The sequence below is a fragment of the Salmo trutta genome, chromosome 26, assembly GCF_901001165.1.
Source record: "Salmo trutta chromosome 26, fSalTru1.1, whole genome shotgun sequence".
NCBI classification, from domain to species: Eukaryota; Metazoa; Chordata; class Actinopteri; order Salmoniformes; family Salmonidae; genus Salmo; species Salmo trutta.
The window spans coordinates 9,505,147-9,577,235 of record NC_042982.1 but is presented as its reverse complement, the minus strand read 5'-3'; the positions used below and the strand labels follow the sequence as shown (position 1 = coordinate 9,577,235).

Here is a 72,089-nt window from a genome sequence, read left to right as displayed (position 1 = left end):
ATAACCTCTTACGTAATTACTATCTCATTGTGCTGGCGTTTTCATTCACACAATCATCATCTTCTTTACCACAGTATTTTGTGGTATCCTCTGTAAAACAAAAGTGTGGCTTGAGTCTCGCACGTCAATACACACCAGGGTTTTGGTTCCTGACACGTGCTGTTGAGAGGATTCTGGCAAAAGATGACAGCGCTGTATTTATGGAAACTGTTGTTTTCAACAGATGTCCATTCTTTTCATCAAAGGTTTCATATTCATATCCATTCCATGAAATCTGATATCCAACTAGAATACCTTCTCTTCACATAACTGAAATGTGGAATCATTTTAAGTATAAAATATTCACAGTACCAGTCAAAAGTTTGGATACACCTACTCATTCCAGGGTTTTTCTTTATTTGTACTATTTTCTACATTGTAGAATAATAGAAGACATCAAACCAATGTAATAACACATATGGAATCATGTAGTAACCAAAAAAGTGTTAAATAAATCTAAATATATTTGAGATTCTCCACCCTTTGCCTTGATGACAGCTTTGCACACTCTTGGCATTATCTCAACCAGCTTCATGAGGTAGTCACCTGGAATGTATTTCAATTAACAGATGGGCCTTGTTAAAAGTTAATTTGAGGAATTTATTTCCTTCAAAATGTTTGAGCCTATTAGTTGTGTTGTGACAAGGTAGGGGTGGTATACAGAAGATAGCTCTATTTGCAAAACAACAAGTCCATATTATGGCAAGAACAGCTCAAATAAGCAAAGAGAAATGACAGTCCATCATTACTTCAAGACATGAAGGTCAGTCAATGCAGAACATTTCAAGAACTTTGAAAGTTTCTTCAAGTGCAGTCACAAAAACCATCAAGCGCTATGATTAAACTGGTTCTCATGAGGACCGCCACAGGAAAGGAAGACCCAAAGTTACCTCTGCTGCAGAGGATAAGTTCATTAGAGTTACCAGCCTCAGAAATTGCAGCCCAAATAAATGCTTCACAGAGTTCAAGTAACAAACACATCTCAACATCAACGATTCAGAGGAGACTGCGTGAATCATGCCTTCATGGTCAAATTGCTGCAAAGAAACCACTTTTAAAGGACACCAATAATAAGAAGAGACTTGCTTGGGCCAAGAAACACGAGCAATGGACATTAGACCGGTGGAAATCTATCCTTTGATATGATGAGTCCAAATTTGAGATTTTTTTGGTTCCAACTTCTGTGTCTTTGTGAGAGGCAGAGTATGTTTGGTTCCCACTGTGAAGCATGGAGGAGGAGGTGTGATGGTGTAGGGGTGCTTTGCTGGTGACACTATCTGTGATTTATTTAGAAGTCAAAGCACACTTAACCAGCATGGCTACCACAGCATTCTGCAATGATACGCCATCCCATCTGGTTTGCGCTTAGTGGAACTATCATTTGTTTTTCAACAGGACAATGACCCAAAACACACCTCCAGGTTGTGTAAGGGCTATTTGACCAAGAAGGAGAGTGATGGTGTGCTGCATCAGATGACCTGGCCTCCACAATCACCCGACCTCAACCCAATTGAGATGGTTTGGGATGAGTTGGATCGCAGAGTGAAGGAAAAGTAGCCAACAAGTGCTCAGCATATGTGGGAACTCCTTCAAGACTGTTGGAAAAGCATTCCTCATGAAGCTGGTTGAGAGAATGCCAAGAGTGTGCAAACCTGTCATCAAGGCAAAGGGTGGCTACTTTGAAGAATCTAAAATAGAAAATATATTTTGGTTACTACATGATTCCATATGTGTTATTTCATAGTTTTGATGTCTTCACTATTATTCTTCAATGTAGAAAATAGTAAAAAATAAAGAAAAACCTTTGAATGAGTAGGTGTGTCCAAACTTTTGACTGGTACTGTGCATATGGCAGAATATGTATTTTTCTATTTAATATGACATATGTTAGAATGGAACCTTTAGCCAGTAATATAAATTGCTTAATTATTTCTGCCTGCTTCATTGTGATCTAGTTTGGTGGTTCCTATTAAATTAGCTAAATGCGCTGTATGGGCAAAATGTAATATAATTTTGTCAAAATGTAGAAGAGCATTAGCAGAGACCTTGGAAGCAATATAACATCAAGGCAGACTGTACACTCTTAGAAAAAAGGTTTTACCTAAAACCTAAAAGGGTTTCACGCAGTGGCGAACCATGGCCATTGGACGTAGGCCTTCAGTGTGGGAAAAAAATCTTCCAACACGTTGTACCAAAGAAAACAACAAAATCTACCCCAAGCCAGTAGGTCCCAATCATAAGAATACAAAAACAGCCATTGGCTAGGGCCTCAGAAGCTACAGTGTCTGCAAATAGTATCTGACCTTTTCCACATTTTGTTATGTTACAGCCTGAATTAAAACATTTATTACATTGAGATTTTGTGTCACTGGCCTACACACAATACCCCATAATGTCAAAGTAGAATTATGGTTTTAGACATTTTTGCTAATTAACAAAAAATGAAAAGCTGAAATGTTTTGAGTCAATACGTTTTCAACCCCTTTGTTATGGCAAGTCTAAATCATTTCCGGAGAAAATATTTGTTATATTAACAAGTCACATAATAAGTTGCATGGACACACTCTGTGTGCAATGATAGTGTTTGACATGATTTTTGAATGACTACCTCATCTCTGTACCCCACACATACAGATAATTGTAAGACCCCTTAGTTGAGCAGTGATTTTCAAACACAGATTCAACCACAAAGACCAGGGAGGTTTTCCAATGCCTCGCAAAGAAGGGCACCTATTGGTAAATGGGCAAAAAAAGCAGACATTGAATATCCTTTTGAGCATGGTGAAGCTTGAAAACCTATGGCAAGGCTTGAAAATGTCTGTCTAGCAATATTTGAGCAATTATTAGTACATTTGCAAAAAAATCTAAAAAACGTGTTTTCATTTTGTCATTATGGGGTATTGTGTGTACATTTACATTTACATTTTAGTCATTTAGCAGACGCTCTTATCCAGAGCGACTTACAGTAGTGTAGATGGGTGAGAGAGAAAAATCAGGCTGTAACACAACAAATTGTGGAACAAGTCAAGGTGTATCAATACTTTCTGAAGACACTGTCGGTAGAAAGCATCTACCGTTCAACTTTATTAGGACAGGATTTCTGAGTGACAGTGGAATCAACCAATCACATTTTGACTTGTTATGGGAGAACCGTTTTTACAAAAACGTATTGAATCGCCTGCCTTCACGAAGGCCGACAGGCCACTGCGCAATAGCGAGTAGTAATTTTCTCACAGTCTAGCTAGCTAGCGGCTGCAGTAGCCAAGTACAGTATATCTCAACTCCACAATTCCACATCCGCGGAGGTGAGTGAAAAGTAGAGTTTTTGGAGTGAACCTCCGACTCCTTCGAGTCACTTCTGCCCTAATACATTTGAATGGCAGATACCTTTAATCTTGCTTCTGAGGGCCTAGCCAATGGCTGACTTAGCTAGCTAGATTTATCTCCCCAGAGACGACAAAAGAAAATCCTGATTGGATCTTTTTTTTTTCAGTGTTAACCCTTTCCTTTCCAACACAAACTAAAGAGATTAAATCTGAATATCATTGAAAATAATAATATAATTAGAATATTATTGAAATAATATTGAAAAGATAAAATAGAAATGAAAAGGACATTTACATTTTAAACTACAATTATTTTATACATCCTTAAGCCTCACTGTTCCCCACTGGGCTATCCCCATGGGAGAACCCCTTGAAGAACCATTTTGGGTTCCATGTAGAACCCTTTCCACAGAGGGTTAAACTTGGAACCCAAAAGGGTTCTGCCACAGGGACATCTGACATCGAATAATATTATAATAATATGTTATTTAGCAGATGCTATTATCCAAAGCGATTTACAGTCACACGTGCATACATTATACATACTGTATGTGTAGTCCTGGGAATCAAACTCACTATTCTAGCGTTACCACCGCCATGCTCTACCAACTGAGCTACAAAGTGTAGGCTGCTCCATCTTTGTGATGGAATGATGGTGGACCACAGAGAAGAAGCAGGAAATCAGCCCTAAGACGCATCCCACTTCCTGCTGGTATCATCGTCATGGCGATGGCTTGTGGTTCGTCACACTGTTGGGTCACTGGGGAGACGGGATTCCAGCTGGTCCCACAGTGTTGAGTCCAGTGGGACCAGGGGAGACAGAGACAGATTCAGGATGCGGTCATGTTTCCCGCATTCCCATCCCATCTGTAAACACAGTCTCCAATAACTCCGTGACTGCATCAGTGAGGGGCCTGAGAGAGAAAGAAAGAAAGAAAGAAAGAAAGAAAGAAAGAAAGAAAGAAAGAAAGAAAGAAAGAAAGAAAGAAAGAAAGAAAGAAAGAAAGAAAGAAAGAAAGAAAGAAAGGTGAATGGTGTATGATGACAAGCGTACTAAAGACAGACCTAAATCCCCAAACAGAGAAATGGTCAGACTGTAGCTGTGTTCGAATACTCATACTAACTGCACTAACCATACTTTTTGTGATGTAAATTGAGTATATAGTATGCTTATTGGTCATAGTATGGATATAGTTAGCATGCCAAAAGTTCCCGGGTGTCGTACTAAATTCACCAAAATTTGAAGTATACACACAGAGGACACTATTTCTGTACTTTAGGGCCAATAATGCAATTCTTCAGGAAATGGGCGTGGCTTCACAATGTTTTTAGATTTGAAGAAAATGGTGGAAAATATGCAGCCGAAGTACAATGAGAGCAGATACAAATTCATTGCTTTAACTAATTATGACAAATGTTAAGAGAATGTTGAGCAATGTAATAAAGTAATGACTTTTCAAATAAGTTACCTTCCACGTTATGTTGGCTGACAATTGGTTAGCTACGCTGTCCTTACGAACCACATACCATATCATTACAGCAGTATGTACCGATATGTTGTTAGCTAGCTACTTATACATCAAACTTTCCAGTATATTAACTATAGGCTTTCTAACTACCCAACAATTATTGACTTGATTATTCCCGCCATTCTTAGCTTAGCTAAATGGTATAGTCGTTGTGCGTTCTCAATGCACTCTCGTCTGAGTGTACCAGAGCGCAGAATAATGAATTTATGAGAGCTCCACACCCGTTGAATATGGCCGGTGTCAGTACACATCGGCAAAAAAGCGTAATTAAATTGTTGCCAGCAGCACAGTTAAAGTCACCACCGCTCTGGATAACATGAAAACTGCCTAACCAGCTCTGCTAGGGCGAGATAAATAGTCAGAGTGGTCTCATTTGTGTCTGGAAGTAGCTAGCAAGCTAGCCAATGTTAGCTTGGGTGCTTGACTGCCATTGTAAGGTCAGAACGCTCAAATCAACCCTACTCCTTGGCCCGAGTGTCCAGTGTGCGCTCCGAGAGCGAAACGCTCTGAATTTACAAACGGATAATCTGACAATGCTCTGAATTTACGAGCGCACTCTGGCACTCCATATTGAATTTAAGAACACACTCGAAGTCGTAAAATGTTTAACTAGTAATTTGTTATGTTAACTAGCTAGCAAGAGGTTGCATAGCAACAGCATCAACTTCCGGTTGACAGGCGAAGAGCTAGTACACGCAACGGAAAGGATACTATTCGTTTACAGTATACTAAAATGAACTAATAGTATATACTCATTAAGTATGTAGTATACAGTATGTCCGTATGGGTATTCGAACACAGCTTGTGTTTTACTGGTGAGACAGAAGGTTTGCATTGGATGTTGTGCTGGCTCGTATGGCTAATTGTATGTCAAAAGTGAATGTGAAAATGTAAACCCCTCTAAGTCCACTTGACAATCTCTTCAGCGCACAGTACAGGCTTGGAGATGGGAATGACCTCTTAGTGATGCTGTAATTACTTCCTGCCTGGCATCATGCACTGCATGGCCTTAATAAAGAGTGACTGCCTTTAAAAGCAACAAATCCCTTTGAAAACGGCCTATGTGGCATTGATATGAGTCAGAAACAGTTATTCTAGTCTCAAAATTGACTACAAAGTGTAAATAGGATAATTTTGGTCATAAAGTCAGTCTGGTCTAAATCAGAGTTTGGGTTTTGATTTGACGATGTCCATTTGCCCACTAACATGTGGTGAACAGCTTCGGTGATTGCGTTCTATCCAATAGCATAGACCTTGAGACAGACCTGTCCAGCAACTCCGACTTTGTTGACAGACAACATTTAGCAAATTTTTTTACTTGAGAAATACTGCACCAAACACCTTAGATGTAAAATTGCGTAACTAAAACATCCTCTGCAAAAACATCAAAATGTATTACAGATTTCTTGAGTTATCTTACATTCATTCTGGGGATTTTGAGGAAGTGAAATAGGCTACAGTGTTTCATGGGGAACAAACATCATTAACCAAATGTGGAATCAGTCAGGAAACACCTCCAAGAGTCCAAGCTAAATAAAGGTTAAATAAATAAAACAATTATTAAAAAAAGACTGAAATCTCGTTTTTCGAATGATCAACAGAATAACACATGTGCCAATTGGCTCTTTAAGTACTGTACATTACACATTGACAATGTATTGAGAAACATGCATAAAGCTGTCTTCTCACATTTTGAAATACAATGGTGATTGTACAATGCAATTGCATGGTGATGATTAAATCATCTTTCTTTCATCTTGATTAAATTGGTGTGATTGATGGGTCTTGCAGTAATGGGGGACTTCAGGAAGGAGAGAACAGTGTTGGAGAGAACTGAGAACATGTAGTACCATTGGTCATGACTGGGATTGGCTGGCGACTGCAGAGATGGGGTATCAGTGAACATAATCGTCTAAAAACAAACAACCAAAATACTCTGCACATATTTGAGTGTACAGCACAAACTTAATGAAATGTCATTGTCTACAAACAAAATATTTTTTAAGAGCTTCAATCTATGAACAGATCTGTGGGTAATTGTTTGTTTTTGTTTGCCTTAATTACGTGTTTGATTGTCTAGTACTTGTTTTCGTAAACTATGGATTGGGAACCAAAGTGGGCCCAGGGCATGTGAGAGGTGGGCTGTGAGTTATGAGATTACATCCATAATCACAATTCTTCTTCTTAATTTGGGTAGTTGGAGTGCGATTTGGGTCACGGAAACATTGGTCAATTTCTCATTTGGGTCTTGAGCAGAATTCTTTTTTTTTTTTTACCCCTGTTCTAGTAAAATCATAATTGATACCCAAGGATAGTATAAAAAAAACTCACCACAGTAAAATCAGCAGGAATCCTGCCCCAAAAACAATGTGTCAGAACGGGTTTCACTTGGGAACTTCAGCCCTGTTGATCTGTGATTATTGTATGGCAATGAAGATGAAGATGCCTATGAGGATGTGGCCCAGTGATGGGCCTGCGAATGCAAGGCGTCCAGACACCAAGACAGAGACTAGGGTTGCATAATTCTGCGTTGAACAAGGGATCATTTTCCCACACAATCTAAACAAACATAACGTTGGAAAAATAAACACAGATTGCTAAAAAATAACATGTTCATGAATGTAAGATCTGTCTATTTGTCTTCCATCAACATATCATATGTACCAACATCTACTGTGGGGGGGGCATTGTCTCTGTGCTAGACAGGCATAAAACAGACCATTCCTATTGCGTCACTCTTAAAATATACTAGTATATACAAATATATACAAATGTATGATAAGGATGAATCAATGCCTGTAGCGACGAATACCTCTGAAGGTGTATTATTAACATCTAGAAATTACTTGCTTATAATGTTGTCCCTAAACTAGATGATGAAAAGAAAACAACACTTTGGCAATATACAACACATACACACTGTTCACTATGTTTTATAAGTGTTGATGTACCACAATTGGCCTTTACAGCAAGTACACAGCTGTTGCTGTTGAACAATTTAAAATTGATAAAGTAAAAGAGACAAGAGCGCCACCTAGTGTACAACGATGTGCACCTTTTTGCATTATCCAGCTTCTACCGGATTGTCAGCATCATCATCATCATCATCATCATCATCATCTTTACCAACGCAGCTGTTGCCACACAATAAATCCAGGGAGAAGTCGTTTCTAAATATCCCTCAAATTTGTCAAAACTATTAAATGAAATCACACACTAAATAATTGTCTAATGCTTCTGTGGTAATACAACTATGGCATAACCAATGTTTTGGTCAGTGTTTCTCAGGGGACCTTAATTAGTGGGGGACATGCAGAAAGTATAAAAGCATGGCAAAGTCTAAGTGGAATCCTTGGGATGTCCCAACTCTGATCATCACCCCATTGAAGTTGAAATTTAAAACGGTTAAAGGTCCAATGCAGCTGTTTTTATATCAATATCATATCATTTCTGGGTAACAATTAAGTACCTTACAATGATAGTGTTTTATTAAAATGGTCAAAAATAAACAAAAATAGCTTCTTTAATAGCAAAGAGAAATTTCTCAATAAATACTTTTCTAGGACTGCCTGGGAGTGGTCTAAGTCGGAAGGGGAAAACTGAAAACTAGCTATTATTGGCATAGAGGTATCGAACTCTCTTTCTTATTGGTCTATTAGCTAATTTACTGACTGGTGATGTCACCAGGCAGGCCAAAACTCCACCCCACCAAAACAGGCAGAAATTTCAGGCGGCCCTTTCAAACAGCTCGTACACTAAAAGGGCATTATCAAAGATTTGGCATGGGTTCTCAGTTCCTCAAAAAGGTCTACAGCTGCACCATCGAGAGCATCCTGATTGGTTGCATCACTGCCTGGTATGGCAACTGCTCGGCCTCCGACCGCAAGGCACTACAGAGGGTAGTGCGAATGACTCAGTACATCACTGGGGCCAAGCTTCCTGCCATCCAGGACCTCTATACCAGGCGGTGTCAGAGGAAGGCCCTAAAAATTGTCAAAGACACCAGCCACCCTAGTCATAGACTGTTCTCTCTGCTACCGCACAGCAAGCAGTATCGGAGCACCAAGTCTAGGTCTAAGAGGCTTCTAATCAGCTTCTACCCCCAAGCCATAAGACTCCTGAACACCTAATCAAATGGCTACTCAGACTATTTGCATCCCCCCCTCTCTTTTATACCGGTGCTACTCTCTGTTGTTATTCTCTATACATAAGTCACTTTAATAACTCTACCTTCATGTACATATTACCCCAACTAACCAGTGCCCCCAAACATTGACTCTGTACCGGTACCCCCTATATATAGTATCACTATTGTTATTTTACTGCTGCTCTTTAATAACTTGTTACTTTTATTTCTTATTTTTATCCTTTTTTTTAAACTGCATTGTTGGTTAGGGGCCCATAAGTAAGTATTTTACTGTAAGATCTACACCTTTTGTATTCGGCGCATGTGACTAATAAGATCTGACTTGATCGTCATTTTCACAATTTCACAGTATTATTCCAACCTCATAGTGGTATATATAAAACACAGGAAAAATCACGTTTTTGACTGCACTATGACTTTAAAGCTAAAATATTCAACTTTTTGGGCAACTCGACCAAATTCACATAGAAATGTGAGTTATAGAGTTGTCATTCTCATAGAAAGCAAGTTTAACAAGCGGTAGATCTGTTCTATGTGTGCTATTTTATGCTTCCTTTTTTAAGTTTAGTTATTGCATTTTTACTTTAGGTTTTTCTACACCAGCTTCAAACAGCTGAAATGACAATATTTTTGGTTATGGAAAATATATTTCACAGAAGTTTAGATGTTACAATGATTATCTACGCAAACCTGCTTGTTTGGTCACATAAACTGAAATAAGGCTAACTATTTGAATTTGAGCATCGAGGAAATGGAGGGGCGATTTCTGTATATTGCACCTTTAAGGTAAGGGTTAAGGTTAGGGTTAGGTAAGGGTTATGGTTAAGGTCAGTGGCAATTTTAGCACGTAAATCTTGATGGGGCAAACTCCCCAACATTTTTTTTAGATGCATGCCAGTAAAGCCAATACACAATACAACACTAAACAATACATGAATTGCACTATAACGGTGATAAACGGTACACACAAACTGGTAGGGCCTACATAAAGATGTTCCAACAGCAGAGCTTTCTTTTCAGCACCACGGAGTGAATCCTTACCACTGCTACACCTGGCTATCAGCGGAGACTCATTCATTCAGCCTCATTTACTGCCTTTAAAAAAAACATAGCTGATATTGCTGACTTGCTTAACCAAATGTGGTTTCTACTGACAATTGAGATGTACAAACTATGGCATGAGGGAACGATGGGCGGATAAGAGGCAATCAGTAATTTCGATTACGACAATGAGCGAGCCAAGACAGACGTAGTCAATGTAACTATTTGTTCGGCACTTTTGAAATGTAATGAAATGGGGCATTCTTACAGTATTCTCCTTTACACCAAGTCAGAATCCTAGGATAAATAAAGGTGGCATATAAGCAGACAATGAAAGCTCTTACAATATTCAATGATGTCATTTCTCTAAAACAGGATTAGGGCAGGCTCTGCCCCACCTGCCCTGAATGATGGGTCGCCACTGCTTAAGGTTATGGTTAGGATAGGGACATCCCAAGGATTCCAGATAGAACTAACCATAAAAGCACCCATTAGATCTCTTCATGTGAGTCGTGAGTACTTTTGTACCTGAAGGTCCAGTGTAGAGATTGTGTGGCGTCAATGCTGTGTACTCTGTTTGTGTGAAGACAACCATTTTGGGGACCATGCTGTCAGGAGGTATGATCATTTGGACAAAAAAAAAATCACTGATAATTTGGACAAATAATGATTTTGCAAGCTCTAGCATTTTGGGAATTTCGGAAGGGGAGGGGACATTTGTCTCATAGACTTTTCAGATACTGGCTGAGAGTTTCTGTTGAGAGAGGGAGACTTCGCTTTTCTTGTTAGTACATTTTCTAACATATCTCCCCTAGAACTTAATAAATTATCTTAATCAAGTTCTGGGTGTCCAAGTGTAGTAGTCTGTGAGCACTGTAGCATTTTAGAAAGTGATAGAGCCACCCATTGAAAGGAACTGAGATATGTGTGTACTTGTGTCAATGTGTTTTACTGTAGCCTTAACCTGGTTCAAACAAGCAAACCTAAACCTCTAACCTTTTTTTTTTTATATCTGAATGTTTCCCTATAAATGGGCCCAGAACCTTTGAATAGATCTTACAAAACGGTAGCAGTAGTTTTAGGAGCCTAAAAGGTTTAACATTAGGGACCATGTTTTGCAGGGACTGACCTGACATTAACTGTCTCCGGTGCCGCTACATATTGTATCAAGAGTAGTTTAGCGGTTTCCTCAGTTTTACCACTAGGTGGCGACATGGCATAATAATCCTAATTCCACCTGTATCATAGCCTACTTTTATTTTCACCAATCACCATGCGGATAGGCCTATAATGCATAATGACGAGGGTTTGTGGATTCAAAGGCAGTTATTTTTGGATCAAGGACCCAGGAAAAATATGAAATATTATATCTACAAAACATCACAACAGTAAATACCAATACAATTTAATAATAAAACGTGCATACAACTTTGACCTAATTTTCATGTAGTTGAATAATAATAATAATAATATTATTAATAATAATAATAATAATGATGATAATAAATAATAATAATACATAATGGAGACTTTAATAACTTAAATAACATAAGGATGATCACACCAGATGTGGCTATTTGACCGGCTCCTTTCAGGCAGAAGGTCAGGAGGGAACAATAGTCCCAACACCATGTAGGAGGGGGCAGATGGGGACCCCCTCCAAACAATGGGATGGGGGTTATGCATGGAGAATCATCCGCTGCTGGTCTACATCACGCAGGCTTTTGCCTTTTACTTCTAGCACAGAAGGAGAGCCGCATGGGTTTATGTGAAAGCTCATAAATCCATATTGCTGGAATGGAGGGGTTTACCCCAAGCCATCTGTCCAAAATGACCAAATTAATACAATGCTTTGATGGGAAAATAGAGATTGGTGGCTTACCTACACATAATAGGTACCATATCACTCTGAATGCACTGCAGTTACCAGTTATTTTAATGGTGGCATTGGGTCTAGTTGCCAGGCCATCTGGCATTTTGGGCAAATGCTGGAGGGCCTGTCCGCCACATCTGGAAGAGACCATTCTGAAAGTGGGTCTCCCTGGCCTGGACCCCTATAAGAGCTGCCCTATTGTCACAGAGAATGGCAAGGTACTCCAAATGACAGACAATAGCCTAGTGGACCTGTCTTACTTGGGTTTTTTTGCCCAAAATTATAAATATCTGGCTAATAATGGACGTCTCAAGGAATAAAATAGGCAGGTGTAGCTTTAAATACCAGCTGTCAGAACAGCTCACAGATCACTGCACCTGTACATAGCTCATCTGTAAATAGCCCATAAAATCTACCTCATCCCCATACTGTATTTATTTTTATCTTGCTCCTTTGCACCCCAGTATCTCTACTTGCACATTCATCTTCTGCACATTCTACCATTCCAGTGTTTAATTGCTATATTGTAATTACTTCGCCACCATGGCCTATTTATTGCCTTACCTCTCTTTTCCTACCTCATTTGCACATGCTGTATATAGATTTTCTACTGTATTATTGATTGTATGTTTGTTTATTCCATGTGTAACTCTGTGTTGTTGTATGTGTCCAACTGCTTTGCTTTATCTTGGCCAGGTCGCAGTTGCAAATGAGAACTTGTTCTCAACTAGCCTACCTGCTTAAATAAAGGTGAAATAAAAAAATAAAAAGGTGTGGGGGGGCGACAAAAATGGGCAGGTTTGTGGGCTTCAAGGGGGGGGCGGGGAATTGTCCAGTGTGTAGAAATGCCAGAGCCGATTTATGGTCCCAGTCCGCCCCTGAGATGAGGAACCAATAGAAACCTTGTCATATATCATATCATACATGTATATCATATGTTGTACAGTGCATCGCCTGAATAATCAGCCTTTCTATCAACAGGTACAAATAGTATCCTACATTTTCTATTAGGCAATCTAGGAAATGTACACCCAGATAAGCTTCATAATAGTCTACGCTACATCTGTTAGCTGCTATACATCCTGCTTTATAAAACCCAAAGAATGTTCTTAGTATTCCTCATTGTAAAAATAGCTCATGGGCTCAGCTACTTCACATTTTCCATATTACTGTAGCAGGCAACCACTAAAAAAGATAGCTAGACATTATAGGTCCACACCATGGGCTGAAAGAAAGTGGCATGCTGCGCAATTGTTTCTTATCCGAACTCCGACCGTCCAATAAAGTGTCATACATCTGCCTTGGATTTGTCACGTATTTCCACACATCAAGCGGCGTATTCTCGGAGAAAACCGAGATGTCTCACCGCTTAGAATTTCACAGCCATGTGAAATCGTGTTGAGATCCCTGCTTGTGTGTAGGCCACGGTCGACGCAATGTCACCTTGACGAGAATCTAGAGGAGCACGAGGGGCGCTCAGCATCTGTCTTGGACTGGACAGGGAGAGAGGGTGTGTGCCGGCGAGTGTGTTTGTGTGTGAGAGAGGCAGTAAAGACCGGCTCGGAGAGTTCGCGCGCACGGAGGATCCCTCCATTTGGTTTCTTCCACACGGAGATGGCTGGAGTCCACACAGGTAGACTTCCAAGTTTCATTTCCTATAGGTATAGCAGTTTCTGAAAGGGGTTTATTTTAGAATCTGTTTGATTGAAGGGGTGTAATTATGTTTAACTATTTAGTCAACGATGTTATGGAAAGTATAGGCTGTAGGCCTACACTCGAACAATAAGATAATAATTAGGCCTACCCCAATAGGTAATAATAATAATAATAATATTATTATTTTATGACTAAGCCACTTCATCGTGGCTGTTTTTTATTTCAGTGAACGAGGCACAGTTGAGCGCCGTTAGAAGTTACGGCTTCAAGTCAGCCTAGTTTTACATCTTCCTGTGCATCGCGACCCTCGGTTAGTTGTCCGATTTTTACTAGATGGGATACAGTTTTTGTCAGATTTACCTTTTCGTAGCAAATTAGGAGAATTAACGCAGCAGGTTAGGAGATTTAGCGTAGCAGGTTAGGACACTTAGGTTACGTTTAGGAAAATGGTTAGGGTTAGCTAAAAAGCAAAGAAAGTATCAACTTTCGACGTTAATTTGACAAAAGCTATATTCTTTCCAGCCATGACCTAGTTGTCCCCGACACCTCCTCTTTCTTTATCATGTGACATTCGTTTTATACTGGTTTGCCAGAGAAAATCAGTTCATCCAATCGTGTTTCGAGAGGGGCGGCTCGTTTTCTCAACATTTGACAGGGATTTATTCTGATCCTCGTGACGTCACCCGATACCCTGCGCTCCTACAGTCAGTAAGCGAAGGGATGCTCTAAACGCAAGATTGCAGCATCTTTCCTGAGAGACTACAAACAAATCGCATCTCACTCTAGCTTTGTATCCATTCTCGGTATTCTCTCCCCTTTGGACCCTCCTGAAAACCCACCTCTTGCCCTCCAACATCGAACTGCAGGGTGTCTTCATGCACGAACGGAGGACCGGATAGAACACCATATTTGTATTTCAACACCTTTCCTTTCCCTTTATTTATTTAACCTCTTTGTCGTCTGTATATTTTTGTTTTGATCTTTTATTCTGTTGACCATTGCCTAGCTGCAATACAGAGAGGAGGAGGTCGTTCTGCATTGCTTGATAGGAATACGCGCTTTATTGCAGTGGAATGAAATAACACACATATGAAGAAATTAATGGAAGATTAAATTAGCCTACTTTCTACAACACGCTGATAGTATCTGGAGCGGGACATAATTTGTCGGTTCATTGGATTTTTGTTGAGGTTACGTTCCATACGCAGCGCAAGCATCGTCTTCCTCGGTTAGAACACATAGCCCATACTCGTCGTAGCATCTCGGTGTTCTCTGAAAGGGCGAGGATAACGCGCAAGATATTTCATTCTGAAGAATATAGGCATTTTCGATTTCTCAAATCGCTTCGTCTATTCAAAGACATTTTTTTTCAATTGGTTACGTTGCATAAAGGGATAAACGCAGTTTCACCCAACCTACTTTAAAAATGATGGCCGGCGGGGCAGTACAGCAAAACGGGATTTTCTTGAATCCTCACCATCACAATCAACAGCCGCACATGGAGTCGGATCCCCCAGATTCGCGTAAAAGACCGCTAGAGACCCCAACTGAGGCAAGCAGCACTAAACGCACAAACACGGGAGGTAAGTAAAAGATGGGGATGCGGGGATTATCTCGAATGTGTGAATCCAGTTTATCATTATGCCCACACTGAGGTAGCACCGAGAAAGGGAAAGAACGGCAGGTTGATTATCATCCTGATGTAGCATTCCTCGACACCACTGAAACTAGTGTTATTTAGTGACGTATAAAGCAAAATGTCCAATATTTTGCCATTTGTTATAGTCTTTTTTTCCATTGCATCTGTTTACAAATGAAGGAAAATCCTTTGTGTTGATGGAATGAAGACAATGAAGGGGGTGAGTGAGAAGGTGCTGATTTGGAGGGAACCCTCAGATCTCATGCTCTTAGCACTTTTTTAAAAATCTATCTAGAACCTAAAAGGGTTATTTCATTCATATTTTATTTGATCCGTTTTTAGTTTTGGGCACAATAAATTGCGGACGTCCAAAATAACAAAACAGTCGCCAAACTACAAACAACTGAAAAAAAACATTCCATTGTTGACCGCGCTCACATCCCTTGCTTTGTGAAGGGTAATCGTGTGATTATCAATACTCTGGCACATAGGCTAGGGTACTCTAGTCTCTTTGCGTACAATTATTCAAATAACATGCATATAGACACCGTTAGTAATATGCCCAAATACTACAGTATATGTCGCCATTTCAGTGCAACATTGTCATCCGCTATTATGCAGTCACTGCTTATACTTCATCATTATCATTGTAGCAGTCCAAATACTGCACCTCTCATTAAAGAAAGGCTACATTGGCAATGAATACATCCTAATCATGATTCTATTCACTGGTTGGATCAAACATGGATGTCACCGTAGGTAATCAGCATAGCATGCTGTTATGTGCCAAGCATTTCCAACCTTCTAGTCATTATTACTATACCATTATTATTTACTTATCCTGACTTAGTGGGCTTTTGATAGGCTTACAAAACATTTTTGAAGGTAAACAAAATATATTTTAGAATATGAATTTTAGTGTGGTGCGCCTACCTACCACACACATAGCAATATCATGATATTGTTTACATCCCAGAAATAGCAATATAGTGACCAAAAAAGTAATTTCCCACAATGCATTACGAAGATTAAAAGCTGCCAAAGAAATGAAGTGAGACAGCTTTGTTAAAAGGAATCGATACTCAGCTGCACATATCTAAAAACCATGCAGCACTCTTGGGAGACATTACCTACACACACATCTCATCCATTTGGCCAAATTAAATGTCTGTGATTATGAGAACAGCTAGAGTGCAGTAACTACCACACTTTCCCATGGAGTATTGTAGTCAACAGACGCCCAGTCAAAAACACTTACACACATGCATCAACTCAATGAGATTGCATGTAGCAAAATGACAGTTTGTTTTTGTTTAAACATTGGAATTACTTTCTCAGAAGTGATATAAAGAGCAAGGTCCTGGAAAGATACACGCTTTATAAGAACACGTTATAAAATGCTCAGACATGCTTATAACAAGTAGTAAAGCATTATAGCAGCAACCACTTCAATAGCTTGATGTTTTAATATTTGCATTACACACAAACATTCAGAACCTGTTCACTAAAAATCCATTGAGACCATTCTAAACAATTCCCTCATGATCATAATACTCAAGAGTAATTGAATGTGTCAATAGCAGAGCAACCATTTGTACTGTATGTAGGCTAGCTAGAGGCCTGTCCATATTGGAGCCCAATACCTAAATCAACAGGCCTCATGTGCAGGTTGTTTGTGGTTAAACAGAACCAGTTGTAGACTCAGGACATTGAAGCCAGTTACAGGGGAGCGCAGTACCTCATAATTATTTGTGATAACATTAGTTTTGCCACACACACACAATGTGCTTCCTCTTCCTGTATAGTGGCCTTCCTGCAGCCCCTTTTTGAAACTGAAGGCATTGTATTCCCTCACCAGGAATCACACTCTGAGGCACATGGTAAGAGAGACCATTTGATTTTGTTGTTATTCTACTTTCTTTTGCTATTCGCTTACTAAATTACAATATTGTTAAAGCAGTTTGACAGTGATATGAATAGTTCCTAAAGAAAGGCAAAAATAGTCTGCAGACTAAAATAACCCAATCTTTTCTGAAACTATTTTGGAAAATCTCTAAATCTGATTTAATATATTTGGCCTACATCTTTAATTGAGCTAAACTGATGAAATGTATCTCAATTCATAAGCATCTTATGTATATGGACTATCATGGAAGCTTTGATTATAAGCATATCATCTGCAGAAAATGTAGGCATATGTTTACGTTTTATATAGCTAAGTCCATAGCATCCATTTTCATGTTAAACTGCCATGCTTATTTTGCCATGCTATTCATATTTGTGGAATTGAAAAAGATTCATCATATTTGTAATATTTGCACATCTATTGGATATGTTGTGTATATGAAATTGTTTGTTTATAATTTTTCGTAATTGACATGATCACCTTCATTCCTTTTGCATGACATTGCTAAGGGGGGGGGGGGAATGATGATCAAGTGGATTAGACATATTTAAACCTCAATGAATGTAGTGTTCTCTAAATATTGTCGACTCTTCTGAATGTTCATCTCTGTCTCGCTCGTACTGCAGAAGAGATGGGATGAGAGTGCATTGTGCTGTAACCTTTAGAGGCTCTAAATCATGATTATATGTTACATAAGGTGACATTCTTATCAGGGGAGGGGGAAAAAAATCATTGACTCCCTTGGTTTGATTTATTTTACCATCCACATGCTTGACTTGCTCCCACTGCATACCCATGGGACGCATATTCAGATAGGTCTTCAGCCCAACTCCCCCTCTTATAAATTAAAACATTATATTCCCCTCTGTCCACTATAGTAAAATATGTTGAAGTCATTTCGTAAATGGATGGACTGGCACCAAAGTGGCTTTAGTGGACAGTGATGAGGAGGCCTTCTAATGCCCTTGCCAAATGACGTGAGGAGACTGAATAAGTCCGGGGAGGGTGGAGGGGGAACAGAGAGGGGGCGCGAGGACGATGAGGACCCAGACGAGTAGTCCCCCCCCCCCTCTGGCAGATACCATACAGAGCACTGAGCCATCGGTCTATAGGACAGGGCCTTTGATGTTAGCGATTGCATCTCTAGTGTTTTGTGTTGCTTTCCCCTCCGGAGCGGAGCTGACTTACCTTCCCCCGGATCTATCCATTGGTGCTGAGGAGAATGCGTCACACTTTCACAGAGAGAAAAAGCCAGAAAGAGACAAGAGCTGGTTTTTATAGAGGCTTTGCATAAACATTTGCAAATTGATTTGTCAATGATGGTGAAGGAGCACTATGAACAAAGGGCAAATATAAGCGTTGTCCCAGCCTATCACCTGCCAATCTCATAGCCACCCAGTGTGTGTCAGCTTGGGCTGTTGTAACCGAAACACTGCGTGTCCTCCCACTTCTCTGTGGCATGGCTGTTTTTCAACTGAGCGTTTCTAGGCAGCACGGCGCTCTCTTTCTCTCCATCCATGCTAATCACGGTTCTCCTTCAGCCCATCACGACTGCTCCCTCTTCTCCACCTACCCACCCACCTCATCAATCACCAGCTGCCATTCACTACCTACCCCCAGCAACCGCATGCAGCCGTGTCTGCCCATCGATCCCCATCCATTACCATGAACATGAAGGGGGCGCTGCTTCTTCGTCTTCATCATCTGTTCTTTTTTTAAAGCACTGCGTCAAATAAAAAAAAATCCCATTGTATAGGGCGGGGTTTCAGTTGGGGCGGGTGATGCTCTCGAAATGGTGGCTTACAATTGGACACTGAAGTCGCCAGTCTCCTCCAGCCCGCTGCCGAGTGGAGGAGAGGCCTCACGATGAATATGGATGAGAGCGATGAAAAGAGCGATGCAGAGGGGAAGATCTAGCCCCCTCTCGAAACAGCCGTGCTTGACGAACAATGCATGGCGCCTTTCACACACTCAAACACACTGGAGATGGAGTGCCGCTCAGCATGAGCATTAGCATAGTTCAGATAGCCGTGTCCGGAAAGGCTCAAATGTGGACACTAGAAGGGGGGACATTTTGAAAAGACTATACATTGGTTAGACCCAACCGAAACACATTATGCTTCTGGCTACATAAGAAACAGAGGACAGCCACCAAGAGGTTCATACAGATTCACTGGTGACCTTGAAAACACCCTGAGACGACAGAATGGCTACAGATGTGAAATACTTTTTATTTTGTCTTATTCATGTTCTAGGTTTCATGACTCAGAGTAGCCCCATATAGAACCAAGACAGGTGGTTGTCCACTAACTGGTGTGGAGATTTAACTTGAACAAAAGGAGTGGAGGGTGAGACTAAGCCCCGCTCCTCCACACGAACTTACCCAGCTTAAGTGAACTGCATTTTTATAACACCCCAATGCTTTAGCCTAGCCCAGAGGCCCACCCAGCCCCAGCCCCCGACACCAGATCCCCAGATTTGAACCGTCCAGGCTGATGGAGCCTATTCTGGGCTCCAGGACTCCTGGGAGCCCCTAGCAACAGATTGCTGTGTTTACCAACTAGTTTATTATGTCAGATGCCTATTCATTATTTATTGTAGCTACCCCTTACATACACACATAATGACACACACACACGCACACTCTTGAACAAATGACACTGATCCAATGCCAAGCATACTAGGAGTAAGACATGCGGGATGTATTGTGACCTAGCTGGCTCACTTTGTTGTTTTCCCAGTAGAACACATAGTGAGTTGGAAGCTAAATGTTTTTTTTAATTTTACCTTTATTTAACTAGGCAGTTAAGAACAAATTCTTATTTACAATGACGGCCTACCCCGGCCAAACCCTAACCGGGACGATGCTGGACCAATTGTGCGCCGCATTATGGGACTCCCAATCACGGCCTGGTTGTGATACAGCCTGGAATCAGTGCCTTAGACTGCTGCGCCACTCGGGAGCCCCGAGTGCACATACATGCATGCACACACAAACAGACATAAAAACACACACACACACACACACACAGTAGGTGACTGATTTTCCTCCATTTAAAAGGACACTTTATGATTTTGGCAATGAGGCCCTCTTTATCTACTTCCCCAGAGTCAGACAAACTTGTGGATACCATTTTTATGTCTCTGTGTTGAGTAAGAAGGAAGTTAGAGATTCGCAAGCCAATGCTAACTAGCAGATACCCATAGACTTCCATTCATTGCACTAACGCTAGTTAGCAATTGCGCTAGCACTAGTTAGCAACTTTCTTAAAACTGCGCGCATAGACATAAAAATGGTATCCACAAGTTTATCTGACTCTGGGGAAGTAGATAAAGGGCCTCGTTGCCAAAATCCTGAAGTATACCGTCAAGTTATATGCACTGACAAGTAAGAGGAAATGACTGTGTTCCTCCAGAAACTTTAACTGCTGGGATCTGTCCCTGTTTGTGTTGTGTAAGAGGAAAGAAAACAAAAGACCAGGAACTACAGTCCTGATGCCTAACATCTGCTCAGGGCGGATCACATCTCTGTCAGGTCCATGCTCATTTATATCAATCCACAGTCCTCACTGGGACGTATCAGCTAAATATATAAAACCAACAGTTCAGCCGAAAGCCTCTTCTCACCAAACGTACTAATTCAATCTAAGGATGTTCTGCCCTAGCCTTCCTTGGTGATTTTCTGACACCATCGAGGAAATAAATCTGACCGGGTTAGAGCGAGTGGTTTTATGTTCCCTATCAGAGATCGATGTAGAATGCGTGCCGATTGTCTAGACAGGAGTAGCCGAGCAACTGTGCACGGTCATCATGCCTGATTAGTAAGGGCTGCATGCACGATTATCATCTGAGCGACTGGGACTCGCCACGATACAGTCAGATCTGTATAAAACAAGTATTTAAAACAGAGACAATTAGAACATAATTGTCATGTATAAAAGTGACCCACTGTGTATGCAAGGTGTGTGTTTACTGTTTATGAGATGTTTACATGGATATACAGTGTGTATGCATGTCCACCTGTCTGTCTGTGTATTTGTGTGTGTATACTTGTGTTGTGTAGTGCGTACCAGGGTTCATGTGCAGCAGCAGAACCCGTTTGTGTTTGATATTACTTATTAATTCCCTTATTAATTGAGGCTGGTTAAAAGTAGACCTACCCCAATCAAAATGAGGTCAGTCTTGGCTTTATTTGGAATCTGGGTCAATGCAGAACACAGGCAGTTCTGCTGCTTCTTATACTCAGTGCAGGCAGGCTCACTGTCAGGCAGTGCTGTGCGGGAGAAAACAATGCTATAACCTGCTTTAAAACACAAAAGGTCCGTCCCAGCTCTATGTATGATTTCATCGCTATGACCTTACTCCCAGTTAGAATGGAAAGTATCGTATTTCCTCCTCGTGTAAAGCGCTCTCCTCCATCGCCCTTGGGTGGGTTCAACAGACCAGGTCCCAGACGGTGCCAATGGTGCAATTCTATGATTTGGAACATGCCGAGGAGAAAAGCAGTGTTTAGAAAACACTGTTTCTAACAAACACAGACTCTCTGCACACGCGCACACACACACACACACACACACACAAAACACAACAAGTGGGGGTGCATTGATTAATGAGATTATAGCAGGACCAGTGAGTGTTTCGATGAAAGATAATGAACTCTCTCAATTAGCTGATGATTCCCCCAGCCAGACCAAAACCTATTCTGTCTGCCTGCCTGCACCCCTCTCACCATCACCCTATGAGGTACTCAGTGTTCTTGGTTAGAAATACGAGACACTCCTGAATACATGCTAGGAAGTCATCAATACACATGCAAGAGGTGTCGCTATTTTATTGCATCTCAAGTCAAAGTGTGAGTGTAGCCATCATTATAATCGGTGTCATAACTCATGACCCCCGACCCCCTTCTCCACATCTTGCACAGTGGATTGATTGCTGTTGCATTAGTATAGAACAGGTGTTGTGCCTTGTTCCATCAACAGTGCATGTGTGTCGTGAAGTGACACAAAACCATGCCCTCTAAATAATAATCCTATTTATATCTGCCGCCTTGGGGGAGGCAACCTGGATTAATTGTGGTGGAATATTAGGAGAGGAGGAGAGGACCCAGGCGATTGGTTGAGACACTGGGATACATTGTCACCTTAACCCTCAAACGACCAACATTTTTTTTATATACGTGAATTGCCACCTTGGGTCAGCTTCATTATTTTCAAAACATCATTAGACGTAAATAATGTTATCAGATAATAAAAAATAAAATATAAACAGACTTATTTTAACTACGGTTTTAGCTACGTTTAATTAGCATATTCTGTCAAATGAAAATAAGGGGAAAAAATCCCTTATACACATCCACATTAACACTAAAAAGCTGATTTACCATAATTTGATTGTAATGTCATTCAGTTATGTAAATATGAATTGTGTCATATTTGTGGTAAAAATGTCTGTCATTGAAAGGGGCAGTACACCAAAATTTGAAATATGCTACATTTTTGGGACAAAAAGGAATTCACTCATTGATCCTGAGAGACATATGGCTTAGTTTGCTTTATTTACTTACTTACCCCACAGCCAGCATTAGCATCACTGCTAGTGAAACAATGGGAGTGGTAGGGTCTATGGCGGGATGCTTAGACCCTACCACATACCCAAATCCTTAAAGTCACTTCAAAACAAATGTTATAGCAACCAAAATACCATATCAAGTTGCACATATAGAATATTGAAGGGTATTAAAGGAATTCTGGTATTTATATAACATTTTCTGTAGAATAACTATTTTTCGGAGAGTACACACCAATACAACAGTATATACAATACAGCACCGCCAGACTACACCCGGCAGGTAGCCTGGCGGGTAGGAGCGTTGGGCCAGTAACCGAAAGGTTGCTGGATCAAATCCCTGAGCTGACAAGGTAAAAATCTGTCGTTCTGCCCCTGAGCAAGGCAGTTAACCCACTGTTCTTCGGGCACCCCGAAGACGTGGATGTTGATTAAGGCAGCCCTCCGCACTGCTCTGATTCAGAGGGGTTGGGTTAAATGTGGAAGATGCATTCAGTTGTACAACTGACTAGGTATCCCCTTTCCCTATATTCAGAGGGGAGCTAACTGGTTTCTGCATTACAATTCTACCAAGCATTCATACCACTGACATACTTTTATGAGCTATTTTGACTGCGACTAAGCATATATCTAAGGTCATTTTGATTTTGTACACGGTCATACCTAGTTATAACCAGTTATAAACATAGGCAAGTACATAAGGTGCTCCATATCCATATCTCAGGTCAAGATCACTCCAACAGGTCCCCCTCAACCTAAATAAAAAAAAACACTTTGTCCATGACAGCCAACAGAGGCTCTTTATAACACACCCCTTCTTACATGTGTCTCTTGGGGTCAATCTTCTCCAGGGGAACCAGGGTCTTGAGCTGCTCAGCTTAATATTATGTCTCTGGAGACACCTGGATTCAAATAAATCGTTTTTTTTTTTATTTTCCCTAGAACAGGGATCTCCAACCATGTTCCTGGAGAGCTACCCTCCTGGAGGTTTTCATTCCAATCCCAGTTGTAACTAACCCGATTCATCTTATCGACTAGCTCACTATTAGAGTCAGGTGTGCTACATTTGTGTTGAAGCGAAAACCTACAGGATGGTAACTCTCCAGGAACAGTGTTGGAGGGCCCTGCCCTAGAAAAATGACTTTTCGGAGAATACGCAGAGATTCAGAACATATCTGAGTTCTGTATTGCAGTTCTATGAAGTATTTATACCATTGGCAGATTTTTATATTCACAAAAATACGGTCGTTTTGGATTTGTACACGGTCATACAATACGTGGTACAGAAAAGTCTAATTTTAGGTGAGTACATGGGGAGCTATATCTTTGCAGATGATACGTCTATCTCATACAGGTCCCCCTCAACCCTCTGGTGGCATGGATAACTTGTAATTATGTCCCCAGAGAAACCTAGATTCAAATGAAGGTCCTATATAGACCATTTCTATAGGCAGAATGATGTGTATTTGGCTGGGGGTCAGAATGACCCCAAAGGACATGTAAAAAAAAAAAATCCATATTAAACAATTATTTAGATCTATCAAGAAAAAGTTGACTGACAAAGTCCAAAAAATGGAAGAATTGAATAAAACCACCTTAGGGCTATGATCAAAAGTATGCCTATGGGGTCAGAATGTCCCCAGTCGGTAGTTTGAGGGTTAAAGTCTCAGTCAGGGAAGAGGCTATAGACCTTAAAGTATCAGTCAGGGAAGAGGCTATAGACCTTAAAGTCCCTATCAGGGAAGAGGCTATAGACCTTAAAGTCCCTGTCAGGGAATAGGCTACAGCCGGTTGCTGGCACCTAGGTATGCAAGTGTGCGCGACCGCTTGAAAAGACCTTTGCTTGAAAAACTTGAAAAAACTGTTTGCCGTAGCCAGTAAACACTTCCTCAAAATAGTCAGAATTCAAGAAATCTGTCATTAATTTGGACGTTTTTGCCAAGGAGATCTTAGTTGCGCAATTTTACATCTAACTAGGATGTTTGGTGCAGTATTTCTCAAGTGAAACAATGTGCATGAAAACGATTCGTCTATCGTTGAATGGCAACAAACACTTCATTGAGAATCCCTACTGTTGACCAATCACCGACGAAGCGGCGTAGACTTCAGCTTTTGAACTTCGGCTTGCCTCGAGAAAGAATGTCGTGTGAACGAACAGCAAAAAAAAAAAAAATGTCCCAAATGCCAAAAATGTTGTTATAATATATGTAGGAACTGTTCTGAACTGTTTTGGATGGGAAGCATGTGGACGCTTCAGCAGGCAGGTAGCTATCGCCCTACAAAACAAAGGTACTTTTGTTCCGGGGGGGGGGGGGGGGGCTTTGTTTCCTCTCTGCTGCTAAACCCCCATCTGCCCGCTTTGAAGCAACGCCTTCATGTCTTCAAGCTTTTGATGTTTCCGTTGTGTTCCTACTACAGTAGCCTGTGTGCCTTCATGTTTTGTCCTATATCCCAAGAAGGGTGGGCGGAAGAACAGGAGCTGAGAGCAATGGCAAAGTTTTCTCTGTTATGTATACAGTAGTTTTGAAACTGGCCAAAGTGTAAGGGACATTTATGGAAACCAGAGTGTGTAGCAGTAGATGGTGTATATATGGGAATATGGTTATGCAATGTGTGACTGTGTTTCCAAAAGCATTACATCTATTCGATTAGATTTAACAAATCCCATAGACCTTTATTAATAACGGTCTGCCAAGATGATGACAAAGAGTAGGTTCTTCTGTGAAACGCTAAAATTAGATTAAAACAATTAGTGAAATGATTTACAGCTGTAAATGCCTAGAAAGAGGATAGTTGTCATGGAATGATAATCTAATCATTCCCTTAGATGATTTTCTGTGGAGTTTAAGGATGCCTGAAAGATTAATGGATAGGTTGAGGGGGAGAAAGAGGGTGCAAAACAGAGATGGATGATAGTGGCTGTATGATTTTACTACAGGTAAATGGATCACCTGAGTGTAGTATATTCTTACTTCCTTTTTCTGTTTCCTGCCTGCAGAGGAAGGTGAGTACTTCCTGAAGGTTCTGATCCCCAGCTATGCGGCCGGCTCCATCATCGGCAAGGGCGGACAGACCATCGTCCAGCTGCAGAAAGAGACCGGCGCCACCATCAAGCTGTCCAAATCCAAAGACTTCTACCCTGGTGAGTGCTCGTTGACCAGTGCTATATTTCAATCAATGATGCTGTATTTTAGAGATCTTTCATTATACAGTAAATAAGCTTATATCCGGAGTGTCCTATATGAATTTATTTTCTGACCTCTGCCTCTCAAAGAGGCTTCCCTTTTCCCAGACGTGTTGTGTCTGGAACCTGATTCCACTGGGTAACAGACATGGCCTCTGTCAGAGCTCAGGTTTCATGCAGCCGTGGAGCGAACACAGAGTCAAGTTCACCACAGATACAGGATTAGGGTTAATTAAAGGTGAAATTGTATTTGCCTAAACTCTTAATTCCCTCATGACGTTACATTTTGCACAGCTAGACACATGAGAGGCGCCTCAGCTGTGTGCCCAGGCTGTCAGTGAAGCAGCTTGTGTGCTCGATGAGAATTTGCTCTGAACAACACAGGCAGGAAGGGATACATTGAAATTATGAGATGAACCAATCATTGTACATGTTATATCTCTATTGCACTCAATGGGATTCTTGTCTGGACATGTGAAATGGGAGAATGTAGAATCAATTTCAGATGTTGGGCTCCTTGTTAGAAGAGCATTCTAATTCCCTGTACATCCTTCTACTGCTAGCCATGTCAACAGAACAGGCCATCTCTATTGTATCTCCTCTCCCTGGGACTCAAGACCCCATACTCCAGCCAGCTAGAGCAGATGCGAGACCCCCACCACCCCCAACACTCCTCCCTTATTGGAATTGGCAGTAACTAGCGATCTGATGTTGAGAACGGCCTCGTTGAGATAGAGAGTGAAAAGGACCACAGAAAGAGGGAGGAAGAGAGTGAAAGGGGGTTTAAGAAAGAGATGGCTGTAAGGGCCCCTTTCTGTCGTCTTGGAGGAGTGTGGGGAGGGGGGGTACGTGTGTGTGGGGGGGGGGTCCTTCCTCTGCACTGAAGGAGGCATCTGTATGCAAATGAGCACCGGGCGGCTCTTCCTGGGTGACAAATCAAAAGGTCCACCTGCTGCGATGTCCCGTCTGGGAGGGGGGCACGGAGGGAGGCGCTGGGCGTAGTGGGTGCCGTGGGGAATGATGAAAAAAGTTGAATCAAGTCAGAAGGAATGGCTGTGTAGTGCTTGAGACTCTGTCCCACCGCACAAGACGCGCTCCCTCAATTCACCCTGGGATAGTGCCTCACCAGCATTTAATTCCCAACCAATTAGTTAGCCACAGCAGTATTGGGCCGAGACAGGAAACATTCATTATTATAGGAGCCAAGATTTATTAGATACAGCCCCTTCCAAATATAGGCCGCTGCAATGTTTACTGGAAAGTAGCGGCCATATTTTACTGCGACCTTGCGTTGACAGAGTGGAGGCGCGCTGCTCCATTTTACAAGGGCTGAAAAAACGTAGATTAGAAAAAATATCTCTGTATGACAGCGTCTTTGCTCATACCTGCAGGTGTCTGAGCCTATAGGGAGAGTAGGTTAAGGATGCTGCAGCCACTCAGGTCATCCATTACGCTTTCTTTGGGGATCACAAGCAGAACAAAGATATTAAGACATTAGACATCGCACCCGGAGCGTGGGGGTGCAGGTTAGTCAATCTTTTCCCGCTCATGCTGTATTTGATATTGACGTTTGAGAAATGCTGGAAACTGATTAGGAAAGTCAATGTCAACATTTCTTATTTCATGCCTTCAGATAGGCTCCCAAGGTGCGCAGCGGTATAAGGCACTGCATCTCAGTGCTTGAGGCATCACTACAAACACCCTGGTTCGATTCCAGGCTGTATCACAACTGGCCGTGATTGGGAGTCCCATAGGGTGGCGCACAATTGGCTCAGCGTTGTCTGGGTTTGGCCGTCATTGTAAATAAGAATTTGTTCTTAACTGACTTGCCTAGTTAAATAAAAAGGTTAAAATAAAAAACAATTAAATGGCAAAGAGCTCCAAGGCGCTATATGCTCGTTCACTTTCATATGTTAGCTGCTGACTAAGGAATACAAGAAGATAGCTAGGTGTTTTCCAGTCCAATTATCATCCAGGTGATGAGCTTACTTGTTCTGGGTCACCTCTCCAGTTTTTGGAAGCTGTCTACTGTCTCCAGAGACTAAGTAGGTCAAGAGAATGGAGGCGGTGTCTCTTCCCCCCCCTTTAATTTGAGGACCTGCTGCAAATTTGGGAGATACATTACAGTAAAATGCTCATTGACACATGGTTCATAAAGACCACAGCCTTTACATGTCTTTGACCTATGAACCCACCTACAGGCTACCACCTACAAATCGTTTGCCGTTGTCCACCTATGACACCCATCCCTCAGGATGCCCTCCCGGTATGACGTCACCACAGGGACGGTTTAATGGGGATCAAAGGTGATGATGGTGGAAGAATAAAGAACTCTCCCTTGAAGTGAGAGACCGTTCCCCCCCCCCCCCGTCTTGTTGTTTGTTCCTCAATATTGACTCCCTCCACGTTCAGCTTGTCCCGACCAACCTCGCACTGATCTTTCCCTCCAGCTTCTCTGTCCCTCCCCATCGCTGGAGCGTCGCACCATATTGAAGCTTTGTCTTAATCCTCTGCCATGATTTCGGTTTTCAGTATTTAATACCTTGCCAAACCCCACAGCCCTTTCCGCTGCCCCCCACCCACCCACCCACCCCCCCACCCCCCCACCCAGGCATTATCAACATTACTGATTTCGCCCTTCTAAGCCGCTTAGGCTCTAAGCTTTTTGACTGAGGGATGAAAACCCGCAATATTGCATATCCAACTCGTTTGGGTGAAATGAGTTTTGTGTTTGTTTTCATTTACAGTCTATTTTCTAGATGAATCATTATTACCGTCTGTGGTTTAATTCAGTTATTCAGTTAATTCAGTATGTAATCTAAATACAATTATTGATGTCGATTCTGACTGAATGTCAGAAATATTGTGATGAATGCTTCACTGTTGATATGAAGTTATGCTGTCATTCTCTAGACTGCCCTCTCTCTTTTCACTTCTGGTCAGCCATGTTCCAGGCTGTAGTTTTATTCTAGGAAGTGATGATGTTCAGGGGAGTAGTTCGATATGGGAAGGGGCATTTTAAAGGCTAATGGTGGAAGGATACCACTATTTTGACTGCATTTTGATGTTAAACTCGGTGAACTCACACCTAGAGACAGGCCAGTTTCATTGGGTTGAGATAGTTTTGCCTTGAACTGTTAATGATTTCTGTCATTTATTACCTTTAGAAAACATACAAAATTCTCCCATATCCACCACTGCCAACATTATGCCATTGGCATACATGTCCAGCTCACAGGAGGTTGGTGGCACCTTAATTGGGGAGGACGGGCTCGTGGTAATGGCTGGAGCGGAATAGGTGGAATGGTATCAAACACATGGTTTGATGCCATTCCATTTACGCCGTTCCAGCCATTATTATGAGCCGTTCTCCCCTCCGCAGCCTCCTCTGCTGCAGCTTTAAAAGCAACAATTCTCATTTTAATAGCAATACACTCCATCTTCATTTTAATGCAATATCATGAACTCCACAGCACTTGGCTGATGTTGAGTAAATGCTACCTAATTGTATTCAGTGCCTGTGTGCATGTCAGCCTAGTATGTGGAGGGTCTTTGTTGAGCAGCGGTAGTGAGTGTCGCCAGTAGTAACAGCAGCAGTCGCAGTAGTCCCAGTGAGCGATCACAGGCTGGTGACAGGGTGTCCAGCGTCACCGTGGGGGCAGAGGAGGTCCCCCTAATCCCACTGGCTTTGTTTTGTTTTCCATCATGTGTGACGTCACCGTGAATGCCAACAAACGGCCCACTGGCTGAACAATTCCTCGGTGCCAGTCAGTGCCTGAGCGATCACTGCGCGGTCTACCATGCCACCATGGGGCTGTCACGTCACAGGCAGGCAGCACACACAGGAGCACACAGGAGCACACAGGAGCACAGGGAGGATTATAATGAGGAGGATTAAACTACTACTTATCAGCCTCATGATCCACATTATCTTCACCGGGTTATTGTTTTGATTTGAATGGTTTTCTGGCATTATCAAGGTGGCCTTGCTTGACTGTATATGACAGCTATGTTTGTGACGTATTCAGTTTGGCGAGATAGACTGCTGGACATTCTGTACGCTTCCAGGTCCACTCCATCACCCAGCTGCCTTGTGTAACTAACCCAGAGGCTTCACTCACCTCTGCCACTGCCTGCATCAGGCCACATCAATCACCCTGCCCAGCCAAGAAAGGCATGGCTAATCAATCTAAGAGCCACATCCATAGCGGAGTGCAGGACATTGTAGCTACCTGCAGACGTGAATATACCCAGATGCATTCCTCTCCTCTTCCCTCCGACCCTTTGCAGCTATCCCATTTTGCATCTCTCTCTCTCACTCACTCTCGCTCGCTCTCCCTGCCGTCTTCAGTCTCTGAGGTGGTGTACCTTCGCCGGTTCCGTGTGCTCCAGCCTTTTAATCGGATATAATAAATGAACTCACTGGGACCGGCCTCCGTCAATATATCCCACAGATCAATTGTGCCGGGAGTGGGAGCATCCTGCCCGCCTGCATGGTGAAATATGATTGTCATCAACCCCCTACACTCTCACTATCAAACAACCCCCGATAATCCATTCCCTGCATAACCTCCATTGATCTAACAGGCATAAGTCTGTGTTTACTTCTGGAAATGAGAACTGTGGCTAAGTGTGCAGGGAAAGGTTAAGGGAAGAGAGGCAGTAATCTTTTTCCGCCCGCTGAGTTTTATCACACGGTTACTCATATCCCCCCCAGACTCCCCCTGCGGCACCACAGCCAGTCAGCATGATAACTCACACCATAGAGTAAAAAAATAGCATTGTTTTCTTAAAAATGCTTGAATAAAAACCAAACGGGTGCATCATCTCCAGCTGAAGTTGTATGTCATGAAACATGGTAAAACAAAGTCCTGCGACAATATTCTCTCCAGTAAAAGAATGCAGGGGAGAATGAATCCAGTCATTATCTTACTTTCTTTTAAGAATCTTTGAACAGGTTCCTCTTCTGTGTCTAAATTGGGGATATCTGACCCAGTGAATCTCACGCTACAGGGCACCTGCCAATCACAATATCATCAGACCTGGCAACCAATCAGAATACACCTCTGTGGTTGCCGGCACAGCAGACAGGCCAGAGGTGTCCTGTGATTGGCTGTAGCCGGGCTGGCTGACAGAGAGGGACGGGGGCTTTTGTTACAGGCTGATTATGTACAAAGGGAGTCGAAAATATCCCACCTCAATCCTTCCTTTGTGCTGGCATGACAAAGCTCTGCCCCAGCTGTGCTGTCTCCTCTCTGGGACTATGCAACAACTGCTACTGCCTGACCTAAAGAGGCCCAGACCTACATAGGACTAATCAGCGCTAGAGCCTATTTGTTAGAGGGGGTTGATGCAGGCATATTCATTTCTATGGTTGAAGGCACAAGTAAAGAGGCTACGGGTCTTTTGTTTCTGAGTAGCTGTGTGAATGGATGAGGTTTCTGAGAGAGTAGCTGTGTGAATGGATGAGGTTTCTGAGAGAGTAGCTGTGTGGATGGATGAGGTTTCTGAGAGAGTAGCTGTGTGAATGGATGAGGTTTCTGAGAGAGTAGCTGTGTGGATGGATGAGGTTTCTGAGAGAGTAGCTGTATGAATGGATGAGGTTTCTGAGAGAGTAGCTGTATGAATGGATGAGGTTTCTGAGAGAGTAGCTGTATGAATGGATGAGGTTTCTGAGAGAGTAGCTGTGTGGATGGATGAGGTTTCTGAGAGAGTAGCTGTGTGGATGGATGAGGTTTCTGAGAGAGTAGCTGTGTGGATGGATGAGGTTTCTGAGAGAGTAGCTGTATGAATGGATGAGGTTTCTGAGAGAGTAGCTGTGTGAATGGATGAGGTTTCTGAGAGAGTAGCTGTATGAATGGATGAGGTTTCTGAGAGAGTAGCTGTGTGGATGGATGAGGTTTCTGAGAGAGTAGCTGTGTGGATGGATGAGGTTTCTGAGAGAGTAGCTGTATGAATGGATGAGGTTTCTGAGAGAGTAGCTGTGTGAATGGATGAGGTTTCTGAGAGAGTAGCTGTGTGGATGGATGAGGTTTCTGAGAGAGTAGCTGTGTGGATGGATGAGGTTTCTGAGAGAGTAGCTGTGTGGATGGATGAGGTTTCTGAGAGAGTAGCTGTGTGAATGGATGAGGTTTCTGAGAGAGTAGCTGTGTGAATGGATGAGGTTTCTGAGAGAGTAGCTGTGTGGATGGATGAGGTTTCTGAGAGAGTAGCTGTGTGGATGGATGAGGTTTCTGAGATAGTAGCTGTGTGAATGGATGAGGTGAAAGTGGAAGGAGAGAGTTGTGCGTTAATTAGAGGTGGAAATGTGTATGTGACAGATTGGGGGGAGCAGAGAGAATGGGAGGGAAAAATGGAATGAGAGAGTGATGAAGGAAAGCAATATCCAGTGGTTTGAATGGTCAATGATGGCCCCAAACTGTCAGCGACAATAGAGAGTGGTGGGCCACTCTTAATGACAATAGAGTCTTTGACATTGTGACCGCTCAGCCCCTCAAGGTGGGGGAAGGGGGAAGCGAGTTGGTCTCCCATCTGCCTCAAGAGGTTCATATCACACTGTGTGTGGTGTTTGTGCAGGCACTGGCCTATAGTTTGATCAGTTTTAGCATGTTATGCATTTGTTTGGTTGCTAGCTTGACCACATGTTTGGGTGTGTTGTATAAGTTTGATAGCTACAGTAATTCTACCAGTGGAGGCTGGTGGGAGGAGCTATAGGAGGATGGGCTCGTTGTAATGGCTGGAATGGAATAAATGGAGCGGTATGAAACAGATCAAAACATATGAAAACCACGTTTGACTCCGTTCCATTGATTCCATTCCAGTCATAACAAAGAGACTGGCCTCCTACAGCTCCTCCCACCAGCCTCCACTGAATTATGCTGTCTAAGGAGATACAAATCCAGGCTTTCTAACTCATTGTACTATCCTAGCAGTTAATGAAATAATGCAACTCCATCTCCTTGTCTTGTCAATGCCATGAGTATGATTTGATATAATCACAATATATCTTGTTGTTGTGTGCCACCCTGCTGAAGTCAGCAGAATATAGTTGATGGCTATCAGACAACTGCCTGACTCTCTCTTCACATCTTGTCATCAGCTGCATATTTTCTGCGAGCTCATCACAAAAATGTGTGGTCTTTATTTAGGCTTGCTTGGCTAAGCAACGAGGCTTGCCTCTTCAGACAAAAAGAGGGGGGAAAAAACGTTACTGTGGAACACGCCATGAGTGACAGTGTAGGAGACAACAGACGTTCTGGCTTCAACAACAGAGTCGAGTTAGAGAGTGGAGAAAAGAGTTGACATGTTCTCTCCTGAAACATGTTGTCACAAAGCTCAGCCCCACCCACTGAGACGTCTGAATCACCACCACAATTGACTTGTTTGGTGATCTGAATTGAGCTGCATTGTGGGATGTTAGAGAGCTGAGAGAGAGAGACTTCCTGTGTTCGCATCACAGGAGGTTGGTGGCGCCTCTATTTGGGAAGACGGGCTCGTGGTAATGGCTGGAGCAGAATATGTGGAATGGTATCAAATACATTAAACACGTGGGTTCTATGTGTTTGATGCCGTTCCATTTGCTCCTTTCCAGCCATTATTATTTACCGTCCTCCCCTCAGCAGCCTCCACTGGTGCACATGCATGCTTGTGTGTGTATACGTGTGTACGGTGTTCTCGAGGTACAAAGCTGGAGACAACACGCCCCTCGTATTCCACCCCGTCTCCCAAAACAAAGCGGGGTTTTGTGGGACTGCACTACACACCCTGTTGCCTTGGTGATCGGAATCAAAGTGACAGCTCCCCAAGCAACGGCGCCCTCCCTTCCCCCCCCCCCCCCCCCCCCGCCTCAGCAGGTGTAGCAGGAAGAGGAAGATGCCTGTCACTTCGGGCCTTGTGTCTCTGCTAGAGGAGGGGAGAGTGAAGTGGGACTGCGGCTGCGCAGCTCATCTGCGTCTCTCCGTGTTCGACTCAGATCGAGGGGGCCACAGATTCAGGGAACCAATGGGTAGCGAACAGCGCTGCAGTCGTTTCTGTGCGCCCGCAGAAAGGATGGGAAGCAAAAACACAACAATGTCACATTGACCTTTTACTTTTATTGAAATCCTACCTCGATAAGAGAACTGGATTGTTTTTCGAAGCCTTTTTGGATTCGATAACATTGTGGTTTTGATCGTTTACGTTGGTTGGGTTTATCGTGGTTGTTATAGGTGATGCATTACTTTCAAGTATTAGAGGAGAGCAAATTTAGTGAGCTTTTAATCATGCTTATGGTCGCTTGCTTTATGCTACTGTACAAGCACAGATTTTCAAAGGGAGAACGTGTGAAAAATACAAGATCTTTATATGCAAATCGAGCCATCTGTGCTCCAACTGGATTGCCTGGTTTCTCTGCCGCGCAGACACCCAATAGCAGGGTTGGGGCCCTGAGTACACTCTCCTGTGATTGCACACTCACAACAATGACACTTAGCATTTATGGTTGCCATGGAGACGTCCCTCGTTGCTGAATGAGGTTAGAAGCAAAGGTCTAAATCTCCTAATGCCCTTGCCGTGGGTGGAGACTCTGTCTGAGGGAAAGAGAGTGTATGCCGCAACTCTCAGGGGGAAGAACTGGAAGGTCTTAAAGGAGCGTGCTGCACTTTTACTGCCTGACAATGGAGACCTGCTTTGTGTGGAGGTTGCATTCCCTTTAAAATGGAAGGTGAGCGCTGACAAAGAGGTTCATTGAAAAAGAGAGCCTCCCCGGTAGTGGATTCCCCCCCCCCTTCTTTACAGACCCAGTCTCTTACATGGGGACAAAGCTCCCCCCTGTGCCCCCTCCCACTCGCCCCCGGTAACCCCCATCTCCCCCCTAAAAAAAAAAGACCAGGTTCCACAGCTGCCTCTAGCTCCGCCCCCTGTCCCTCCATTATCTCTAATCCCCAGTGAAAAGCTCCCCCTTCACACCCCAAGTCCGCCCCAACCCCCTATATCCTCACCCCCTCTCTGTGGTTCATTTTCCCAAAGCCATTAGCTGGAACGGCCCCTTCAACACACAATCTGCACTCTCACTTTAATTGCGGCAGATCGGGGCGCGCTAATTAACTGTGACCTGGCAGAGGGGTCTCGTTAGGGGGCAACAGGGCAGGGGAGCAGGGCTGTGGGTGTGTTGGCTGGGGTCAGTACAGTTGGTGTCCGGCCACGTCATGAGACAGCCGGACCCATTGTCACATGGCTGCTGGAGCCCTGACAGGGCTCATGATGAGATCTTGATGGGTTTTATAACCCTTGACCTGCGTATGATGATGGGTGGCGTCTACATTCTGGGGTCTTGTTCTTCTCCTGAATGACACACTCTAGATGATCATTTGAGACAGTTTTTATTAACTCGCTAACCAAAAATACAGTATATGGGGATTTACGATGTATTTTTATTTACGGAGATATATGGAAACAGTGAATCAACCTAATGTTTACCCGGCATAAATTGGTGAGGCTGTTTATGAAACAAATTATTTTGGGGGCAGTTGAAATCATAGCCATCCAACGCCATAGGGTTTTGAATGGGGATGCTTTACCGTCCGTGAGTTTTTCATGTCACTCCTAGAGCAGTGGCCTCAGCTCCACTACATTAGTAAAGACGGGTGAAACCTTGGTCCTGTTAGTCACTAAAAAACATTGCTAATTGTTGTTTTGCTGATAGCTAATTACTATTTTCTCCCCCTGCTGTTGGAACCACACAAACACCCCCCAAAAAGACTGAAAGAGGATACTGCTCCCATAAATCACACGAGAGAGAGAAAGTGTAAAAATATCTGTAGAAAGAGGAGGAGAGAGAAGGGGAATGGATGGAGTAGGAATGGTGTCCTCCTATGCATTTTGTTAGTTGAGTCAGACCCTCTCCTCTGCATAATTATAGTCCTGCTGATTATGTCTTTAGTCTAAACACAGAGAGACCTATGAGAGGCAGCCCAGGCCAGGGTCGCCCATGGGCCGCACGTGCGATCCCAGCCTTCAGCCCCCCTACGCCTCCTCTTCCTGGCAGGTGCGAGAGGAGAAGGCTGCTTTTCAGAGGCTTTTTCTGGAGCCGCGCGCTATACCGCCTTACACCTCTAACCGGGATGCGAGGGGACAGGGGATCGTCAGTCCGCCTGCCAACAGGCAAAGAGAGAAAAAGGGGGAATCGAGGGGGGGGGGGGAGAAGAGAGGTAGGAAGGCAACATTTTAACCCTGACAAACCCCCACGCTTCCTGGGAAAAGCCAAATGACTCTCCTTGACCCATACACTCAAACCTTTGGCGTTCTCATGCTGAACCACATTTGAAAGGAAACGTCTAATCCACAGATCCACATATTCCGCTGTAGAGTCTTTACTAGTGTTACCTCAGAGACTGGGTCTCCGCTTGAGAAATCTTTCCCTGTTTTCTAAAACACGCCGTCCTGTACCAGGAGGTTGTTTAGCTATTTCACAACATATTGACTGACACGTCGCTGTCTATTTGACACTCCAGTGAGTGTTAGGTTCTGTTTGTTTAGGAGAGAGCGAGAGTGCATTCATATAGGCGAAGTTTTTTTCCATAGTGTTTACATAGTGTAGAACAACACTTGTGATAAAGAATGTGCCGACATCGGCAAGCGTGGGTTTTATGTGTTTTTTTCCCCGTGGGATTGCGCGATTCAAATCAAATTGTATTTGTCACATGCGCCAAATACAACAGGTGTAGACCTTACCGTGAAATGCTTACTTACAAGCCCTTAACCAACAATGCAGTTCAAGTAGCAGCCCATGTAGGGCTGAGTGCAGACTACAGAGCCTCTGTTACTTGGCTGAGGCCCGTTCACAGGCTCCATTGCCTCATTGCAGTTTGCAGCTGTATAAAATGGGGAACAGATTTTATATGATGTAAAACGGCAAGCATCCCCTGTCTCCATGGAAAAGGTCATTTGTTGAGTAAACGCTGTGGTGCAGATGAATAAGAGTTTAGAAGAAACAACACTACTCACAACACGCGCCCATGGAAACAATGAAAAGAGCTCTGTTTCGAATCTGTGGCTCCCACTGGACTCCATCGTCGTGGCTGGAGAAGGTGTGGTGGAGAAGAAGAGGTGGAGAAGAAAAGGTGGAGAAGGTGTGGTGGAGAAGAAGAGGTGGAGAAGAAAAGGTGTAGAAGCGGTGGTGGAGAAGAAGAGGTGGAGAGGAAGAGGTGGAGAGGAAGAGGTGGAGAGGAAGAGGTGGAGAAGGGATGTTGTTGGCAGGTGGGGGAGGGGCAGTACAGTCTTGCCAGGGTGTGTGTTTCGGTGCATGTGTGTGGCAGTATGTGTGGCAGTGATGGGTTACCGTTAGAGGGATGAGGCCGGGGGGGGCAACAAGGGGAGAGGAGCGGCGGCAGGATTAGAGCGGTCTATAAAGTCGTGAAAACGGTGGTAAAGCTGAGTGACCGTCCCAATAAACCCTGCAGCTCGTCAGAGGAGCCACACGACCGGGTGGAGGATAGAGGAAGGAGGGTGGCAACGGAGGGTGAGTCACTGTGGGTAGGGAGGGAGGCAGCTGACACACGGATAGGAGACGGTCAGAGGGGCAAAGGGTAGGGTGGGGTGTTTGATGCCAGCTGACACAGTCTGGCCACCCTCCAGACCAGACCAGGGGGATGTTTAGACAACTTTGACGGACGCGGGGCAAGCGGGGACAGGTGTGCGGTACCCAACACCGCCAAGGGGAGATATTCTTAATGGGAGCTCAAAAGAGTTGAGGACAGGGAGCATTTGGGGTGGGAGGGTTAGAGGCTTAGACCCCTAATCAACTGCCTTCAGCTGCCTCCACCCCATCCCCAGAGTGAAGGCTTCACCAGGCCCCCGTCTCTTTCCATCGACAGGAGCCACCATGGTCTGGTTGACCCTGGAGCCCGGGCCCACTGCAGGGAAGGTCACAGCCAGCCTTAATGCTCCTTAAAGCCCCGGGCCACTGCTGCCAGTCTAAACTCAGACCTCCATTCCTGTCCTACACACACACACACACACACACACACACACACACACACACACACACACACACACACACACACCGGGCGCTAGAGGGATAGCTCGGGTGGGAGTCAAATAGTCAATTCAACATAATAGAATCCAAGTAGAAAAGCAGGACAGACACTTTGTCATCTATCCTCCTGTTGTGGTTGTCAAGATTCAGCGGTAATCAGCACAGTGGTTTAGCTGATGTGGCAGTACAGCAGGGCCCCCATACACCTCTCAAGTGTGATCTATGGTGGAGGAGATCTGAGGGACCCCTCTGTATCCAGGCTGTATCACAACCGGCCGTGATTGGGAGTCCCATAGGGCGGCTCACAATTGGCCCAACGTCGTCCTGGTTTGGCCAGTGTAGGCCGTCATTGTAAAAAATAATTTGTTCTTAACTGACTTGCCTAGTTAAATAAAGGTTCAATAAAAATGTTTTAAATACCTAGCTGTGGTGAGAGGTTGAGGAGAGGGAGGGCCGGGGTGATGTTCAGAGAGGGAGGGCTGGGGGGGTGATGTTCAGAGAGGGAGGGCCGGGGTGATGTTCAGAGAGGGAGGGCTGGGGGGGTGATGTTCAGAGAGGGAGGGCCGGGGTGATGTTCAGAGAGGGAGGGCTGGGGGGGTGATGTTCAGAGGGAGGGCTGGGGGGGTGATGTTCAGAGGGAGGGCTGGGGGGGTGATGTTCAGAGGGAGGGCTGGGGGGGTGATGTTCAGAGAGGGAGGGCCGGGGTGATGTTCAGAGAGGGAGGGCTGGGGGGGTGATGTTCAGAGAGGGAGGGCCGGGGTGATGTTCAGAGAGGGAGGGCTGGGGGGGGATGTTCAGAGGGAGGGCTGGGGGGGTGATGTTCAGAGAGGGAGGGCTGGGGGGGGATGTTCAGAGGGAGGGCTGGGGGGGTGATGTTCAGAGAGGGAGGGCCGGGGTGATGTTCAGAGAGGGAGGGCTGGGGGGGGTGATGTTCAGAGGGAGGGCTGGGGGGGTGATGTTCAGAGAGGGAGGGCTGGGGGGGGATGTTCAGAGGGAGGGCTGGGGGGGTGATGTTCAGAGAGGGAGGGCCGGGGTGATGTTCAGAGAGGGAGGGCTGGGGGGGTGATGTTCAGAGGGAGGGCTGGGGGGTGATGTTCAGAGAGGGAGGGCTGGGGGGGTGATGTTCAGAGAGGGGGGCTGGGGGGGTGATGTTCAGAGAGGGAGGGCTGGGGGGGTGATGTTCAGAGAGGGAGGGCCGGGGTGATGTTCAGAGAGGGAGGGCTGGGGGGGTGATGTTCAGAGGGAGGGCTGGGGGGGTGATGTTCAGAGAGGGAGGGCCGGGGTGATGTTCAGAGAGGGAGGGCTGGGGGGTGATGTTCAGAGGGAGGGCTGGGGGGTGATGTTCAGAGAGGGAGGGCTGGGGGGGTGATGTTCAGAGAGGGAGGGCTGGGGGGGTGATGTTCAGAGAGGGAGGGCTGGGGGGGTGATGTTCAGAGAGGGAGGGCTGGGGGGGTGATATTCAGAGAGGGAGGGCTGGGGGGGTGATGTTCAGAGGGAGGGCTGGGGGGGTGATGTTCAGAGAGGGAGGGCTGGGAGGGTGATGTTCAGAGGGAGGGCTGGGAGGGTGATGTTCAGCGAGGGAGGGCAGCCAAGAGCCTCTCTTCTCCTCTCCCCCCTAACCTCATTCCTCCCTCCTACCCTCTCGCTCTTCTCCATCACCCACTAGCCAAGAGTAGCTGCCTCATTATTCATAGTGTGTGTATGTGTGTGAAGGGGAGTGTGGGTGTATCATAATTAGGCCGTCTGTGCAGTAGGGTTGATGAGACAGGGTTTCACCCCCCCCCCCCATCCTCTGATCTCATCTCCTCCCTCCATCTGAGCCCAATGCGGATGGCAATCAGTCACCGTTAGACTGATCTGGGCTGACCAAGAATTCACACAAGGTCCAGTTACCACACTAGCCCTGAGACCACAAATGAGCTGCTGAAATGTGTATATGTAACGGTGTTTCTGTGTGTGTTTCCAATGTGCACGGTTTAGCTGGAAGAGAGCATCTTTTCTAGGTATATGTGTGTCAGTGTGTGTGTGAGTGTGTGTGTTTGTGTGTGTGCTTGTCCTTTGTGTATTGTGGGTCAGATGTTTTAGGATGTTAGTAGTATCAGCCACTTGAAATCATCTCCATAGTAAACACGTAGCCTGGTTCACAGCCAAACAAGGCTGGTTTGACACATCTCCCTACTCTGGCTCTATGGCCAGTTAGACCCGTTTGAAATTTCATTGGAAGAAAGTGTGACAACTGTCCATAGAAATTACAACTTCCAAGAGTCCTTACAGCAACCTGGCAGAATGTATTTTTCTCTGGGTAACACCCCTCCTTTCCCACCACTCTCTCTATCTTCTCTCTCGCTCTCTTTCCTTCTCTCTCTCTAATACCCCCACTCTCTCCCCCTCTCTCCCTCTCCTGTGTACTGCCTACTAGCTGGAAGGTCTCAGAGAGGTGTGAAAGAGGGCCTTAGGGGGGTGAGGGACAGAGTGTGAGAGAAGATGAAGTGCAGACCAGCGGAGAGAGCAGACATGGCATCTTTTCAGCTGTTTGCACGGCATGGGCCCCGTAACCATGACAACGCCATTCTTGCTGGCTGAAGTCGAACTGAGTAAAAGTGGGGGGTGGCTGGGTGGACAGGGGGGAGAAGGCCCAGGACTCACTCAAAAGAATGACATCACCTTATAGGATTTTACTGTTTCTTCCAGGTCCTTTTGTTATTCTTTTGAGATTTTCTTATTCTTCCTCTGGTGCACTCAATCATTGCAAAGCTGAGGAGAAGGAGGCTATGAATTATATTTGCTGATTTTCTGTTACAGGTACTTATTCCTCTAGAAAGCCGCAGGCCAGTTGTCCACAGCAACACTCAGTTTTAATATGGTTCCTAAATGACCTAAATGCGTTCCTTGGCTGTACTCCGGGCCAACCTGGCCCTCAGACTCAGTGGCTGCAGAGCGTTTTCTCTCTCTCTCTCTCTCTCTGTGACCACTCATCTCATCCACAGGCACCCTGGAACATGACTGACATGAGCACATTCAAAAGACATAAAGTGATTTTGGACGGCAACCATTTGCCAAGTTTCCTTGACCCCCCCACCCCCCCCTCCCTTACTGTTCATGATTGCATAAGCACATGCAACGTCCACATCCAGTGTAGTCGCCTCACATGCAACCTCTCCTTTTGAAATAATAGCACATTACGTCACCCAACAGGCAACAGCTGCCCCGTAATATTTTCGGGGGGCCTGCCGGTTGCCTGGGTGACTAGGAGGAATAGTCATGGGTCTGGACTGAACCAACCCCCTCCTTCTCTCCAACGAAACACACATAAACACATTGCATCCCTGGAGTCCCCGGTCTCCCAGCACCTCTCTCTCCTGCTTTGTGTGCAGGGCGAGACAATGAGCCCCTGACACTCAGGGGACCCATCTGTTTCAAAAGTGCAATCAAGTGAGCCGCGATGGGTGGACAGGAAAATACGAGTCACAGAGGAAGGGTGAAGCCTGTTTTTATATTCTCCGCTGTCTCTCAGTCGTCCTTGTTGACTCTTTCTCACACACTCTTTTTTTTCCTCTCTCTCTATCTCTCTCTCTGATGGTCATCAAGCCAGGAAACATCTGTAACCCACGGGTGAGAGTTCATGTTCCAAAACCTAGTCAGAACAGGCAGGCAGGCAGAGTCTTCTGCTACAGTGTCCCCCTGTCTGCTGAGACAGATAGCTCTGCCTACTTTGTCCCTGGAGCTGGGCCGGGTCATTAAGCCGTTTCTATGGGTTCAGTGCCCTGTCAATCAATGAATCAATCAATCAATCTCTCTCTGCTAGGCTGGTATCAGCTTGTGGTCAGCACTTTCTAAATGACAGTGAGTTCTTCCCTTGGAGATATGGGTTTTTGATCTTTTCAACCTTTGTGGTGTGACTCTGTGTTAACCTGTAATCTAGAAATAGTTTAACACCATAATTTGACCATAAGGATACTGGAGAGTATGCATTCTGTTTACCCATGAGAACAACACACTGAGTGTCTGAGAGCTTTTTTTAATCTGGATTCGTTTTTGTTCTGCATTTAGACAGGCAGGGGAATCCTGATATTTTTTTACACAGGCATGGGAATTCTGATCTATTTTTTTTTACACAGGCAAGGGAATTCTGATAATTTTTTACACAGGCGGGGGAATTCTGATATTTTTTTTACACAGGCAGGGGAATTCTGATATTTTTTTTACACAGGCAGGGGAATTCTGATATTTTTTTACACAGGCAGGGGAATTCTGATATTTTTTTACACAGGCAGGGGAATTCTGATATTTTTTTTACACAGGCAGGGGAATTCTGATATTTTTTTTACACAGGCAGGGGAATTCTGATATTTTTTTTACACAGGCAGGGGAATTCTGATATTTTTTTTACACAGGCAGGGGAATTCTGATATTTTTTTTACACAGGCAGGGGAATTCTGATATTTTTTAACCCTTTGAAACAAAATGGATGAAAGTCTCACCTATAATAGGCTGATAATCCTTCTATTAGATCAAAGGTACACAGTTTGGTGGGATTAGCCAGGGCCTATGGAGCTCCCTTTAATGAGCTTACATTAAACCTACCCACCATATCTCAATGTTTAAGATTGGTATTCATCAGGCTTTTCCTCTCTAAGGTTATCCCAGTGTGAATCCAGCCATGATAGAATACTGGAATGTTTTCAAGAAGTCTCAGAATTGGAATAAGGGATTAAACTGGGATGATTTCAGTGAAAGCGGTAGAATTAAATACATCTGCAAGTACTTCCTGGTGATCCAGAGATGGGCTCTGTCATTGGACGTCCACCAGAATTAGCCAGGAGAAGTGTGTATTTAAGAGCTGTGTAAGAGGACATTTAGGCGGAGGGTTGCCCCCTCTGCTGCTTCTGCATGTGAGGTTTGTCATGCTCTCAGGGGCAGGGGGGGCCGGGGCACACATCATCTCTCAGCAGCTCCCCTCTGCTCCACTCTCTGCTCGTTCGTGCAGGGAATGAATGAGTCACACAATTAATGATTCCATAAAAACAACTGCTCTTGAAATGGCCCATCTCTCTCAGCATGGCATTTGTTGCTGAGCTGAATTCTCCCATCCAGGCCATCCATCTACTACATGAAGTGCTTCTCAATGACTTGTCAGGCCAAAGGCTCCAAAACGTGGTTCATCTGACCACATTTCAAGACAATATTTGACCTGTTCCCTATAATGTCCGTCAGCAGTTCAGTTGTATTCATATTTTCATTAATTTCAGGTTCAGATTATTGCAGAAGGAAATCCTTCACCTGTAGAAATTGTAAATAACAAAGTACTAAATACTTTTAAGCAGTCTTGTGTGCTTTTGATTGGGAGGAAACAAGGTGTTTACCTGCCATAGTAACTGTAACTATAGCAGTAACCAGGTAGAGGTTAGTCAGACCAACACGAGTAGTAGGGATGGGACTGCCAACTGAGCATCCTCTGTGAGCACTGTGGGAGATGTCAACATGGCAGAGAAAAGCTTGGTCAAACAGTGACACTTCTCCTGCAGGGTTACCCCATGTAACCTCACCCCCTCCCTCCCTCCCTCCCTCCCACACACCACACACACACACACACACACACACACTTTTCCCCTTTAGCTACATTACAATAGTCATCACTTTCCTAGGCCTTCATGTAACTAGTAGGGTTCAACTGTGCTGCTGAATATCAAACCTCAGACAGTCTATCTATAGAAATGACCTATACAATTGAAAATACAGGAAAACAGTTGCAAAAAAGGGTACAATTTGATAGGATGGCCTTTGCTGCGGTATAACCAGTCTGCCCTGCCCTCCCCACCCCTCTTACCCACATCAACATGCCAAGACAATGGCCATCTCTGCCCTAATAATCCACTGGCTGATTGGTCGGGCCCAGATTACCCATGGGATACCAGCTGTCAGGAACTCACAGAGGCTCTTTACCCCAACCCACAGTCTGAGATTCCTCAATTTCTCTGTATTAATAGCTCGCCACAACTGGTACTGCATAGGGCCAAACTCAACCCCATTGGCCCAAGAAAACAATGGAGGGAAAGGAGGAAGCAGGACGCTGTGACTGGTCGGAGGCGATAAGGACAAATGTCAGTCCGGCCCTAACAGAAGAGAGAGGGAGGGAGACAGGGGGAGAAAAAGAGGGAGGGAGAGGGAGAGGTTTGGGACTGGCCTAGTTTCTGCCACGTTATGAGGGCTTTTAGGCCGGTTGTTTTCCTTTCATGGTCTAAAACGCACGTTCTGAGAGAACGGTGACGATATATTTACACAGAGAGAAGTTTGTGTTGGTCTTGGATGCATGGCGCCAATGCAACTGATAAAGGCAGTAGAGGAAGATAATTAACCAAGGTCTGTAGCAAGGCTGATAAAATCTGGACCTAAAAATGAATTGCTTACTGTATAGTACTGGTAACGCAGAGGTCAACATTGTAAATGAACCCTTTTATTGTCCAATTCCCCTCCTGAGGGACACTCCAATGTCAGACCACTCAATGACTTGAGTTTCTATTGAATTAGTTGCAATATGAAGTCTTTCAGTAGACTCCCTGTCCAACACTAGTCATTATGTACTGTACTATAGCCCATTCTCTGAACAACAAGACACTCCATAGCCGTGTGGCTGTTGTTTCAGCTGCGTTCACAACTTCATCCTGTCATGGGATCGCAGTACAGTGTAACACTGAACAGATGTGGCCATGTGGACGTTTTAAACATTTGTCTCACTGCTAATCATGGTTGTAGACATGCAATAGTGAAGCCAAATGGTTGATAATGAATGTAGCAGATGGGTTGCTAGTACAGTGCCTTGCAAAAGTATTCATCCCCCTTGCAAACATCCCAGTGGCTAGATGTGCCAAGCTTATAGAGACATACCCCCAAAGACTTGTAGCTGTAATTGCTGCAAAAGGTGGTTCTACAAAGTATTGACTTTGGGGGGGTGAATAGTTATGCACGCTCAAGTTTTCAGTTTTTTTGTCTTATTTCTTGTTTGTTTCACAATAAAAAATATTTAGCATTTTCAAAGTGGTAGGCATGTTGTGTAAATCAAATGATACAAACACCCCAAAAAATCAATTTTAATTCCAGGTTGTAAGACAACAAAATAGGAAACATGCGAAGGGGGTGAATACTTTCACAAGCCACTGTATGTATGTATGCATGTATGTATGTATGTATGTATGTATGTATGTATGTATGTATGTATGTATGTATGTATGTATGTATGTATGTATGTATGTATGTATGTATGTATGTATGTATGTATGTATGTATGTATGTATGTATGCATGCATGCATGTATGTATGTATGTATGTATGTATGTATGTATATATATATACACACTAGTGCATATAGCATGACATAGATCCTTAATCTGCTGTATTACTGTAAGCGCACTTTGACTTTGGGTGATGTTAATTACTCAGTAGTATTCATGCCGCCTAACAGGCTTCATTAGGTATATCATCACTGTGTACATTTCAAATGACCTGACACACCATAGTATAATAGTCATGGACTTCATTTAGGCATGCCTCTAGTCAGTTGAGTATTTTCATCCTAGCCTGGTCCCAGATCTGTTTGTGATGTATACACAACTCCTATATGATACTTTTGGTTTGACAATGACAATAGGAGTTGGCAAAACAGTACAAAACAGATCTGTAACCAGGCTGTATTCATCCTTCTGACCCTGTATGACTTTACTGATGGAATTTGACCAGGCGTTACTGATATTACTTTCACAGATGGGAAATGTGAAGTCAGGAAACTGAAATAGGAAAAAAAATGATATTGGGTCATTGCATAAATACTGTAGGGAGCGTCTGCTATGGGGAACCCATTAGACGAGACTGTATTTACAAATACAGGGTTGTATTTTATGACATGGCAAATATTATTACACAATTCCTATGTTGGCCGCCATCTTGGGAAAGACGAGAAGTGAAACTTTTGAAATTTGTGAAAAGAGGGAGTCACTGGACATTAAAGAAATACACATACTGATTACATTCTGTTTTTTTATGTTTGATTAGGCCTACACATACTCATAAAATGACATTTTCTTAAGATGCTTGATTGGTAATGAGAGTACATTACCAGTAATTAATATTGCATATGTTCTATATGTATTTGTCAACAACCAATGCTCCTTATAGGAGCCAAAATCTTTAAGTTAGTAAGTCATGTTCTGTATGTTTCCGTCTGTTCTCAAGGTACGACAGAGCGGGTGTGTCTGATCCAGGGGACAGTGGAGGCTCTGAATGGAGTCCATAACTTCATCGCTGAGAAGGTGCGGGAGATGCCGCAGAGCACCCAGAAATCAGAACCGGTCAGCGTACTGCAGCCACAGACCACCGTCAACCCTGACCGCATCAAACAGGTGAAGCCCATTACCATGACCCCAACCCCTTCTTCTTTTCTCTCAAGACCCTCTAGTGTTGAGACCGAGACTACATTCTCTCCCTGGACTAAATAAGAGTTCAACCTGAGAGTCTATAGTGAATGTAAAAGGGATTTTTCCATGTGTTTTTGTACCTATTTCATCCCAACTGAGGCAATGAAAGTGTCTGCGTGCGTGTGCACGTGCGGTTGTAGGTATGTGTTGGGTAGGTAGGCATGAATATGACTTCGCAAACTGACAATCCTGGACCGAACCATTATGGAGGAACGCCAGTGCGGTAGCTGAGCCAAAATGTTGACCCCTGAGCTAGTCAGACCAAAATGGATGATTCTAATCCCAGTCATTAGTTTCGACATAGCCTCACTCCGTTGTCTGCGTGTTCGCAGCTACCATCTCACAAGGGTTGGAAGTCATTATTATTTGTCTTTCGAAGAAGGCCCAATCTAATAAATCTTTTCAGCGTGAGTTTGTGGCCAAGCTCTGATTTTGTGTCTGCACGAGACTCGATGCAGGGAGGGAGTGTTCCCGGCTTCCATGTTAACAGACAGAAAGAGACATCCTCCGGCTGTGATATAATCCACACAGACAGGACACGGAGGCTGGGGTGTGGGGTTTCTGGCTCTTCCAGATAGGCCCCCTTAAAGCCACACATGTGACATTAACCACGGGTCGCTAGCCTCACTACCCTCAACCTGTCACTAGCTATCACACAGGCCAGGGTCTGGAAGGAAGCTCCCCCAGCACCGCAGAGGAAGTGTGGCTCATAAGTGTCGTCCAGCTAAAACACATAGACGAGGTGTTAGAAGTGGCAAAGGCCGTCCTCCAAAATCCACATCAGGGCGGAGACTTTCAGCTCATTTGTGCTGAGGCATTCTATCCAGATGATTTGCTCTTTCCGTCACCCTCTCCGCCTTCCACTTCCTTGAAAATCAACCATAGCGGAACCATCGAATGAAAATTACAAGAAGAATTGTCATTGTATTTTTTCATATAGAACTCTGTTGTTTGGCCTTTCAGAGTCCACCAGTTCATACCAACACAGAACAGGCTCAATTAGGCAAGCCATTGATTCCCCCTCCCAATCTCTTTAAGTGATTATCACTTCTGGCCACTTGATGATTGCACTCCATTGATCGTTCGGGGAGGACCTGCATTGTTTTCATCTGCAACATTGACCCTGCTCATCTATTTATCGTCCCGTTAATTCAATTACCCTTTAGGACAAAGAGCACATGTTGGGTATTAATAATTCAGAACTTGAGTTGTTTTCTGGTATCTGTGCTGTGTTTTCAGCCACGCTAATCCCTCGTGGCGTTGTCCCTTCTGTGCTTACTGAGCAGACTCGGTGATGAGAGGCCGTAACCTAAATTCGCGGAACACAACACGAGGGTTCTGCCGATGGCGGCTCCTGCTCCTTCTCCTAGCGCGGCCAGCCTGATTATTAACGTGTGTAATTGTAGGAGTTATCAGACGAGTTACACACCTCTCTGCTGGGCAAAGAATAGTCCACTGGGAAAAAGTTACTGCAGAGTGGACACTGTGGTTCTGATATAGTCAGGAATTTATGCATAATATACACTTACATACACATTACACAGGCATGCATGCACACACACACACACACACAGTTTCCTAGGAACACACACACATACAGTACATATCGAAAGTAATGCACTCGGATACACAAACCAGTATTTAAAGGAAAGAGTCACTCATTTTGAATGTTATACATTTTTTGTGCATCTCGATGCAAAACTCGTCACACCAGCTGTATTTCTGCCTGTTTGAACGGCAATTAGCTCAGATGCACATGAAAACATGAAATGACCCCGGGAATTGATAGAACATCACTCAGAGATACACTAAAACGAAATAACGTTCAAAATGGGTGAATCGTTCCGTTAAGCTTTTGAGTGAACTTGGAGTGAACTTGGATCAATCCAACGATGGATTGACGGCAGGGCTGGAAAAAGAACAGCTCCTATGGCATCAGATAAAGGGCAGTTATTTTAGACAGAAATAATTCCCGTGCCTCTCTTTTACTATTAATAATAATGAGTTTGAGAGTGGTGTATGGAAGGATTGTGTGTTTGAATTACACACAGACAGTGTAGCCTGTTGATTGCTGGACTATTAGTAATGTAAGCTCTTCTCCGAACTCCAATAGTCAGGTTTCATTTGATGAATGGACTTCCATACTCAACCCAAAAGGCAAAACGCATGCGCTTTGAGGGCTTATTTTGGTTTCGTGCGTGGTTATTCTTTTAACGTGGTTGTTGCCACGAGCACGGCTGTCATGGCATGTGTCTCGTTGTTGGTCGCCCTAGGGAGCGGAGTGAGTAAGCGATGTAAGATAAGATGTAAAGTCATGTTAAGCAACAGCTGCCAGCCTGGCTCTCTGTGGGCTACAGCCGCTAATCTCCACTAGCCAAATGGAGACAGGACAGGCAGGAGCACAGGCAGCTTACAAAAAAAAATAAAAGCTAACGCCTAACTCAATCAAATTACTCAGGACAGACAAACAGGCCGGCACAAAAACCATTCACACCCACTGACACTGAATCTCACTTAACATGGAGCGACGTTCAATATTCAAACTGTTTACCTAGGCTAATACATTACTAATTTAGCTGTAATTCTAAATAGCATTGTTGTGCTAGCTAACTTTGATCTGATCTGGCATTTCAAGGCAACAACAGCCCACTATGGCGAGGCTGTGATGTCTAAAATAACATGATGACAGTGAGATGTGTCAACTTCGCGCTGTGCCCTGCTGCCGTTGGTCTCAGATGTTTACAGAATCCTCCCTCCAGTGATTTCCTCTGGCCAACCGCAGTTTCCTGTGACCTTTCACCCCATGCTGGAACACCTGCTTCCTACTTCCTGTTATTGCCCTGTCCACACAGGAAGTAGCCCATTAATGCAAAGGAAATCAGGAGTCAGGTTAACTTCGAGTTAGATGTGAGTGAGTGGAAAAGTGGAAATGTGGGATATGGAATTGGAATTTCATGCTCCACCATTGGACACCAAAATGTATTGTAGTTGTGACTAGCACACCATATGTAATTGCCTGTAGAGGGCTATTTATTGTGATACAGAAATAGTTTCATAGTTGAGTGACTCTGCACAGTATAAACAATCGCTTCCCATACAACATGAGCCCTCCCTCACAGCATGACCCTAGCAACTCCTGAATAATGTAAAAATATTCTCTGGCTTCTGTGATGATCATCTGATATAACTGAGGTTTTGTGGTCAATTCCAAGGAATTGTGCTTCAGTGATTTCGTTCCAAATTGAAATGTGGATTTTATTCTGGTCGGTCACGGAAACAATATTGTTTATATTCTTAACGGTTCAGAAAATCAACATGTAAGCAACCATGAAGATCCTACACAGTAAAACTATCGGTCTTTGTTCTAATCTCTTAGAAGAACCGTAAACCTCAACTCTTACAATGATCCCGAACCCTGTAGTAACACAGAGGTTCTCCTCCATTGGGAAGACATAAGTGATTGCTTTAAGTGGCTGCGCCGTTTCAGCCCACCCTTCCCTCTGCAACATCACCAAGCCCAGTCTATTTCATTAACCAGCATCCTGAATCTAATAACTGTGCTCATTGGAACAGCACACAGCGCCGGCTAATCTATACAGTCGTGCCTAGCGCAAGCAGCGTGGGCCGTTCATCTCCTAAATTAAAAGCGACGTCAGGAAAAATCGCTGTAACGTATGAAAAAAATAAAACGGAGCAATGCAACCTCTCCACCAATCCCCCCCCTCTCCCTCTCCAGCCTTGTCTCACGAGGACCGATGGCCAGCAGAAAATATTTTATGCCATTTTTAACCTTCAGATTAATCAGCTGGCTCAGGAAAAGGTCACTTCCTCCGGCAAGTATCGATCCCATTCATAGGGAAGCCGGTAGAGAGAGGCACAACAAGATATTTGTTGTCTGACAAGGATATGCACCCGCTACTGTTGGGTTAAATCTCTTAGGAAGGAAGGACAAATGTGCCACTGTGTGTATGGATGTGTGTGTGTGAGCGTGCTTCCATGCGTGCGTGTATTTGGGAGGGAAAGGTCATTTGAAGGAGAGTGTTTCATGTTTTTGAATTACAGGTTTTTCCATTTGCTGCTTTACAGTATGTGTGGAGAGGAATCTTAAATCAGGTTTAGATCAGGCGTTTGTGGAAGCAAAACTAACATATCTGGTGTTAAGATAGTATTTGTATGTGATATGTCCGGTATTTTAAATGTGTGGCCAAAACATATACTTAAAAACTGGAAATCAACCAATCCTCCATCGTTAACAGAATGGAAAGTTGAAATGTTTTATTTATTCACTGAATGTTGAAAGTGCGTGGGCGATGGAGAGAATCAAAATGGTGCAGTTTGAGGCCATGTGGCGGAGAGTGATGCGGGCACTGGGGATAGGGGTGTCAGCAGGTGGGTCTGGGCAGGTGTGATGTAATTGATGTTGGCGTGCGTCTGTATGCTGTTTGAATGTGTATGTTTTGTATTTTAAATTCTTTCAACAAAACAACAAACATTTGTAGCCGCAATGTAATGTACTATATCTGTCTGCAAGGCTTGGACCAGGAATGGGACCAAGATGGAGGATGGAGGTCAGCAGTTGCCATGGATACTAGAACAATTCATTACTAGTCCCCTTTTATTAAATATGCGTGAGAAAAACTCCTACCCAGCGGCACACCAATGTTCTGAGTTATTGTAATCCACTGTGACAAGGGATGTCTGTAAAAACAATCCGATAAGATTGTGGTCGCCAACATTTCTGAGCGTGCCATCCATCGCCTCCTCTGGTTAGCTCGTGTTTGACATGGGCTTCCCAGCCTATCTCAAAACACACTGTCATTCCCTAGTGACTTAAAATTCTCTATCAGCCATGCCGCAGCTCAGGATTCTCCTGTTAATGAAAGCCTTGAGGGGGCTAAGTGGACAGTGGTGTTGTATTACTTAAGGCTGAATGGTACTTCCAAGCCTAAAAGCCTGAACACAGCATCAGCCCTGTTTCCATTGGAGCGGGAAGGAAAAGGTCTTCCTCTCAGTCCTCTCTCTCCCTCTTCACCGCTCCATGTTGTCACAGTGTGTTAGGGTCTGTGAGTGAACACGTCCTGGCAGAGCGGCCCGTCGGCCCGGCTCAGCAGCACACTGAGGCTCCTCGGACGGACGTGACCCCACCTCAGCCCCACAAGGACAGGCTATTTTGGGCCTCATCAGCACTTGTTAGATGGCAGGCCTCATGAGGTCACTTAATGCATGATCTAGGACCCAGGTTTGGGATCAGAGCCAGCCACGACTCTGAGCAAAGTTGGTGTGTATGTGCGTGTGTGGTTGTGTGTGTGTGTTTGCAACACACGTGCATATGTTTATGTACTATACATTATAGTATATGTGAATATACTAACCCAAATCATTTAAGATCCTATTTTAGATCACAATCCATATCGAATGCACTACTTTCTTAATACAGTTAAAGTGGAACTGATGGCATTTTAGCAACATGAAATCATTCAAATCTGTTCATATTTTTTTATCTAATCTTTATATAACTAGACAAGTCAGTTAAGAACAAATTCTTATTTACAATGACGGCCTACCGGGGAACAGTGGGTTAACTGCCTTGTTCAGGGGCAGTTACTATATACCTCCAGGGAGAATATGACACGTTATTTTTTTTTAATTTTCTGACAAGCGAGCACTTAGATATGGTCATTTTCGCAGTTTCATTAATTCATAGAATGTTTGGGAATGACGTAGAGTAAGGCATTTGTGAAAATTCTATATCAATATAGAGTGGGAGAGCGACCATGCGTTTGGACAATTAATAGACACTGCAGTAAAAACTTAACCCTAAAAAAACCATCTGTCTTCGCAGTCTACGCAGACCGGTGCGCCATAGCCAATTTGAGCTACAGTAGGCTTATAATGAAAACAAGCCATTTGCCACACGGGCCTGCCATCATTCACTTTGAACTGAACTGTGTGTTTACAGGCAGTAGCCACAGCGTGACGTTAGATCATTAGAACACATTCACCAAAAGCCACAAAATACACTTGAATGGATTTCTGCAAATACCAAAATACATTTGCGAACTTCACAGTCCTATTGATCAAACAACGATGAAAAAGGCATAGCTAGCTCTCCCTCGGTTGCTTATGCACATCAACAACAACAACAATATCAACAACTAATGCTAACCAGAGCGAGATGGGTTAAAAATCTAACGAGGGAACATTAGATAAACCCTCTAAAACTTTCTCTGCTATTTGGTCGTCAAAATTGCACTGATGAAGGATGGGGAATACTGGCCTGCTCCTCCTCCTGCAGCTTGGTTGCCAATGCATGTCCCAACCCAAGTTTTGACAACTGATTGGGAACTTTCCTGCCTGCCTATTTGATTGACGCCAAATACATTTGATTGACAACTAAGAGGTATGCTAACTGTGGATAACAGTCGTTCAAATTCAGCATTAACATTCCTTTGCTAGCTAACCAAATGACATCTGAATCTTTTTGTTGTAGCCACCGAAAACTATATGAGGGGGGAAAAGTTAGTCACTCACCACACACCTCCCAACGGTTAACTAGCTAGTTAACGTTAAGTCTCCAAGTTTTTATCTTGCTGAAATAGCTAGCAAAAACAAATAGATACGCTAGCCCAGGGAAGTCAAACTCGATCAAAACACAACAAATTCGCCGGCCATTGTTTTACTTGAGAAGATATGGCCCTTTATATTGTCCACTTACTCTATCTACATTGGATGCTGTGTATAGCATTTGAACAAAAGAGATATAATATTTGTCCAGCCTTTGCTGTTATGCTTGCAGATGTGCATAATCAGCTGCGACCCTAATCAAAAAGTGTTTTTAATAACCCCAAACAACAAAACATAGCTGTAGGTTGTTGTAACATTTAAACATGTACTGTAACATGTTTTTAAAAAACATTGCACTGCATGGATCACCGTTGTGGTTGATTGCTGAATTGCTGTATGTTACACTCAAAATGCAATGTAGTTGAGTAGCCAGCCTAGGCTACTGCTCAAATGTTGCTGTTATTGGCTTACTTTGTTCCCCTTTGCATGTTTTTTTGGTTATTCATTGTCAAGCTTTAAAAACCGAAGCCGGACTGTGGCATGTCTGCACACTTTCCCTCTGCGGCGCGCTGTAAACGAGACACGCGAAAGCAGCGCAACTGAAGTTGAATTCACCGATGCGAGCGCATCAAGCTGTCATTAGTTGATGACTCAACTGTTGACTGATTTATACTCGCTTGTGTATCCTACTCGCTTGTGTATCCTACTCGCTTGTGTATCCTACTCGCTTGTGTATCCTACTCGCTTGTGTATCCTACTCGCTTGTGTATCCTACTCGCTTGTGTATCCTACTCGCTTGTGTATCCTACTCTCTTGTGTATCCTACTCTCTTGTGTATCGGGCCTTGACACATGTGCGCTAGCCTATTAGCTACGTTATGACTGACTTGTGATCATTGCCCTTGCTAGTTTGATTGCATTGACATTCCCAGACTTAGTTACAGTCATTTGTATTTGTTCAAAATATCGATTAATTGAAACTGAACCAGTGAATCCCGAATGGGTGAAGGCAGCAAACAATGTATCAGACCAGCTGTGATTTACAACCTGATAGCAATATGTTTTGGACTACCGAGAAACGTATTGGTGAATTATATTAATAATGCATTGACCTGCATCCATCTATTCTCTCAACCTCTTATAAAGTTGGTTTGAAGCATAAACTGTGAATTTTTGACTAATATTATGTTTGTCTGTTTTCACGTCTGCAAAGTAGTTAAAACAACTGAGTTCCACTTGTAAAGTCCTCTCCTCAAATACTGTATCTTTCTGTTTAGATATCAGTTCCACCCTATTGTGTTTGGCTATAGTATCAGAAAGAAAGAAAAGTCCCACACTCCCATCATATCACCAGCATGTCTAAATGCAGCTTTCTTAGTGTGATAGGGAGTGAAATGGAGGGAGAATGAGTGGATTAACATTACTGAGAAAGGGAGGGGTTGAGATGACCACCAGGGTTAATCCTTACGGCCACAAAAAATATATATATAGATATTTCAAGAAAAATGACAATTGTTACATCAAGCTAGCGGCCCAGAGTGCCACAGCGCTCGCTCCAGGCTCGCATTCTTTTTTCATTTCATCATTTGATTTGGATTGTGCGTGCGCGGCGGGCGGACGAAGGTCCATCACTCGGGACCCTCCTTGTCAACCTTTTGGAGCGGAGCGGCTGGTCGGCTGCAGTGTGATGCTTCTGTGTTATTTTTAACCGGGATTTTTTTTTTTTCAGCCTCGGAGAGAGAGAGCCACACACTGAATGGCAGACGAGGCAGAGAGGAGCGGCTAAGCTCGGGGATCAGGAGACAGGCGATTAACCTAAAGTCTAGTGCTTAAGACTTCAAAGTACAAACAGCCCCCTGCTCACGGATCATTCCACGTCCATGGGATGGACAGAGGGCAACAGTTGCTCCGTGTCCCCACGCGTACGTAACTGGGGGCTGGGGAGGGTAGAGAAGGGTGGGGTGTGGTTCTGGCGTCCACAGACAATAACGCCCTTCGGGCTCCTTGCTGAAACAGTGCTGTGGGGGGTTTCGGGTGAGCCTTAGGCCTTGACATAGAGAAGCCATGAGCGGAGCCTCTCAGTATCCCTGAGCATGGTGCGAGAAACCAGGAGAAGAGGTGATGAACAGTGGGTGTGTAGTAATGCTACAGCAATACATTCTGTCAAGCTATGGGCGTGATGGAAACCTGGAACCGAAAAAGAAGCGGTTTCTATATCGGGGACGGCGGCAGCCTAGCAAATGACGCTGTTTTATCTCTTTGATTGCTGTTGTCCTTGTTAACTTCTGGGGTATGTTTGTTTTGTTTTCATGTTTGTTATCTCCGAAATCTGGTTCTGACATATTTCCATCCCTCAGCACACCCCATCCCTATTATCCCTGCTCCCCATCAGCGTAGCCCCAGCCTCCTCCTCCCCCCCCCCCCCCCCCCCCCCCCCCCGCCATACACACACAGTACATAATGAATGACTAGCCACGGCTGATGAAACGGCAGCAGGTCTCTCTCATCTTCGCTTTCTCTCTCACCTCTCCCGCTATCCTCTCCATCTCCTCCTTCACAACTCCCCCCCTTCTCTCTCTCTCTCTCCCTCTCTCTCTCTGTCTAGCTCTCTGTCTTTGAAGGAAGAGGAGGAGGCTTCATTGTCAGTCTGCCTGAGCATTAGACACACATTCAGCAGAATGAGTTTGGCGTATCTGTCGACGTTGCTCTATTCTTACCCCACGCTAAAGAGCCTACATTTTAATCAGCAGCTTGCTCCGACGCACAGGCCAAATGTTCTTGCCTTTATAAAAAAATATGGAAAAAATGAAAGTCAGCTACAACTCTCGGGGATGAGGACGATTATTTTAGATTAAAATGGCCGCCCATGTCATGGCGAGGGAAACTCGACGGCGACCAAGAAAAAAAAAAAGAACGCTTTAGAAACAGTGCATGTGGGGTAAAGGACTTATGAGAGAAAGACAAATACAAGTTTGAATGTCTATTAAATATTGAAGAGCTGAATGTGGTCCTTGAGACTCATCATTAGCAGTAATGGGTTTTATGCATCGCACCATTGAGATATTTATTCCACTGCTTCTTCTAATCTTTAGGAGGCAAGTCCCATCTGAGTCAATTCGCGTTCCAATCCAACAACATGCAAAAGGTGTGTGCGTGTGCGTGTGTGTGCGGGCGCGTACGTGCAATGTAGAAGATGAAAAGGATTCTTAGGAGAATCTTTCCTCGTTCTCTCCCTCGCTCAGTTGTTTTGATCCACATCTCTAATATGTGCTTGAACGAAAAAGAGGGAAATATTTTTGCCTCAACACTGAACCACACAAATTTGTATGAAAATTAGGGGGAATGTTGGGAAAAATTGGTTGTGATAAACTGGATGAGCCAAGACCAATTTAGATGGCACTTATCCATATGGGGCCCGATCAATGTGTTTTTTAATTAATTTATTTTTTAAACTAAAATAATCCCTCAATTCCAATGCATGGTTATTCTTCATCACTGTCACAAATAAATATGTGAATAAAATATTTGACTACAAACACAAAATAATATTTTCTGTTTAATAGTTTGAAGTCAAGTCTTGATCTCCCTCTGTCCCTGCCTTCTGTTAATTTCCCATTTCTATGGAAATTCACAGCCAGCAAGGCTACAGAATCAAGGTTACAGCAGCGCCTCTGTAAAGAAATGTTGATGGTTTTAGGACTGCAGCAAACATTGAGAACGTGTAAAGATCAAATCCAGCCACACAAAAGGAGAAACATGGAGTCCATGCCAATTACTAGCCCCATACTTCCCCTGTACACACACACACACACACACACACACACACACACACACACACACACACACACACACGTCTCTCTCTCTCTCTCTCTCTCTCTCTCTTTGTTCCTTCCTTTCTTTCTTTGCTTTGTCCTCCAACCAACACTCACTTGCTTTTCTTTTGCCATTTTTGTAAATATACTGAAATAATCGTTTTGTAACTGTTTCCACGTTGTTTGATATGGACATATTGTAGGTAACCTGTGAGACTTTAGAACAGAAACTCCTCTCATGTATCATCCTTACCTAGAACAGAACATTGTGTGACTTGCGTTGGTACAAAACTACCCTTGTTCAAAATACCACTACAGTACATTTAACCATCATAAATCATTTGTGGACCTTATCAAGTACATATCAAGTACTGTACTTATTAAGAAAAAAATATTTTTTCCCCCTCCTTACTCTCTGCCCAGCTGGCAGCTGAATGCGTGAATATGTTTCAATATGGGTGTTTATGTGAGAATGTATACTGTTTATACAGTACATAGTATACACATAGTTGTATGGAGAATTGTTTAGTGTGTATGTGTGCGTGCACGCTTGTGTGAATTTGGGGGGGTCTAGTTGCTACGCATCACTTCGACTCCCTTTCAGTACCCCTTGAATGCTGGAGCTGTGTTTCCATGGTAACACTGACCCCTGGGAGTAGATGCTTTTCTCCAGGAGCCTCTTTATAACCACAGATTCACAGCTCGGGAAACAAAGAGAAAAAATACACTCTTTCTCTCTCCCTTTCTTTCCAGAAACTACTCCCTCTGTCAATGTTATAATGTTTGGTCCAAGGAGTAAAAACAACTCACTCTTATTTTTCCCCGATGCTACGCCGTAACAAAAATATCTTGAGTGTATCCCCCTTTTTGTGCTTTTATTCCCCTTTGCTAGCCCCCTCTATTTCAAGCTCGATTCACTCTTTTTCTCTGTCTGTCAGGTATTCCCTATTTTCACTCTTTGTTGGTTATCTTACGCCCTTCTCCATTGTTCCGGGTTATTTCAAGCTCTTATCTTGGTTATCTCTTTTCTTCCGTTCCCTCGCCCAGTCCCTTCCTCTATTCAATTGATATCACACTTCTGTCATGTGGAGATACAATGTTAAAGCAGTGCGGTAACCATCTCTATGTCCTCTCTCTCTCTGCTCCTCTCCCCAGGCCAAGCTGATAGTACCAAACAGCACAGCAGGTCTGATCATTGGTAAAGGTGGAGCCACAGTCAAGGCCGTCATGGAGCAGTCGGGCGCCTGGGTGCAGCTCTCCCAAAAACCAGAGGGCATCAATCTGCAGGAGCGAGTGGTCACCATTAGCGGAGAGCCCGAGCAGAACCGTAAAGCCGTGGAGATCATCGTTCAGAAGATCCAAGAGGACCCCCAGAGCAGCAGCTGCCTCAACATCAGCTACTCCAACATCTCTGGCCCTGTGGCCAACTCCAACCCCACCGGCTCCCCCTACGCCAATTCAGCCGAGGTGAACCCCGCTGCTGCTGCTGCCGCCGCTGCCACAGCCTCCAGCCTCCTGGGTCAGGCCACCATGCAGAGTATGGGCGGCTTCCCCACCACCATGGGTCCCAGCTTCTCAGGCAACGACCTCTTGACCATCACCTCTGCCCTCAACACGTTAGCCAGCTACGGCTATAACACCAACTCCCTGGGCCTGGGGCTCAACCCCGCCGCAGCCTCAGGAGTCCTGGCCGCCGTAGCGGCTAGCGCTAACCCCGCCGCGGCTGCCGCTGCTAACCTCCTGGCATCCTACGCCAGCGACGCCTCCACCAGCGCAAGCCACCAGGCCGCCTCCCTGGGAGGTTTCACCCTTGGCTCGCTGGCCGCGGCCACGGGGGCCACCAACGGCTACCTGAGCGCCTCGTCCCCGCTGATGGCACAATCCCTGATGGCCACTGAGAAGCAGATGCAGGAGGGGGCCAAGGACGTGGTGGAGATCGCTGTTCCCGAAAACCTGGTAGGAGCGATCTTGGGGAAAGGAGGGAAAACGCTAGTGGAGTACCAGGAGCTGACTGGAGCCCGGATCCAGATCTCCAAAAAGGGAGAGTTCATTCCCGGCACCCGGAACCGTAAAGTTACCATAACCGGCTCTCCGGCGTCAACGCAGGCAGCTCAGTATCTGATCAGCCAACGGATCACGTATGAGCAGGGTGTGCGCGCCACCAACCCACAGAAGGTGGGCTAGAAAATGAGAATGGAAAGGAAGAAAACGAGTGGGGGCTTGGGGAGGAATGCAAAGTGAGAGAGAAAGGGAGAGGAGAGCAAGAATGCTGGAAGGAATCGTCCACCCGTTTTTTGGTGTTTCAGTATTCAAAAAATTATGCGATGCAAAAATTTGCTCGGGGAGAGAGGAGAAAGTGTAACGCGGAAAACAAAGGAAAATAAGGTGTAAAATGTAAATACGGTTTTATTACTTAAGTCTTGATGTTTCGGGATTTTTTTGTTTGTTTTGTTTTCTAGTTCTTTTGTTTTTTGTTTGTTTGTGTATTCTCCGGACAGTGGTGAATGCGATTTTAAACTGGCATGCTGCCGCGCTGCAGTTTGGAAAAGGGGGGCGGTGGGGGTACTGGGGGCCGACCCCCATGGAATCAGCCCCTTCCCCACCCCCACCCCCATTCCCGTGTAGCTCACTGATGTTTTTCTTCAGATTTGCCTTCAATTTCAATTTGCCCCTTACCCTGCCCCCCACTTTTCGCCCTCCCCCTACAAGGGTCTGATAAGACTGCAAACCAGTGCTTGGTTAGAGATCTAAGGAAAATCCCTGTAGTTGATGACATCCCCCTCCATGCCCCGATCCCTCGCCCCTCTCCCAGCCACCCCCACTCTGGTTTGAGCAAAGGAGGGGATGGGAGAGATGTGCCCAAGCCTTCCACACATGGATTATCCTCGTATCCCTATAGCCTCGCGCCTTAGGTTCTGATTTAGCCAGATGCATGCTATGCCACGCTCCGTATTTATATCCGGGATGCTCGTGTTTCTTATGTAGGACGAAGGCAGAGACGCATGGTGCATCTCATTGGGTCAGAATTCTAGCGTAGCGCAAGAGTACATATAGAGGTTGGGGCATTTTTCTCAACAAGGTTTGCAGTCTGATGTTGTTATTATTATGAATATTATCGATATCGTCATCATTATTTATTAATATGATTTCACCCATAACGTTTGGTATTTTCATTGTTTTTTAAATCTGTAAATTCAGGTTGACATGAATGTAAAGACTATTTTTGATTTGTTTAATTTAAGTGGATTTAATAACATGTCACATAGTGTAATATACAGTATGTCTTATTTAAGTCCAGTAAGAAATGGAGTATAAACAACCACTGCAGTGATGATGAAGAGTAAGAGTCAGCTTTGATATCCAGTAAAGAGCAGGACAGTAAATATTCCATTTAAAACACACACACACACCCTGTGATGCCATTTCAGTGCTAAAAAGGGATTATAACATATCTACATGGCAGATTACGGTGAAATCAAGCAGGCTAGTCTCTACAGTATATACATATATAGCTGCAAAATGAAAATGCCGCTTGCACAACAGGCCCAAGAGCACCGTTCACATTCTGGCTGGGGAGAAGCGCTCTAATAACGTCAACCCAGAGTTGTTTCAATGATGTCTGAGCTCAGATGTCTTTCCTCCCTCCAGTTTAGCCTGTGTCCCTCAACATAGTGAAAAGCCAAAGTGTTCTTGGGACTGTAGGGCCATAGGCGTCTCCACTGAGATATCCAGCGAGCGCTGCTCTTCTGCCCGTGGCACTCTAACAACACTCTGTCTAGACAGGCCAGGCGAGAGACCAGGAACAGGGGCACTTAGAACCTAGAGGTGGCGACCCCTGCCAGGATACGTCCATACTACTGAAAAATACAAACACTGAAGATGAGAAAGTTGATCTCACTAGGGTCCATGCAGTTTGCCAGGCCTTGTCTTTTTTGCGAGCAGAGCTATTGAACGCAGTGCATATTTAGATGTTGCTTTCCCTAATACTTGCTCTTATCAAGCAGTGTTCTTCTGTCCACGATGAACGGGGGGGGGGGGGAGAATGTAACGTGCTAAGGTCTGTTGGGCGTTAACTACAGCTAAGTCTAATGGTTGTGGGTTATTCTGCTTTTGGCAAACTGCAGGGACCTCCCACTACACGGTCCATGCAATGGATACTGCCCACTAACCTATAAGCTGCTATGATTTTGTTTGTTTTATCTTGTTTTTTTGTTTTTTTTTTGCAATCGGAGTACACTGAAGTTGATCTTAATGCACTGTGAAGTGTGGGGTATCGTTTTCTCTGCCCGTGAGGTCAGGGTTGTGTTCTGTAGGGAGCTTTGTCACAGGCGTATGCGTTATTATGTCAGGGAAATGTACGCATATGAAATACCAGGCGACTAATCATATCTCACGAACAGAACTCTATTTGCAATACAATATCAGTTCTCAGTTAGATGTGCGAGACGAGGAAAGAGTATTCATGTTTCTAAACACTACATTGAAACCAGGATCCTGGATTGAGGCGTTGGATGTGCTTTGACTCTGTTTGGCAATGAAAGTAATGGGGTTGTAGAAACAGTCTCTAATTGGAGGATGGGATTGGGGAGGAGTGGCAAGTGTGCATGTTCAGCTTTTGCTATTCAAAGACAACAATAGTTGGAGGTATGTGGAGTTTTATCCCAGTTTTGACAGGGTTGCTCTAATCGTCCGACTTCCCTTTTTATATTTGCTGTTTTCACAAACAGTTGAAATTGATATATTCTGTTCGCCAAATGAAAATGGCTGGCTAACCTAAAATGTGATGACTTCTAAAATGCCAAAGGAGTAAGGGGGCACATTTTGCTCGACCCTAAAACAATCTAACTTGGTCTGGTAAGGGAACCTATCTCCCCAATTGGACATTTAGACACTAATGTAAAGGAAATCTATCCAATGGTGGGCTCTCTCACTATTATTCAACATTGGAATGTTTTCTCTATTGTCTATTGGAGCGACAGTGAGCGCGTATCTCGACAGATTGGTAAGGAGGCTTCTTTATTCCCATCTAATACCATCCACTTTCCTCACCCCCCAACCCTTGTACCGCCGTGCACCCCATTCTTACACATCAACCCAGAGCCCCCCTCTCACATCTCTCCATGGGTGATAATGTCTGGTGTTACGATGCATGTCTATTTGCCCTTCCAGACCACAACTACTACAAAACAATGACTGTCTGAGTCTCCTAATGCTTTGAGGGTAGAGAGGACAGCGTCCCCTTGATTGTAGAGCTGAGCATTAGAGTCTAGTTAGTGACCATTTTGCCAGCAGCAGTGAGAACAAATTAGTAGGTGACAGTGGAAGTAGGAAAGAGAACCTGCAACCAGGCAACTAAGAGAGAAAGATACCAACTGACTTAATTCTGTCAACCCAATGGCCAGTGGCTTGAAACCATATTTTATATTGTATGTTAATGACAGGAGTGAAAGCATTATGCTACATTTGGAATGCATGGGCAGATACATACAGTACATTCATTAACACATTCACATAGATTGCGAGTAGAATAAGGGAAATACTGCTTGTTGAAGTCATGAAGAAATGACAGAGATTACTGGATATAAGCGATACTAAAACTGTGACAAATCAATGTGAACGTTATCAAATACAACAATATCAAATACCTGTAGTTGGAGATCACGAGAAGGTGCAAACAAAGTTTGTCAAAGGATGGCTTTGTTATCTTTTTTTATCGAATTCAACAAAATTCCCCCATGATGATGGGGTTTTAGGGCATCCATTTTTTGTTTGGTTTGTAATTGAGGGGATGTAGATAAAATGTGATGAGTACTGGAAGCAATATATGTAGTAGCATGTTGTCCTTGTATTGTCTTTTTATTCTGTCTGTTGTCAAAGCTTTGGATTTACCTAGATGTTAAATAGATTTACCTAATTACAACTTTTTTAATTTGTGAAATTGCTGCTATTTAATAAGTGATGTACTAAAAATAAAGTTAAAACATATCTGATTGGTCGTTTAGCAGGATGTTGTAGTTCCCAGAGGTGTACTAAATGCTATACATGCTGATAAGATAATAATTACTGTAAAAACAAACTCAACAAATAAACCTGTGCCAAAATAGATCTTTAAAGACTGAAACTGAAAATGCGCGTGATTTAAAAAACATTACATGAAAGGAAACATACTTTTATAAGAAAAAAAAAATGTGAAAAGTGCCAAACGAACCATATTTATAATTGTAAATAGAAGGGAATGGTACAGGATACTTTTTTTGTGTGAGTAAAATCAATTTAAAAAAAGAAGCTTTTTAGTTAAACCTTTTAATGCCCTCTTTACTACTATGTGACATAAAATAAGGGATTGTGAAGGAAGGGAGCCATCTTGTTAGCCAGTTATCCAAATTTCCTTGAATTCTACAGTACTTAGACTCCGGGGCCAGAAGAATCAACGTATAGATAGATTAGCATGGTTAATGATACACATGATATTAACATTCTTAATACAGCCTTTTATAGTTCTGAAAATGTATTTTGTGGCGATAGATGTTATCTTTTTTGCACGTCTATATTGCATGATATCAAAGTGAAGCGTGGAGAAAAAAAATGTAAGAAACAAAAATTGTAAAAAAAAAATTAGGCGGTGTGTTTTGTTCGTTTTGAAGACAAATCTTTGCATGCCAACAATGGTAAAGCAATTTAATTTTCCTTGACACATTTTCAAACGTGTGTTGTTTTTACTAAAGACATGCAGGGACTTAGTCCATTAGAGCAAGGCCACAGTGTAATTAGATTGTATGACTGGATGAGTATTTTGTGAGAACATTGTCTAGGCATTAAAACATTCTTAGAGAGATAGGAACAAACTTTTGATCAAACATGAAACAATTTGGTTTTTTTTTTTGCTGGTTGAGCTTCTTTTACTAAAACTGCATTATTTAATTCCGGATCACATTTTATGCTTTTTACCATAGATACCGAGATATTGTCCATGAATGTACTCACCTCTGCATAAGTTTGCATATCACTCTTCGATCATGACTTCAGGGCTTGAGTGTCCATGTGTTTTGTGTGAATAACTAACATCAGGTAGGCCAGATCTGGCCCTAGTGTCATTCTAACCATCTGTTTCCCTTTTTCGCTCCCTCTGAGCTTGATCTCTTGTCTTGATGTAAATTTAGACAGATTTCTCATTTAAACCCCCATCTCCTAAAAGGAAACTAGGAAAAGTATTTTGAAGTGTCAAGCTAGGCCGTGTGTAGACACCATGTTTTTTTCACTCTCTGTTGCTGTTCAGCTTTGTATTCCTCAATCCCCTGGGTCTCTCTCCAGAATTTGGGACAAGGTGTGTTTTACTCTCTATTCAGTGAATTTGGTCTCATTACATGATTACACTTTCTACGACAAAAAGTTCTAGGGAGAGAAAAAAAGGACAAATATTGCCAATATTCCCCATGTTGTCCATTGCCCAACTGTCATTCAGTTTCACCATTAGACAACTGAGTGGTGTTGGCATGCTCAAAAAGGGATTGTAAATAACGAAAGCTGGTCAGCCACAAGAAACAGCTTTTCCTCATTTAACACAGGATTTTGCCTTTTGTATATTTCTGAAGCGTTCAATGATCTAGAATAGTGTCAAAAAGGGACACTCAGTTTAAACTATAACCAAATTGACATCCCTGTTCTTAGCGATGCCTCAGTTGCAATAGAATGTCAGCATGAGGTATACTGTATAGCTCTGTAGAGTAAGCTGAGATGGGGGTTTGTGCAATAGTGTAGTACCTTGCTGTGCATGTGCTATTGTCTGGCTCTTGTGTCTGTGTGTCTGCAGTAGGTCAGCGTCATAGTGTCGTCCCCATGTTGCTGGGTGAACAGATCTGTTTTGTGATGTGCAGAGGAATGCAAACTTATGGTTCACCTGCTACAGGTGACATCATTGCTTTTCAGTGGGTGTGTGGCTACTAGTGCTCAACTCCAAAACCTCACAATGCCCCAACCCCCGCCCTCCTCGCTCTCACCCGCACCCACCACCCTTAGCCAGACATTCACGGAACCCAGGGCCCCACTCTTGAGCTTGTACCCCATCGAAGCACCAGCAATTTTAAACTGCATTTGTCATATCACTGTTCAGTTCCTCTTTATTGTTTTTCTGTTTTTTATTTGTACTACGCTCTCTAACCTAGACCAATTATAACAAAATGCCATTCATGTGTACCCTGTTTACTCCCCCTTTTCTCCTTTTTGCACTTTCACTGCCCTCCTTTTCCAACCACTCCCCCACACTTCTGCTCCGATCCCGCCACACCACCAAACCCCCCACCTCCTCCTCCTCCTCCTCCTCCTCGAGTTTCTCCCGAGTGCCAAACAAAAACAGTACCATTCCAAACTTTTTTGAGTTTTCTTGTATGTTGGACATCCATTGGACGCACCCATGAAGCCAGCATGTTCCTCCATAACATGATGTCAGTCATGACGCCTCAACATTACCCAAAAGAAACAGATCAAAAACCCCCGAGCTAAAAGCAGACCTGGATTAACCCGGTAAAGGCTGGCTACCTCTCATAAACTGCTTTTCCTAATTCTCTATCATCTCTTCAACCTCCAGGACATCATTGATTGTGTGCCATAGTGTTGGGGGCACTTGTCACTCTCCTCACCCCCAAGTCTCTCCATTTGATTTCGATGGGAAAAATAAAAAATCCATCTCTAATGACGATTTTTTTTCTTTAACATTAAACCACACTCAGAATGGTGTGAGGAGTGTAATCGTCAGCTGCGCAGCCATCCTCTGTCTTCTGAACTTTGAACTTTTCACCCCTCATGAACTTTATTGACCTTCTTCCTCCCCTTCTATGTTCATCAAACTGTTTGGACTTAAATCTCCATTCCATCACCAAACCTATTTGAGACTGTGCAATTCTAGTTGAAATGATTTGAGTTTTTTTTGTTTGTTTCTTATCAGTGGGGCAATTCACAGAGATAAAGAATGAAAAATCATCCACAAAAGAAATACAGACAAACAAAAAAAACAAAACAACTGTTTCTCCACAATTTCATTTTTCTCTCATTGTAAATATTTTTGTCAGGTTTTGTTGAGTTGTAAAGAGAGGCGTGTTCAACAGAATGGGGCCGGCAGCATAACACCCGCTTAGCGGAAAGAGGAAAAGAAAGGTGCACCTCATACATCTACTCGTTTGTTCTGCTACGGTAACTTGTGGTCTTGACATTGGTGTGACCTGCTGTATTTGTTGTTGTTTATCGCCTTGCTAGCTCCACTTAGATAAAAGGATATAAAAACGCAACAGATAATTAAGTTCTGGAGCTGAAAATCCTCCTCATGATAGTTGTTTACATTTGCTACCGTAGTTGTATTCGTTGGTGGTTTTGTTTCGCTTCGAGTGAGTCGTAGTTATTGTAATGCTTCGTAGTGTAAGAAGATATCAATGTGGAGAACTTGCTGGACTCAGCACCTTACACTAAATGTGGGACACACAAGACTAGGGGGAAAGAAACGTGTCGCTCCCAAACCACAAAAAGGAAGTTGAGGCCTCTTTAGTGCAATAGAGTTACTGTGGTTTACATGATAGAAGTGATATAGTTTATAACTATGATTATGTTAATTAGGCATATTGTAGGTGGGCGTTGGTGAATATAAATGCCAACATGACAAAGGTGCCCGTAGTACCAACTGAGACATATCTCTCTCAGTGAGTTTAGTAGAGTTAAACTGACTGAAAGTATTAATTTGACACAGCTAGACTGGACTGACCATATCATTGCTTAGCTTTGTGCTCCACTCACAAAGTTTTATGCTGCCAGCCTCATTTTCTGATAACACTTCATGAGCTATTTATTTTCAACCTATAATATACTATTAATAAATGACAAGACAACAAGAAAAAGGGAATGACTGGAAAGGTGAATTATTGTTTTGTTTTTTAGTATTTTAGTGGTTGCTTTTAACACCATTCATTAACTGACTTAAAGAGTATTGAATATTTAATGTAATTGTAGTATTGTGTTTGTAAAAAAAAAAGAAAAAAAAGTAGTGAGTTGTGTTTATTGACTTGTGGATTACCAGTGAAGTCGGCAATCTAGTGCTAATATATATTTAATCTTTTTTTAAGGATTATTCTTTTCCGACAGCAACAACAGTCATTATAAATGTTCATTTTAGCATCACCTGTCTTCTGTTGTCTTATTCTTCACCTCCCACTACACTCAGTCTCATCCAAGTAACACATTGCAAGTTTGTGCCTGAAACCATGTGCTCGGTCTGGGGGCGGGGCCATAAGGTATGAGCGACGTGTGCGCGTGTTTGCGTGTGAATGGAAAGGCTGCTATCTCAGCCTTGGTGGGTGTTCTGTCCAATGTCCACCAAAGCTAAAACCTGGAGGGCTTCCATTCACCAATGGAATCCCCTGACGTTATAGCTGGAACTTCATCATGTGACCTGAGTCGACTCTATCGTTCATAACCCTCCCACCCAACCACTCTCCACCGCTACCCTATCCCTGAGTCATCCCCTTACCACACGTCATCACCATGTGGTGTTCTCCATCGATAACATACTACTCGACCAGATCCACATTAACATGTCTCCTCCATGTTTCCAAAAGGAGCGCGTTGCCAGTCAACCTGCTTCCCACATGATACTCAACCATCCTCTCTAGCTGCCGGGGCCAGGCCAATCAGAAAACGATTTGTCTAGAAACAAGAGGATAGAGAGAAAGAGAAATAGTGATTCTCAGGGTGTCTCCTTGATCTACCTTTATATCCTGCGTTCTGCAGTTGTCCCACTTTATTCTGCCCTAATGATTTCTATGGAGCCCAAAGACGACGATGATTTCCATGTTCATGTAATGGTTGCTTAGCAATTATTCTGAGGGATGATATGCACCTACTTAAAGGAGCGTGCAAATACTGTATTGTTTACAACCTAAATGAGACCAACGCTGTTGAAAAAGAATGTGTAGGACAAAAACAAATTCCGTATTGCTAAATGATGACATTTCAACGACAATTTTTGTGACATGAGTTAATGTAATTATGAGTCATTGCATGGTACTATTTTTTGCAATGAAAATATATATTTTTTGAACTGTTAGAATGGATGGTACATTGTCAAATTCGTGCAACATTTAGACGCTAATAATAAAACAAATGTTGGTGTCAGTGTTAATGTCACCATCAGGAGAGGTTTTGGACCAATGAATGCCAAAATGTTGTAAAGGTTTTGTTCATTTGTACATGGTAATAATGGGTCAAATAAACCATTGAAGCTAATTGTCAGGTAGACATCATTAGTCTTACTAATTAATTAATCAAGGCCCTCACATTGGTTTACCACATTAATACTCAAAGAGGTGCTTGGAAAACAGTTGATATTGGACAGAATACAGTTATTACTATAACCAAACCCCAAAAGAGGTAAGTTAAACACCCCTACTTCTGTAATACAATGTGCACCTGATATTGGGGTGTTTCACAAACACACGTTTACCCCAGGCAGAAAGTATATTTCAAGAGGATTTAGGTATATAAGGAGGACATGAATGACAATGTTGGACATGACCATGTTTTTGCTGAACGAGCATCAGGAAATCAGGAGTGTTGCAGCATAGCAATCAGAGGTTATGAAACAATCTGAAGGGTTGGGACTCCTCCCACCTCATCCAGTACACCAAATACATTAGAAATGACACAGTCAAGATGTTGCTCTTTGACATTCTCATCCTCCCACGATCACTGTGCACCAACCAGTTCATCCAGCCAGCAAATACCACCCCCACATTCACCATGTCTCCACAACCAACCTATCCGGACCTGCGGATTTAGGCAGATCCAAGCAACTTCTGGCCAATGGGCTTAGACCTCTCCATGCATTGGCTATTGGTTTATTGACCTGCAGCACAGCAGAGTCTCCAGGCATATCAATATTCACAGCATGGTCTGAAAACCTAACCTGTCTCGCAAACTTTCTATACACTAAAGAAGTACCTCCAAGGTTCAGAATGAAACAGAATTGATGGTTTACTGCACACACCTCCCAACGTTTGTAATGAGCCCCTGAGCTATGTGATAGAGCAATGTCAGAACTTTGATGTGCCTTTCGTCAGGCGCTACTGTAGATGTTTGTTTTGTCTCCTTGATAGCTTTGTAGTCATGCCAGAACTTCAATGAACTGAAAGGAGGTAAGTCATGAGATTAATGGAGAATAACTGAATGTTAAAGGGATAGTCACCCCAAATGACAAATTGGCACATTGGTTCCGTTACCCTGTAAGCAGTCTACAGACAAAGAATGACAGCAATCCATACTTTACTTTTTAGCATTTGTGGCACAAATCCCATTACTGTCATGGGACCGATATTAGCATTTTTCACGCATCATGTCCAAATCATCCAACGTATCTAAAACTGATTGTGAAGCTCAACAAAGTCACATATATGTTTTGAAAATGATGCGCAAAAAAATGCTAATATCGGTCCCATGACCTGAATGGGATTTATGCCACAAATTCAAAAACCTTAGCATGTGGAAACAGTGCCAAAGCATGTATTGCTGTCATACCTTGTCCATAGACTGCTTACAAGGTAAGGAAACCAATATGTCATTTTATGGAATTTGGGTGAACTATCCCTTTAAAGGGTGTGTTTGCGCTGTATTATTCACTCTACGGAATACCACTCAATCTCTGCAAGCCTCATTTGTGGCTTGTGTTTTTCGTGAAAACCTCTGGGCATCTGGTGAAGCCGCTACAATGACAGATTAGGCCCCTCCATATCCCTCCCATCTATCTCTCCTGCCAGTGGGACTGGAGTGGTGGTAGCTTGTGCTTCATCTTTGCCAATGCAGCCAATCCTGTTAATTGTGCATCTCTCCTGCCTGAGGCGGTATTGATTTTTCTTCTCCTCCTAGCTGCTCTTTTTCCATTCCCTTGTTCGTCTGAAGCCCAAGAATCCCTGTAAATCCCAGACCAGCTGTTCCATGGAATTCCCTCGTCCTGTTCGGAAGTTAGATAGGAGAGGTAGGATAGGCATAATGCCTTGTTGCTTTCGTACAGCATCTTGTCGCTGAGATCTCGGCGCTTCTCCTCAACTGCTTCTCAGCTGATGCTAGTGTTGGCTAACATCCTACTCAGTTCTAGAGGACAGAGAGTGAGAGACAAAGAGTTTGCCCTAATACAGTATACTTGAGGCTGGAGCGACTAGACTGTGCACCTAGTCGCACCCTCACCTAAGAATAAGGACATCAAAATCAACTCCAATTGATAATGTCACAATAACAACCCAGTCAGGACTTGACCCTATGGGGTCCATGGGATAAAATATAGATAATTCCCCTCATAGATAAGATGATAGCGATTTATTATGTGCCATAGGTACAAAGGCGGGGTGGTGGGTTGCTAATAATTATTTTTAACCTGCGTTTTGCACAATCAGATTGTAAGTCAAACCTGCTTTGCCTGTGGCTACAGTACAGTAGCATTAGTCACACCACCATACCTACTGTATGTAGCTGTTCAGATTTCTGTCTGCAACATCACACCCATGTCCACTCACACCCTACTGCGCCGTTACCTAGGTCGCTGGTAGGGGGCTGTGCATTTGCCAGAATAAACACAACATATGTTTTGAATTTATAAAATACACAAGCACTTCATCCTTGGCAAATCACAGTGCTATACTGCCTAATTGAATTCCATGGAAGCTCATTTCTATTCTATTCTCTTGTGCTTGGCTATTCCAGGCACGGATTGACACAGAGGATAAGAATAATAATGTGTCATAACAGCCAATGTTTGAGATTTGTTCCCTTACGAGATGTTTTGACCAAGAGTTAAGAGAAAGTTCTGACCAAGAATTGCAGAGAAAATTCTGACTAAGAATTAACATAGGTACATAGACATTTGATTGACTTTAAATTAGTGAGTACTTTTATCCTGTGTTTATATTAATGACAATTTCACCCTTCCCTCTGCTTGAATCAATAGAAACATGTCTTTTTAATGCAATATTTTGTATCAAAATGAGGGAAGACACATTTTCAATTATAGACTACATCAGATTTTAAAGTAGTGGCTGATAAAGGAGATTATTTGTAATTTAATTAAATCTGAAATTGGAATGTATATTTTTGACAAACAGAATGCTATTTGTATTTCGACTGCCTGTGGAAGACCACATTTCTGTTCTAACAGTTATACCAGAATTTTGCCAATTTTACAGGGACTCAGGTCAATGTTTGGGTTATTTCTTGAATGTTTTCATCTACTTATTGCATGTTTGTCTAGGAAACTAATACGTTGTCTTTGATTGAAGGACGATACACATTTGTAGACTGTCACAAGGCTGAAATCTTGAAACTAAATCAACACTTGTCTTTCAGCATTCAGTTGTTGCTGTCTCCCATTTGCGTGTACCTTCTATGCATTTGAACAAGTATTCACCATAAAAGTGAAATCAAATTCCTGGGCCTGGAAATAAACTTCAAACCACTGAGCTACAACAAATTCCAAGGTTGGAGAAAACCTCAACGGACTTCTCTCACTAAAACTTGCCGTCTGTGCTGGTACAAGAGCTGCCCATCTTTGACTAGCAACAACGCTCAAATTATTCTCGCATCCTAAGTAGCTAAAGTGGAAACTGGCTATTGTCCTCTGGCAACACTTTACATTACATAGGCATTGAACCTATGTTTTACTAGCCTGTTACAGTGTAATAGGCTGTTCCACAGGTAGTTGCATTGGCATGAGACGGGCCTATGTAAGGACAGGTGTAGCCAATGATTTTATAATTATGGTACTTCGCTTCACGGGCCAGTTTATAGATTATATTTCCGAGCATTTATTCCACAGACCAAAATGTATTCCATCTGGTTGATAATTGTCTTTAAATCAAATTGATTTAGTAATTTATGCCAGTCAGATAAGCAAAATACTGAACAATGATTGTACGTTTTTGTATGTTTTTATTTTGGATTTTTTTGCTGTTGTGATATTTCTAACCGACATTACAGACTAAGTTTAAAATAAGAAACACATTTCATTCTTAACTATTCCAAAAAGTATTTGAAATGTCATGAATGTTTGATTATTATGTGTATAAATACAAATGAGAATAAATACGTTTAAATTGCGATGCAAAAGCTGTGATTTTAAAACACTGTAGTGTGTACAGTGATTCCTTTATCAATTTTATGGTACATGATATGTTCTGCAATCTTGCAGTTGTTGTTTTTCAGTTCTTGAGCATATGCTTTAATAAATACATTTTCTACGGTATACAAGGGAAGCCTAAGCAGTGCCTGCTGTATTTTTCCAGTATCCTTTATGTGAACTGTC

The 72,089-nt window shown here is 43.4% G+C and overlaps 1 protein-coding gene and 1 long non-coding RNA gene across 4 annotated transcripts; both read left to right on the top strand.

Annotated features, from left to right (window-relative positions):
• Window positions 1-13,402: 13,402 nt before the first annotated feature.
• Window positions 13,403-66,925, top strand: LOC115163046 (RNA-binding protein Nova-1-like). 3 transcript variants are annotated; one of them, XM_029714634.1, is made up of 5 exons: window positions 14,084-15,194; window positions 17,056-17,130; window positions 25,723-25,866; window positions 46,148-46,314; window positions 57,920-66,925. In XM_029714634.1, exons 1-5 carry the CDS (start codon window positions 15,038-15,040, stop codon window positions 58,946-58,948), a joined length of 1,572 nt encoding a protein of 523 aa, XP_029570494.1. In that variant the 5' UTR covers window positions 14,084-15,037; the 3' UTR covers window positions 58,949-66,925. The 3 variants fall into 3 exon arrangements, with proteins under 3 accessions (XP_029570496.1, XP_029570494.1, XP_029570495.1); XM_029714636.1 differs by lacking the exons at window positions 14,084-15,194; window positions 17,056-17,130 and adding an exon at window positions 13,403-13,588; XM_029714635.1 differs by lacking the exon at window positions 17,056-17,130 and having other exon boundaries at window positions 14,085-15,194.
• On the top strand, window positions 31,547-32,261 carry LOC115163047 (uncharacterized). Its single transcript, XR_003869685.1, has 2 exons — window positions 31,547-32,005; window positions 32,138-32,261. It is a non-coding gene; the product is annotated as an uncharacterized LOC115163047 (long non-coding RNA).
• Window positions 66,926-72,089: the final 5,164 nt, after the last annotated feature.

Coding starts and splice junctions, on each gene's coding strand:
- LOC115163046 (XM_029714634.1), top strand. CDS start 15,038: ATGATGGCCGGCGGGGCAGTACAGCAAAACGGGATTTTCTTGAATCCT. Junction 25,867..46,147: donor ATCCAAAGACTTCTACCCTG/GTGAGTGCTCGT, acceptor TCTGTTCTCAAG/GTACGACAGAGCGGGTGTGT. Junction 46,315..57,919: donor ACCCTGACCGCATCAAACAG/GTGAAGCCCATT, acceptor TCCTCTCCCCAG/GCCAAGCTGATAGTACCAAA.